At 39.2% G+C, this 72,089-nt stretch overlaps 2 protein-coding genes and 2 long non-coding RNA genes across 6 annotated transcripts; 1 reads left to right on the forward strand and 3 right to left on the reverse strand.

The window, feature by feature from the left end:
- Positions 1-10,202: 10,202 nt before the first annotated feature.
- LOC138891316 (uncharacterized) lies at positions 10,203-16,483 on the reverse strand. The gene is made up of 2 exons (XR_011407702.1): positions 15,921-16,483; positions 10,203-10,488 (listed from the first exon to the last, which is right to left on the reverse strand). It is a non-coding gene; the product is annotated as an uncharacterized lncRNA (long non-coding RNA).
- Positions 16,484-16,905: 422 nt separating this feature from the next.
- LOC104236668 (uncharacterized) lies at positions 16,906-17,662 on the reverse strand. Its single transcript, XR_713484.2, has 2 exons — positions 17,410-17,662; positions 16,906-17,311 (listed from the first exon to the last, which is right to left on the reverse strand). It is a non-coding gene; the product is annotated as an uncharacterized lncRNA (long non-coding RNA).
- A 1,905-nt stretch (positions 17,663-19,567) lies between these two features.
- On the forward strand, positions 19,568-24,404 carry LOC104236670 (F-box protein SKIP5). Its single transcript, XM_009790647.2, has 5 exons — positions 19,568-19,857; positions 22,442-22,586; positions 22,666-22,744; positions 23,227-23,285; positions 23,853-24,404. The coding sequence occupies exons 1-5, from the start codon at positions 19,746-19,748 to the stop codon at positions 24,244-24,246; spliced, it is 789 nt and encodes a 262-aa protein (XP_009788949.1). The 5' UTR covers positions 19,568-19,745; the 3' UTR covers positions 24,247-24,404.
- Positions 24,405-24,804: 400 nt separating this feature from the next.
- On the reverse strand, positions 24,805-39,428 carry LOC104236671 (uncharacterized). Of its 3 annotated transcripts, XR_713486.2 has the most exons (12): positions 39,191-39,428; positions 39,024-39,095; positions 38,786-38,940; positions 37,146-37,433; positions 36,753-36,882; positions 34,364-34,471; positions 34,125-34,227; positions 33,918-34,043; positions 26,547-26,740; positions 26,035-26,165; positions 25,361-25,410; positions 24,805-25,278 (listed from the first exon to the last, which is right to left on the reverse strand). XR_713486.2 is itself a non-coding variant. In XM_009790648.2 (11 exons), the coding sequence occupies exons 2-10, from the start codon at positions 39,065-39,067 to the stop codon at positions 26,075-26,077; spliced, it is 1,239 nt and encodes a 412-aa protein (XP_009788950.1). In that variant the 5' UTR covers positions 39,068-39,095; positions 39,191-39,428; the 3' UTR covers positions 24,805-25,278; positions 26,035-26,074. The 3 variants fall into 3 exon arrangements, 2 of the variants coding, with proteins under 2 accessions (XP_009788950.1, XP_009788951.1); XM_009790648.2 differs by lacking the exon at positions 25,361-25,410; XM_009790649.2 differs by lacking the exons at positions 24,805-25,278; positions 25,361-25,410; positions 26,035-26,165; positions 26,547-26,740 and adding an exon at positions 27,076-32,958.
- Positions 39,429-72,089: the final 32,661 nt, after the last annotated feature.

Below are 72,089 nucleotides of genomic sequence, written 5' to 3' on the forward strand. Positions count from 1 at the left end.
CACACTTTGCCGAATACAAAACAAAACTAGATTACAACCCTGGAATAATCCAGAAAGACAAGAAAGAAAAATCAGAGCCCACTACCAAGACTCCCTCCGAGTAGGAAGAGGAGTAGCTGTCCAATTGTTGACATTGGCTCTAGGCCCCACAAACTGTATGTCTGCCTTACTGGAACCTTCTCCGTCTTCTATCATGTTGACTTCGGCGAACAGCCTTTCAAAGCCCTCATTCAAATCTTCGTCTGGCCCAATCAGAGGTCCGATAATTTTGGGGACTGACAACCTTCCGCTACCTGCTCTGGAAAAGGATCTGGAAAGATGTGGAACTGGCTTAAGAAGAACCCAAACTTTCTTTTTCAATTTTTGGGCCCGCCTTACATCTGCTGCCGTAAGCTTGAATCCTAGCCCGAAAGTATCCAGGTTCTTGGGCAAAGAAACTGGCTGGACAGTACCCTGCAGATCAACCCCCAAACCTTTTCCTGGTACAAACCCGCTGTTTAACATTTCCGAGGCTATCATGAAGGTTGCAGCTGCTATTCTGGGAAGTGGAAGGCCCCCGCCCTCAGGAATTTTGTCCACTAAGACTGTGTCAAAAACCTGGTAAACTGATGGGCCCTTATCATCATTGGTTTCTATGAAGGGCACAATGGCATCACTAACGGCGCCTGTACCGTCATCCCCGTGTACCACAATCTCTTGTCTATCCCATTCAAATTTGATCGTCTGATGCAGTGTAGAAGGCACTGCTTTGGCTGCATGGATCCAGGGTCGCCCCAACAGAAGATTATACAACACCGCCACATCTATCACTTGAAATTCCATGGTGAACTCGACCGGACCAATTGTCAATTCCAGCATGATATCACCTACTGTGTCAGTACCAACCCCATCAAAACCTCGGACGCAGACGATGTTCTTGTGAATCCTATCATTATCAACTTTCAGTTTGTTCAGAGTGGCCAAAGAACAGATATTGGCACTGGACCCATTATCAATCAGTACTCGAGTGACAACCGAGTCTTCGCATTTCGCAGTCAAATAGAGAGCTTTGTTGTGTTCTGTACCCTCTACTGGCAACTCATCATCAGAAAATGTCACTCGATTTACCTCGAAGATTTTGTGCACTATTTTCTCCAAATGGTTCACTGAGATTTTGTCCGGAACATGGGCTTCGTTCAGAATCTTCATTAATGCCCGACAATGATCGCTTGAATGGATCAACAAGGATAGCAACGAAATTTGGGCCGGAGTCTTCCTCAACTGCTCTACAATGGAATAGTCCTGTGCCTTCATCTTTTTCAAAAACTACTCTGCTTCTTCCTCCGTCACTGGCTTCTTTATTGTTATAGGATTGGCCCTTCTCAATTCTGCGGGAGCAAAACAGCTTCCCGAACGAGTTAACCCCTGGGCCTCGCATACTTCTTACACAACCTCCTTCCCCTTATGCATCACCATCACTTGACTGTAGCTCCATGGCACAGCTTTCTCACTTGTTATCGGCAACTGCATTACTGGCCTGATAACAACTGGTTCTACGCAGGCCCCCTTCACAACTAACACTAGTGTGCTTGGTACTCCCTGCAGCACTACCTTGACCGGCTCTAGCTTCTTCGCAACAATAGACGAACCTTCCCCATTACCACAACTGGCTTGTCATCTACCCTTCCCAACTGTACCACTGCCTTTCCACTGGTCGGCTTTTCGTTTGGACTGGCACGAATCATCATTACCATTTGTGAGGGTTTCTTGGGCTCCCCTCCTTCGTGTACTAGTTCGATCATGTGGGCCTCATGGTGCACCGGCAATGGGTTCTCATTGATGTTGGGTGCCTCTGGTGCCTGAACCTCGATCCTATTTGTGTCAATAAGATCTTGTACGACAGTTTTTAACTTCCAACACTTCTCAGTATCATGCCCGGGATCCCCCGAACAATATTCACAACTTACCGAGTGGTCCAGATTTTTGGGAAGGAGACTTGGCAATTTGGGCTCAACAGGACTCAATAGGCCTAATTGCTTCAATTTGTGGAACAGAGTAGTATAGGTTTCTCCCAGCGGAGTGAATGCTCTCTGCCTGTGCACCCTTTCATTCTTGAAAGCCTGATTTCCGCGGAAGCCTGGCCCTGAAGGATTCCTGTAGGCCCTTAGTGGTGGATATGTGCTTTGCGGAGGTGGGTATGTGTTTTGTGGAGGTGGATACGTATTCTGGGGAAACGGCGCACACCATTGTGGGCGAGCCGTAGGCTAGGTGTGAGTTTGGGCGTGATGGACGGAGAAATGTGGCTTTGGTGGATAATAGGGTTGTGGAGGGTTGTATGGAGTGTGTGGGTAATTTGGGTGATGGGGTCTGGGTTGGTAGTGAGGGGAAGGACCTCTGGATCTGGACAAAGTACCTGCTTCGACTGTCGCGACCTCCTCTCTCTTTTTTTCCCAAGCGCACCTCCCGTGCCGCTTTGGATAGCCTGAGTTGTGGCCTTGATTGCCGAATAGCTCATTATCTTGTTGGACTTGAGTCCCTCTTCAACCATACCGCCCATTTTTACTACTTCGTTGAAAGATTTACCGACTGACATCACCAGGTGACCAAAGTAAGTTGGCTCCAAAGTTTGTAAGAAGTAGTCCACCATTTCACCTTCCCTCATTGGTGGATCGACTCTTGCTGCTTGTTCTCTCCAAAGGAATCCGAATTTCTTAAAGCTCTCTCCAGGATTTTTCTCAAGTTTCAACAGTGTGAGACGGTCAGGGACGATCTCAAGGTTGTACTGGAAGTGACCTGTAAATGCTTGTGCTAGATCGTCCCAAGTATACCACCTGCTAGGATCCTGCCTCGTGTACCATTCCAGTGTGGACCCGCTTAAACTTTGACCGAAATAAGCTATCAGCAGCTCATCCTTTCCACCTGCCCCTCTCATCTTACTACATAAACCTCGTAGATGTGCCATGGGATCACCATGTCCCTCATATAGATCAAACTTTGGCATCTTAAAACCTACCGGAAATTGAACATCGGGGAAGGGACACAGATCTTTGTAGGCCACACTAACTTGGCTGCCCAATCCATGCATATTCCTGAAGGATTGCTCCAGGCTTTTCACTTTATGAAGCACTTTGTCCTACTCCGGATTCTTAGCCGGCCTCTCAGTTTTTGCCGGGAGCTGAAGGTGAGGGGTGTAAGTGTATGGCTCGGGTGCTTTGAAGGTGAGTTCAGGAGGATAGTATTGGTTGTCGTAAACCTGAAACATTGGTTCATCGGATGATTTTTGCAATGTGGCAGGTGGAGGTGCCACGAAAACAGGAACAGTTGGTGGAGGAGGGTTTTGTTTGGGTGGTGGAGCTTGGGGATTATAGGATGTTTCCCCCTGATAGTATTGGGCAATGGGGAAGCTCGTTGATGGACCAGTGGGAAGGTGTTCCGGAGTCCGAGCCGGTGAGAGGGTAGGAGTAGGGGGAGGTGTTGGTGATGTTTGTCCCCTAGCCCAGGCTAGGTGCATCCCAGCTATCTCTTGTCTCAACCTGTCTACTTCCTCCTTCATCATTTGCATCTCCGTCTTTTCTTCTTCAACACTTTTATTCGAACCAGACATACTTTTCGGAATGGGCCCTTTAGATCTTGTGTGGTAATGGTAATTTGCCAGAACGTTCTAACGAGCTAACTATTTCAAAATCTCTGGATCAACAACAAACTTGTTAGCGTTAGAGTTTAACACATATTGCAATTTCACTTTGGGGATGCAATGTTCCTAAGCAGTTTAACCATTTCCATCATGTCTTTGTTCTGACTGCATGCGTCATTCCGACTTCTTTTAAGTGCCTCTAAACTTTTCCTTTTTTTAGTGGTGGTCGAATCTTATGTGGATTGCCTACGTATCATGCCCCCGCATGAATCAGATCGGGCGTAGTTCTGCCACAAGTGAAGAAAATAAAGACACCATTTTTGGATTTTTCAACCTTTACTAGCAAAACGTTTTATTACAAGACAAAACATTTTTGAAAGGAAATTGACAAACTTGATATAGACTACAGACTTTTATGCCAAAAAAGGGAAATACAAACTCCAGCGGACAATCAGACTCTGAAGACAAGGAAAATACAGACTCAAACTATGAATGTTTCAGAGTTTTGAATTTTGGCGCCCGCGGGGCGTCGTTTGGCCTCGCCGTGGGTTTTGGTGCAAGGCCCCTTTGCAGATCTTTCAAATCTTCCATGATCTGGTGGACATAAATCATTATTGAAGCAAAGAAGGTGGTACGGGACATATCCTCACAAGCTAGGCACTTTATGGTGATGTAGTGCCCGATATCGTCGATTCTTCCCTTGATTCTGTCCCTTTCCATAAGCAATCGCTCTATTTGTTGATTCCGCGTCCCCAACATTTGCGCGTTGTAAAGGAGTTGATCCTGAAACTCATTCATCTGTTTCTCCATTCGGGCCATTAGATCATAGTAGCGCTTCCTATCTGCTCTGGCATCTCGGGCTTGTCTGAAGGTCCGCTCTTCGAGAGTGGATATTGTTTCTCTCAATAGAGAGATGCTCCTTTCGTAGTCCCTCTTCATTTGTTGCATAGACCGTGCTCGCTCTTCTGCCTTCTTTATCCATTTCACCTAGATTCTCGCTAGACCAGCTTTAGATTTTTCCAAGTCTTCTTGATACTCGAGGACTTTCTTCTTCATACCGTTTATGAGCTTTTCATCACCCCAGCTTCTCTTCGGGTTTCTGGCAGCTATTTTCATTTCCCAGATTTGAGCTTTGAGGACCTCGCTTCCCCAAGCTATTTTGCTCTTCTCTCCTTCATCGACAGCAACTTGCACCTTGTTCTCAAATTTTAGATCCTTAATCTGTTGTTTCAGCTTACCTATTTCGGCCCGGTATTCGCGCTCTTTGGCCAACCAGTCCCACGGTTCTTGTGACGCCTCAACGGACTCTTAAATGTGAGGTTTTTTGGTTGGCCGTTCTGGCTCATCTCTTACAACATCTCTCTTCATGTACCAGGCGATATAAGTCGGTGTGACTTCACCTTTGGATAGGTCGCGCACTCGAGTGTTTACCGTTAAATACTGGCATTCATTCCATATAGAACGAACGACTTCTTCATGAAATTGGTCGTTGGTGCTAACCTCGATTGCATAAACACTGAGATCTTCTTCTGGGTGTACCACTTGACACCTCCCTAACTGTCTCATCACCCAGTAAGGCGCATAAGGCTGAATGCCTCGGAGTCCTATTAAGAGGAACTAAGGAACCGTGGCGGGCATGTACACAATTTCTTCAACAGGAAGCCGACCCAATGTCTACCCTATTTGTGCTGCAGTGATGGCGCGAAGGCAAGATACCCAGTCTTCAGACCCTTCTGGCATTTTGAGCCCTGAAATCCTCGTGTTATATCCTTCAATGCAACATTCGTTTGCAGATCTATAGCTCATATACTGAGGATGATGACACAGGTGCTCGGTCATCCACATCTGCAATAACAAATTGCATCCTTCGAAAAATTCTACCCCAACTTTACAGGCTATGAGAGCTCGGTATATCTCTGACACTATCATAGGGGCAAGCGTGCTTTTGTTGTTGGTAATTAGGACCTTGACGACTCCAGCCACCTTCAAATCAATATTTCTGTCTTTCCGAGGAAGCACTACAATGACCAAGAATGCTACCATGAAGGCGAACCGCCTATGTTCATCCCATTTTGTCCGATTCCCTCTGCTGCAGACCCCGCTTTCCAGATCGTCGAACCCTCCTATATGCCCATACCTTTGGTATATGAACTGCAGAGTAGAAAAACCTCTATCCAACTCAGAGTACGGGACTCCCTTGCTTATCTTCAGTAAATCCATGAACTTGTGCGAATTGACGGCTCTTGGAGCAATCAGATATTTGTGACTTAGCCCCTCAGTAATGTCCATATAACCTGCTACCTCTTCTAAGGTTGGGGTGAGTTCAAAATCCGAGAAGTGGAATACGTTGTGGGCCGGGTCCCAAAATGTAACCAGAGCTTTTATGATGTCACATCTGGGTCTGATGTTCAACAAACTGGTGAGGCCTCCAAAATGTAATTTGATCTTCTCTCGCTCTGACTTTTCCAAATCCTCCCACCACAAGCGCAACTCCAAAGGGATCTTGCTCCTAATTGTTACCGGCAAACTTGGCCCCGGGCTCATTCCGTATGTTTGTTTGGGGTGATTAATACTCATTGGACTCAAAGAAAGAATAAACTAAAATTGACACACATTTAAATAAAACTCCGGTCTTGTCAATACGGCCTTTCATCACTTCGAAGAAGATTTAAATGCTGTATTTTACCAACCGGACAAAACCTTGAAAATGACCAAAAGTGGCTATTTTCGCAAAAACAGCCTTCCGGCGTCTTTTTAGGGACATTCGGTTATTTTTACAAGAATGGAATCACCCGATTTATTTATGACGAAAATTAAAAATTTTGACATTTTTTTGTTTGGCTATTTTTGCAAAAGAGGAGGTTGGACCCGATGAGGGTTGCCTACGTATCTCACATCCTATGAGAATCAAACCGGTGTAGTTCGGGCCACGAAAATAACCTAATTCTGAAAACGAAACTTGTTTAAATAAATTACGCTAAAAAAACATTTTTTTTTATTCCAGTATTTTCAGAAGCCGATCAGCATGCAAGTCTGCGGCAAATAAATGCATAAAACAAACAGGATGCAGCAGGATGGTCTTTTCATTTCAGGTTGCTTGTCCTAGACGGACCCAACCCCTGTGTTGAGTCCCCTAAGTTAAGTGCACATAATGCAAATAAGCATTCCTACTAGGGATCCGGCATGAGGTTTTGTTATACTAGGTTTATCCTGGGTTTTTGTTCTAGACCTGGCTTACCCGAGCGGACAACTCGAGCCAAGGATGGGAACTGCGTGCGGTAACCAAAAGATCATCCGGTTTTGCAACTCCTCCGAATCCTCGATCTATTTTGGGATATGACACTAACAGAAAGAAGTCACGACCAGCGTGCACTCCTCAAGAGGGAGAAGAGAGGGATTTCGTAGTAGTTTATATATACAGTTCAGATAATATCAAAGCGGTAAGAGCAACATTTTGCACATTTATGCTAAAACATGTAATAAAATCAGATAATAAATAAAGTCAAATAATAACAATTATTATAAGCTCGAATTCTGAACCCTGAACCAGAGATTCTGGGTTCAGTCCCCAGCAGAGTCGCTAGAGCTGTCACACCTCCTTTTTCACCTACACCCCCGAAAAAGGGCTCAAGAATCCTAACCAGGATGCAAAGCCTTTTTTCACAAAACACCGATCTCAGGTGACGTTGAAGGAAATACCCACTTACTTTAAACATTGAAACCCCTTTCCTGCTCATCCGAGCTCGTGACATCCTTGTCAATACCGAACTGCAACCTTGATCCTCACTTCCAATTCCATACCACTCACTGCACTTATCATGCCAATATATGATAGAACACGATTTGCATCATAACTCCGGAACCACTAATAGGTTAATGCTTCATCATATAAAAACTTTTCACCTAACTCACTTCAGGAGAACTATAGTAACCCACAGGTGAATTCTCATAACCGTAGAATATGCAAATCTCTAAGTAGTGATCTAAGCCACCATAGCCCCTCCGGGATCCGCCTCTACATAGCAAGCCATAACAGTAGAATACTTCTGAATAATATCAATTACGGCGGCCGACAAGCCTCACACGTACCGTCACAAATCACTTGCATAACTTGATCACGCTAAAGGAACTGATCTTTGCCACCAGTATGCTAATTCAACCATGGCTAACCAATCTAACTTCTTCGAATTCATCCTTGATTGCCTTAGAAATAATAGTAGCTCCATTCAACACATAACATACTCCATTCGCACTCATCCCGAGTGACCTTGAATCACGAGACCATGCTGTCTCAAATCCCACGAACCATTTCATACCTCCCTTGTGCGCACCTTCGCATCCTCAGTTGGTATGCCAATTCTGATAATCCCTCTAAGAATCCAAAGTCTTTTCTCATTTTCCTCCCAAATGCTACACTGCAAGTCAAAACATCGTGGAACATTCTAGCCTCTTCTCATAAGCTGCTACAAAAGCTTGATCCTTAACCATACCTATAGGCTCGAAATCATTAGGTACCACACTTTACCCCTTTGAATCCACCAGGATCGTTGTTGAGAGCCACCCACTCTGACTTGGCCCCGAATATAATCTACTCCATGAATCTTCTAGCACATGAATACCCTCTCGACGAAGCACCCGACAGAATCACTTTCCTTGAAACTCGCATCTATACAAGGCATAAATCCTGAATCCTTCCTCATGTTTGAACATGAGCCAATAAGGCCAACCATAGCACACATTTAACAATTCCTTTGCTCAAATCACCTATTATGTTACTCTGCCCTAGCTGAAATAACCCATCAATATGCTAATAACCAGAAATCTCGTAATAGACGACCATGCAATCCAACCGTAGGCGGTGGGACTCTCCCACTTAGCTTGAAGCCACTATTACACAACTCTGGAACCCACCAAGGTTCTTTCTCTCTTATTGACATGACTTTGCGCAATCAAACCGCCAGATTCCTTGAAATCTTTCCATTAATATTTCATGAACACTCTAAATCTCTAGCAATATTCACATATTCGACCTCTTATTGGATAGCCAGCAAAATCCTTCGCGGAAGCCTCGCCAACTACGTGACCACTAACCTGCTCACAGGGAATAACCCACCTATGGAAATCACTTCCCGACATCTTTCAACGCTGCTGCACGGGGTACAATCACTATGACATCAATAACCCATCCTGAGTCCAGGCTCACTCTCTAGCTGCACAAGTCCATTCACCCCTCGCGGACATCAATTAAATGTGTGGCAACATCCTTCCAATTCAAAGTTATGTTGTATCCTTCTTCACTTCTAGCAGCTCCTTCCCGTTATATCAAATCTCCTGCCACATAATAGCCCATACTTCAATTTAAATCTGTAGACCCCAATCACTAATCACTAAAATTCCCAAATCATTCCAAACTCTCCTTAAGGTGCGTAGTCATCCTACCACAAAGCCCACACGCAACTCCACCACTCTCCCACTTTGGCGAAACTCACCCCTTTAATCGACTACTTGACCTTTGCTTTTTATAACTGGCCTTCTAGAAATTTTAACCACCACCTGACACTCTCCACATGTCCTTTTCTCATCCTCCGTTGCTCAGTTGTTGCCTTAAATAAAATCTATCTTCGCAGCACTTGAACCCTCAAATTGCTACCAACCTTAAACTTTTCCGAAGAAAATGTTTCTCGAGCCGTCAACATTAAAAACACTGATTCAATCCTGAACCACAGTACCCCGCGATCTCTGACAGTCATGTCTCCCATATTATTTCATAATATCTTACCCCAAAGGCGAATTGCAGAAGACCATAATACCGGCGAACTTAACACATACAAGTGAGGACGACGACACTACATCGCAGATGAAAATTCCACCACGCTCGAAAATACCAAGTCTCGTTTCTCCATCACCATAAATCTGGACATTCATAGGCCAATTGCTTTTTCTTCGCCGGAAATGAAATATCAGATCTCTGAATCGTGCACTGAGTAGACTTCCTTTCAAATTATTCACCGCCCCAACATATAGGCAAGTATCTCACCATCAAGTCAATACTGTGCGATAACCAATCATGAGCAATCATAGCGATCTATGCATAGTCTCAAAGCTCTCAGGAATACTGTTACTGAGCTGAAATGACAAGATATCCTCCCGCAATGCAACGACAATAGCCCAATCAACAATACCGGGAGAAACATCCTGCACCACATCTGTAGTGCCATTACAATCCTTCAATTCTCGATTTATAACCAGTTGTTCACGTCACGTAAGATTGAGTAGGAAGGAAACAAGGGCATAAGCCTCAAGGATTCAAATCGCACGACGAGGAATCAAGAAGGGAAGTACTCCTAACAGCCCTGTAGCCTTCCGAAGATAAGTACAGACGTCTCCGTACCGATCCTCGAGACTCTACTAGACTTGATCATGACTCGTGAGACCTAAGGCAACCTAGTGCTCTGATACCATGTTGTCACGACCCAAATTCCACCAAGGGTCATGATGGCGCCGGACACCGCTATCAGGCAAGCCAACCAAAATACTTAATTAAATTCTCGTTTAAAAATTTTGAAAATTATGATTTTTCCTTCAATTTTACTAGTAAAAGATAATTGTTTCAAATCAAATATGAATGTTAAGAAGTTAATACAAGATACCCCATAATTATCCCAGAACCCGATGTAACAAGTGCATGAGCGTTTACTAGAGAATGCAATAAAATACAGTAACTGTCCGAAATACAAGTGGACAAAAATGAACAATACAGTAAAATACTCTGAAGGGAATTCTATTGGATGCAGGTCGTCTCGATAAATACAGCTCACCCAAGTCTCCATATCAACCATGATGTTATGCCACTAAGCCACTAGCCACACTCGAACCTATGCAACAAAAATGCACAGCAAGTGTAGTATGAGTACGAAAACAATGTGTACCCAATGAGTATCCCGTCTAATCTCGAAGAAGTAAAGACAAGAGGTCGACTTCGACACTTACTAATGGTCCAATAATGATACATCCATAATATAATAAATCGAGGATTTTCATAACAGGATTGTGATTCAATAGAATGAAGCAAGTAAACAATTCTTTCTTTTATAGGAAATTCCTAAATTCCTTTTCATCATTTATACATTTATTCTCAAGTCAGGGAGAGCAAATATCAACATCTATAAATCCCAAGGCAAACAATACAAGCATGCACAAATCATGCCGAGGATGTACGGCCCGATCCAACAATACTTAAATTGTGCACTGCCAGAGGGTCGAATGGCGCGAACCATGGATGCATCTATTTAATTTACCGAGGCATTCGACCCACTTCGAAATTAAACACACACAGACAGTCAATCAAGAAGTCAACAGGGAACAATTATCCAAAGAAACGCCAATTCTTTTTTAAAGATTTTTGAAAATGAAGTTTAAATCTTTTTAGAAATTCATTTACTAATCCAATATGATTTAATCAATTCAAACGGTCATCAAGGTTACAGGTATTCCAAGTATAGCATGCTTTTGGGTCCTAGACTATCCGGACTTACACATAATAGTAGCTACGCACGGACTCTCATCACCTCGTGCGTACGTAGCCCCCACAAATAGGAGCACATAACCAATTAATGCACCTATGGGGATAATTCCCTCTTACAAGGTTAGAAAGGAGACTCACCTCGCTCCAAAGATCCATAACCGGCATTCCACGCTCTTCCGAAGACTCGAATCGATGCACAATGCTCCAAAACTAGCCAATAATTATGCAAATCCATTAATATGCGTTCAATTACTCATTACAATCCGATTTATAACAATTCCTAACCCCGATCGAAAAGTTGACAAAATTGCCCTCAGGTCCACGTGTCCGGATTCCTAAATTTTTCGAAGATAAAGATACCCATGAACTCACAAACTCAACTATATGATTTTATCTTATTTTCATATCCTAAATCATGGTCAAAATCCAAGAATATCAATTTTCTAGGTTTTCCCTCAAACCCCAAGTTTCTACAAATTTGCATGCTCAAATCCGTAACAAAATCATGTATTTAACGTCTAATAAGTAGGAACAACTTACCTTGACATAGATGAAGAAAGTATCTCTTTTGAAAGCTCCAAAATCATCCAACCCGAAGTGAAAATGGGTGGAAATGAACCAAAAGCGATTTTTAAAAAGAATTCACTGCCTCCAGTCCTTTCGCACATGCGGTCTCTTGACCGCTTCTGCGGTTCCGCAGGTGCGGCCCCACTACTGCATCTGCGGTCCTTCCCAGACCCCCTATTTCCGCTTCTGCGCTCCTTTCGCAGGTGCGGTCCCACTTCTGCGGCGACTTGACCGCATCTGCGGTCCCAGCCTTCCCCCTTCTCCACCGCATCTGCACACCTTTGGCTGCTTCTGCGGCTCCGAACTTGCGTCCAAACCTTCGCAGGTGCGGTTATACCAGATATCAGCTGTTTCAGCTATTCTTCCAAATTCTAATTCGATCCGTTAACAATCCGGAATCCACTCGAGGCCCCCGGGACCCCGTCTAATCATACCAACCAGTTCCATAACACATTACGGACTTGCTCGAGGTCTCAAATCACATCAAACATCGCTAAAATCATGAATCAACTTCCAATCCAAGCTTAATGAACTTTAGAACTTCAAACTTCTACATTTGATGCCGAATCCTATCAAATCACATCCGATTGACCTCAAATTTTGCACACAAGTCATATTCGACATTACGGACCTGCTCCAACTTCCGAAATTGAATTCTGACCCCGATATCAAAAAGTTCACTTCCGGTCAAACTTCTCAAAAACCTTCAAATTTCTATTTTTAGCCAAATGACTCCAAAATGACCTACGAACCTCCGAATTCACTTCTGATCGCGCTTCCTAAACCATAATCACCATACGGAGCTGTTCCCATGCTCGGGATCCCAAACAGACATTGATAACACTGAAACGCACTTCAACCCAAACTTAAGAAATTTTTCCAAAAATGCCAACTTCCATAATAGGTGCCGAAACGCTCTCGGATCTTCTAAAACCCAATTCGGACATATGCCCAAGTCCGAAATCATTATACGAACCTACTGGTACCTTTGAATCCCGAATCCAAGGTCGTTTACTCAAAAATTCAATCTTAGTCAATTCTTCCAACTTAAAGCTTCCAAAATGAGAATTCTTTTTCCAAATCAACTCCGAACTTCCCGGAATTCAGTTCTGACCATGCGTACAAGTCATAATACCTGAAGTGAAGCTGCTCATGGCCTCAAACTACTGAATGGCGCGCTAGATCTCAAAATGACCGGTCGGGTCGTTACACAACATATCTAATGATTTTCTATTCTCGATTACAAGAACCACATATGGCAGAGAAGAATACAATCAACTTAAAATTTTCAAGCATTTAGAGAAAAGGTAGTTTCCTATTGCCCCAAAAGTTGAATACGACCTAAAAACGAAGTTCATATGACTTAGAGTCAACTCATTAATTGGTCTCCCTATTCTTTTTTTCGACTAAAAATATTCACTTACTATTTCAGCGATTGAGTTTAGAATAATGTATGTATACTTCTTTCTCCTCTATACAAAATCATTAAAATGTAAAATAAAACTTGGCATGTGTACTGCTATAACTTGAACTTAGTGGGATCACTTCCGTGAGTAAAATACTTACCTAGCTCATCTTATGAATACCACTTCTCTCTTGATAGTTTTTCTTATATCATCTCAATTATTGAAGTTATCATCCTCTTAAACCTTCTCTACCTTACCTTATAATAAGTACCACATCTCTCTTTTGATAGTTTTCCTTCTCAATTACTGAAGCTATAACCTTTTCAAGTTGTAATTTAAGTCCTCTAGATATATTTTTATTGTTACTTACATTTACTTTTTTTTCTTGACACGCATAACATCCGTAATATTTGTAAATGCTTACAAAATGTCTTTCCTTCTTTTACCTTTATATTTATCATTATTTTTTTGTTTATTCATAGCTTATATTTTTGTTGTTTGTGGATTAGTACACCATTTTGTCTTATTTCTTTCCCATGTTTTGTAGCTACATTTGCAGGTACAACTTATCTTTCCTCCCTCCCTCCTTTTTTCCTCCCTAGAAATACTAGCACATATCCATATTATTATTCAGTTCTTCTGGTGGGGTTTTATGTCTGTACTTTGTGCCAGTTTTATGCCTTACAGAATAAGATCATATACACTTCTAAAGGCATTTACTTCCAATATCCTTGACACATAAAATTAACTAATGTATGTATACTAGATACAAAGGTTAATGTTCTACACTTCTACTTGTTTATGAAATTATTTTTTATTTTTGGTTAATAATCAGTCCATGTATAGGGTCTCGAGAAATAAGGAACAAATCAATGCTAGCTTGGAAGTGGTATTGAGATTGATCCATGAGCACATTCAGATGATATCCCAAAATTTATGATCGGCCAAATCAAGATTTTTGACCAACTTTCGTAAAGAAGCTTATAAGACATTGTTTTAGAACTTGTGTTTATGTAGTCGAAACTAAGGGACTCAGTCGGCAGGCTACGTGAAAGGTCAAGCTCCTAAGTTCTGAAGGAAAAGAATAGTAATGTAAATTAGTAGGATAGGTATTAGACATATGATATGTGCACCAAATGTTTTGACTTTACAACTTGATAATTGAAGGGGGAATCATTTATTTTGTTAAAAGGCTGAATGACGATAGCCAAGATGCAAGTGTTGTCTGTGGTATTTGCAATAGATGCTACATCAGATGGTTTTTAATGATAATTACAACTCTACAGAATTTGAGAACAATAAACCTAGAATATTCCATATTTGGGTAATGAATATTCGGATTAGTCCTTTCATGTTGGGTAATGAAATATTGGTTACTTCCTATGACTTCTTTGACCATTCCAGTTGGATTCCCAAATGAATTCTCCAAAGCATCATTAGAGAATGATAGTTGGTTTAAATCTACAATGTTGGGCTCGTGCTCTGCACGGGCAATCCTCATCTAGGTCTTAATAGGACGGAGTAGGGGTCAAATGTTGGTTGCTATTAGCCAAGATTCCATAAACTATTTTTACCCAATAGTATGGGCTTTGGTGGACAAAAAAAAATACCAGGACATGGACCTGGCTTATGAATATGTTGAAGAGGTCTTTGGACCTTAAAGTTGGTGTTGGAATGACATTTATTTCAGATATGCATAAGGTGAGTCATATTTTAATATTTTGTTTTTATTTTTGGATTATTAATTCTGATTTCAAATTTTCTTATTTTTCTTTTATGGCGGGACTGTAAGATGCAGTGATGAGTGTACTGCCAGAAGCATATTACAGATTCTGTGTTGGACATACTGAGGCAAATTGGTGTAAAAATAGAGGAATAGTGAAATAAAATATTGATGTGATGGTATTTTTATAGCACTTATAAAGAGGAATTTGAAGGCCAGATGATAAAATTGGGAGATTAAGCCGAAGATGCTGCAAAGGATATAATGCATTATCCACCAAAAGGTTGGTGTAGAACTTTCTTTTATACATAATGTAAGAAAATAATGGTGGATAATAACTTTACTGAATCATTAAATGCATGGATTCTGGAGACTAGAAGCAAGCCTATCATCAAGATGCTTGAAGAAATAAGGATCAAGGTAATGTAAATGTTGGCTAACAATGAAGGTAAACTGAGACTTAAAATGCTGACTACAGTCCACGAGATATGAAACTATATAGTGATTCCAGGCAAATTGCCTCACATTGCAAGGTACACTTTAATGGTAATCATATGGATATGAGGTTTTAGAAGGTAAAATAGACACACTATCCGGAGAAGATGAGATGCACATGTAGGATATGAGACTTGGTGAAATCCCATGTCCCCACACAATCAAAGCCCTGATGCACTGGAAGGTGGATCCTATAACTGAAATAAGTTGGTAGTATACTAAAGAGGCTTATATGATAATATATAAGCAAAAGATGCTATTGAGGGGTCAAAAATTCTAAAAATTTGATCCTTCTTAAGACACAGAGCCACCTGATATTGTGAAAATTATTAGCTGACCAAAAGTTAAGAGAAATAGACAACCAGATAAGGTAAGAAAAAGAAAAGGAGAATGAAATCAATCAAGGAAGGGGACTCAAATTTATTGCAGCAAATGTGGTGAGCCTAACTACAATGCAAGGGAATGTTTCAAGGTATAAATAACAGTATTCCGCATTTATTTAATTACATTGGTATAACTAACATACATTATTTTGTGGTAGGATTCTAGAGCTGGAAGCAATGCACAAGCTAGGAAAAGGAAAGGGATAACCTGCAGTAAAACTGAAGATGAATTCCAAGCAAAGACGACTGAAGAAGAGACCCTGACAGATCGATCTTACCAAAGATCTCCAAGCTCTAGCACATGCAACACATTAGTCTATTGGTTATGGTCCTCAAATAGGAAGCCATTAAGGTCACATTTTATTTTTGAGACAAAAATAAGACTGGAAAGCAAGCAAAAATAGCAAAATCCAATTGAGAAAAGAAGGATTCAGTTCAGGGGAAATCACACACGAAGCTCAACGCTAAATTGCCTTTCTCACCAAACAAGGCAACTTGAATGGGGAAGACAGCCATGACATCCAATCAATTGCAAGAAGAAGTCAGAAGAAAAAAAAAAAAAAAGTGAAGAAGATCGGGATAAAGGGTAAAGGTGCACCTACACCAGAGACATAGTAGTTGGATAGTTAATATTTTTTGAAAGCTGGCATGTATAATTGGGTAGTTAATATATTTATGAGGACTAGTATAGGTAGTTGGACAGTTATGCTAGTCTTTTGGCTTAGCCATCCGACGGTTGATTGCATTTAATATTTTTTGTCATTGATTAAGTACCCGATAAATAAGAACAAGTTGCATAAACAATGAAGTTGTTGCACTTTGAATGAAGTATCCTACTTGACTTTTTTGGTATGATTTTCTTGTCTTTGTTAATTTGGTGCATTATCCCATTGGCTTACCAGATTTGTGTAGTGAAGTTTGTCTTTTTTATTAGATTGACATCACTAATATAGAGAAATGATATAAGCAAAACCAAATGAGAGCTGCCTGGGTTTTTACAATTCTTTAGTATGTATTACTAAGGCCAACGTACCAAACAAATGACAAAACAATAATGAAAATTTTATAGCAAGAAGGATTTTTTTTTTTCACTTTAGGGATAGAACATCCCTTTTTATCATACATATCCGAAGACTAAACAAAAATAAACACGAGAACTAACTATAAGATACAATATAAGTTCAAAACAAGTACTGAACACAAAACAAAATAAATATGTTAATTAGCTATAAGATCCGACATTAGTTCAAAGATTTATCTACTACGATTAATCGAACATCTCAATTGTCATTCCATCTTCTAAGTCGCGATTAATCCAACAAAACAACACAAGATACAAATAACAAGCCACAATATTCTTCAACTTTTTGATCACTCTAGCATTATGTACCAGAAAATTCTCAAGATTCTCCACCTTCTTCTTCAAAACATTATTTTTCTTTAATACTTCGGTCCCTCCAACTACCACTTATTTTTCCGATGCAAAATATTTCTTTCACGTTTAAGCCAATCTTTTTCCTTCTTTAAAGTGTATATAAGTTATGTAACTCTAGGAGGAAGCTCGTTATCCTCTCATTCCCTATAAGCATATTTTTCTCTCTGTCCAAAAATCATAAAATAACTACAAAAATTATACACCATACCAGCGTGAACGAATCGAAAAAAAGACACAAATAACATTAAAAACTATAACTTACATCTTATTTCAAATACTTGGAGAATCATCTCCCAGCACTGAAGGGAGTTTAAGCCATCAAATGTCTAGGAACATCACCACGGTAACAATTCCCTTTTTCGATTATTTTGAAGTTTAGCTTGTTTCCAGATTTGGCTTCTTCCTCTTCTTTTTCTTTTTCTTTTTCTTCAAGCCTTCGAGTCAGCTTCAGACCGTCGAGTTTGATTTTAGGCTTAGACCCGAAGTTCTGAACTTCGTAACTTTCGGTTTGCGATTTCAACTTTAACCGTCGAGTATGAAGTTGATATTAAGGCGACTAAACTTTAAAATTTTTACAAATTTGACTATTTTTTAAATTGGTGTCCAAAAAACGGCTATTTGTGCACTTCTCCAAAATTTCTTTTTCTCAGAAAAGATTATAGGGAAAATACCAGCTATTTCCATTTATAAGTAGCTTATTACAAAAATTGGTCAATTCATTAAATATTTAGCTAAAATATTAGCCAATTAGTTATCTGTAGCAAAAAAAGTCAAAATTTTTGCTTTCTTTTGAGTGTGTGTTATTAGAATAGATTGAGTACATCTTAATGAGCTTGAATCTCAGTTTTGGGATGATTTGGTGGAGTTTTGAGATGGTTTGAATTGAAAAGTCGAAGTAGACGATGAACATCAACAAAATGATAGGTGTATCACACTATGTATCACTTGTGTATCACATATGTATCATATTTGTATCAAATGTGTATCATATGTATATTCATGTATACCTGCGTGTGAGATACATGCGCGATACATGTTTGATACATGTGTCGCAGAAGAATTTTTTGAACTCAATTTTAACTATGAATTTTGATATCAAATCAGTCTAAATCACCTCCAATCTTCCTCAAATTTTGTATATTGACTCTTCTATATGTTTCAATGAATCTCAACCATACCCATTTAAAAAGGCCATTTTTTGCTTAGATTTTTGAAATTTTGTATATATAAATTTTTGTATTTCATCACCTTATTTGCTACCTCATCCATGAAATTTTCTTTCCGTCTTGCACCTAGTGTTGCTGATCACGCTTAAAAATATGGAAGGAGACCTTTGTGTGAGATTCTTGGAGAGAAAGAACCTTATTTCTTTGGATTTTCAATTTTATATGTACTTGACTAGTTTTGATAAGTGTATAATTAATGGCTAGAGGTTTTTAAGTTGGAAATTTTTTGGGGGCATTTGCATCTATACCCGCTTTTTGGGTTACGTTTTAACTTGTGCCCGCTTTGCAAAAAAAATTGCAAGCGTACCCACTTTTTCGCGTAACTTCAGCATACGGGGCTGAAGTAGCAAAGGCAATCATGCAAAACTTCAGCATTCTAGTAGACGGGACTAAAGTAGCAAGTGTGCTGGAGTTTTTATTTTTGTAACTGGCGAACTTTAGCTTTAGAGCTGAAGTTTTTGTTTTTGTAACTGGTGAACTTCAGCTCTAGAGCTGAAGTTTTTGTTTTTGTAGCTGGTGAACTTCAGCTCTAGAGCTGAAGTTTTTGTTTTGTAACTGGCGAACTTCAGCTCTAGAGCTGAAGTGTTTGTTTGTAACTAGTGAACTTCAGCTCTAGAGCTGAAGTTTTTGTTTGTTACTGGCAAACTTCGCTAAAGAACTTCAGCTGCGTCGAATTATTGAAATGGCAGAATTGTCGGATTTAGAGAAGAAAATTAGTTATTTGAAAGAGGAAGAAAGGGCAGAACATATGATAGAAGTATTCCTTGGAAACAATTCAGAAAGCATCAGCCTAAGAGCACGTTGTCTAGTAAATTTAACTAAGTCCCAAAAGAGGCAAATACAAATTAATTATCCCAAATCAGAAGAAGAATTTCTTTTAAATAAGAATTTATGGAAAAGAGAACACTATTCGTTCGAGGAGATGAGGTTAAAATCACTTTTACCATCAAAAGAGGATGAGAATAAGTGGGAAAAATACTTGGAATCAAAGAAGCAGAGGGAACGAGAGATTCGTTTCGTATTGGAAAGAGAAATTCGTTTGGAGGAGAAGGAGGAGGAGAAAGGGGACTGAAGTTGTTTAAAAAGTGGGTACAAGCTATAACTTTTTAAAAAAATAGTTATATGTTAAATGAAGGCGACCAAATAGGACGCGCCGTGCAATTTTTACAATTTTTGGGACATTTCCAAGATTATATGCCCAAAATAGAACTTTGATATTCATGATTGGGCTTTCATTTGATACTATGCAAGCCCAAGATTATGGCCCAAGCCCAACAATCGGTCCGTCGAGAGCATTGCCAGTCTTCAGCATCAAAAAGTAGCCATTTTTTGCTCCTCATTTCAGCACCCCCAAAAATCTTGGCTTTTGTGAATGGAAGAACAGAAGAGGAAATGGAGGCGACTCTCAAAGGAATTATCTCTAATCAACAATCTTGATGATGGCTGTCTTATGCACATCTTTAGTTTTCTCTCCCCTATTCCAGGTATTATTACTAATTGCTGCCCCCTATTCTTTCATATCAATTTCTCAATAATTTAGTATACTTTTGTAATTCAGCTTCTTTGGCTCAAATTAGCAAAACTCAACTCTTAAAATCAACTAAAAGTTACAAAGATTGAATCTTTTTGTGTCTCTCTCAGTCCAATTCTTGTTTTATTAAATTTCTCAATGAATTGTTATGTTTTGTAACAGTTTTCAGTTTTCAGCTTAATTTACAGTTTCTTTGGTTCAAATTTGCAAAACCAACTCTTAATTTTCATCAACTGAAGGTCATAACGATTGAATATTTTTGTGTCTCTCTTAGTCCAATTCTTATTTAATTAAATTTCTTGTATTATTATGAACATAATTAGCTTCTTAATAGATAATGCCCCATATTGATTTTATCATAGTTAATGAAATTGCAAGTTCCAGCTTTAGTTTTCATCAATTAAAGGTTACAAAGATTGGATTTTTTTGTTTTTTTTTCCCGGTCCTATTCTAGGCTTTCAATAGTAGAGTTTCTTGAATTTTTGTGAACATATTTAGCAAGTGCTCCTGTGGATTTCATACTTCTGCATTTTTGAGCTTAGTTGATTGTTTCTTCATTTAAAGTTTGCATTTTGAGTGTCTTTTACAATCCAGGTCTTGTTCTTCTTTTTTGTTATGGCTTGAACTTCTGATTAATATATTCAAATGGATAACTGCCGAGATTCTTTTTCATCCATTAGTTTTTTGGTTTTATATTACATGACCATTTCAAGTTACGTGATTGTTGATTAACAGGTTTCAGATGAGTGGCATTCATTTTTTGTGCATGTGTACCTTGGTCCTTAACTTCTGAAAAATATATCTTTTCAAGGTCACTTGATCGTTATCTGTAACAACAATACAACATAAATGTTCAGGGACCTAGCTTTGACTGTAGTTGGATAACATCATAGTCAGTCCTTACTCACCCAATAATGGTTGGTTTGCTGTTGGGAGCTGGGAATAATTTCTTATTCTTAACCAATTAATCAATACAATAAAAATGTGATTTGTGTTCGAACCTGTTCTACAGCACAGCTCTAGAGAAATGTGAGTTTATTCTTTCCAGCCAGAGTAAAAAAGAGCTGAATATATTTTAGGCTTTGAAACATTGAAACTCAAGAAAGCAATCGAGTTTTCCCTATGTTAATTATTAAACATGTCTGTCGCTTGTCTTGGCTCTTGTTCTATTGGTACTCTAAGAAAGGTAACTATAGGTTAATGAATTTTCATTCACCAGCCGTCGCAGTGGCATGATTGTATCATCTTTCTTTCCTTTTTTTATACGTTTTTGTTCTTCTCTCTTGATATGGATTCGTCGGCGATTTTTTTTTTTTTTGGGAGATCTCCCTTGTTCCAGAGTACTCAAATAGTTGCCTATGTTATGGCTGTAAAAGAGAGAGCGGAACATAAGCTTCTCATCGCATCAGGAGCTTGGTCATAGAAGAACTCTACTTGACCAATCATCAATGGATGTGAATACCCTCGCGTATCCGATCAAAAAATACTGAGGAACTTTCCAAACGATAGACATAGGAATTGTCTTGAGATCATAATACTTGTTCCTGCTCACATTCTCGAGCTGAATCATTTCCAGAACTCCGATAGCTACCATAGAGAATTTTGAAATGACCGGACTATACAATATCCATTTCACAATACCATTGGCATCATTGACGGTATTCGAGAAACTCGGTGTAATATTCTGGGTGCCAATGTATGTCACTGTCATCATCCCCTTTGCGCAAAAGTTCACATGCCACGCACGGGGATTCACTCAGCTATAGAGAATGGGTATACACCTGGTCATTTTTATACTCTCTATGGTAGCTTCCGGAGCTCTGGAAATGATTCAGCTTGAGAACATGAGGAGAAACGAGCATTATGGTCTCAAGACAATTCCTATGTCTATCTTTTGGCAAGTTCCTCAATATCTTTTTTGATCGGATACATGAGGGTATTCACATAATCACATTCATTGGTGATTGGTCAGGTAGAGTTCTTGACGACCAAGCTCCTGATGCGATGAGAAGCTTATGTCTCTCTCTCTCTCAGCCATCACATTAACAATTCTGTCAAAGCAACCTTCTCCTATAGTTCAATGCCGGTGTAGGAATATATAGGTGAACAGTTCAACATATGCTTCTACTTCTGTTTCAATGCTTGTATAGTGCAAATAGTTTTATGGTGGCATGAGAATTTAAGATCTCTTATCATTACTTGTTTAACAAAAATAAAAGAGCTTATGGCTCATATGTGACCCAAGATCCTTGTCAGGCATCAAGTAGTAGTTTCAAAGGACCAGCACCACTGTTAAAGCAATCTTCATTTCATATATTATCAAACATGAGATAAATCTTAGTTTTATGACTTATTGTTATGGGTGGTTATTTGATGTGTTATTGGTTTTTCTTTTTTATTTGGGAGGTGGCGAGTGTGCACTGTGATTCATTTGCCTAGTATGCTCTAATTGGATGAATCTATTTCTAGATTTTAGTGTAGAACACATTATGGTGCTATGTGATCCTTTTCTGTCACAACTTGCTGTTGAGTTGCAGATCGGTATAACACCGCCCTCGTTTGCCACGGATGGCGATTCTTGGCATGTCATCCTCAACTTTGGTTGCGAGTAGATCGTTCTGTGAAAGATTTGTCTCAACCTGGGGTCTATCCGAACATTGAGATAGCTGTCTCTGCTGCAAGGTTTGCATTTTTTCCCATTTTCCTTTTTCTGTTCTGGTCTTGGTCTTACAAGCTGGCCTGGTATCTGAATGTTATTCAGGCCTGGGGACACTATACTTGTTGCAGCAGGAGGCAGCCATCGTGTGTCAAATATTAAGATTGAAAAGCCACTTTGCCTGGTAACTTCAAAAAATTAACCTCCGATTACTTTACATACATAATGCCTACAGATGCTGGACCATTTGATGTTTTACTGTCTCGGGAGGTCTCAGAGAGAGATTTCAAAGCTATAACTTTATGTGAATTCATAGCTATTCCCACTCTAAGAGTTCTTATTTTGGTTTGTGGATTGTATATTGAGTACATGAATACATATAATAGTTATGTAAACCCATTGGATGCATGACGACAATACAATATTACCTGCTGTAGCAGCAACTCAGACTTGTTGGAAGTCCAAACGTGACATATTTGGACACCGTCTATGTCTACTTTGTCTATTTCTTATTGATCTCATTTGCTACCTAAAGGAAACACACACACATTCCCTCCCCCCCCCCCCCCCAAAAAAAAAAAAAAACATGAGAGCAAAGTAAATGCATGTGTAATTACATAAGATTAGCAGCGCCAGCCTTCCGCTACCTCAATCTCCTTTTTACAGATTGGCGCAGGTGAGAGTCCTGATGATACAACCCTTATTTGCTCTCGCAGTTCAGACAGGTTTGTGAGACCTTCATCTATTATTTTTACTTCTTATTCTGTTATTTGCGAACCTTGGTATAGTAGTACTATTTTGTTGCTTAAACATAGAAGTTTCTTATTCGAAATTAATTTTCTTGACTGGGACATTAGATTGATCATTACTCTTCTTTAAAAAAAAGTTGGCATATTTAGGATGTCGACTTCTTTACTAAGGGAGATTTTTAATCCTAGTGTTGCTTAGAGCTTATTCCCGAGATGGGTGCCAAAAATGATTCCTTCAAAAGCAGAAAGTTTACAACCTCTTTGTATTATATAGGCCGACATTTTTGTTTTAAGTAACTTGACATTATACTTTCTTGGATTAGAAAAACAGATGCTTTCACAATTATGATCAATATTTAATGAACCTCAACAAAATTCACATAATTTGATCTTCAGTTTCTGTCTGTGCAATGTTTATTTAAAGATGTCTGTTATTATCAAGTTTCCACAAGACAAGTTAAACTGAGTTTGGATTTTCTCTCTGAGAGGTAGAACTACTTTCACTTGCCATTGTACACATGTTTGTTCTTTGTTGCTGAGCAGTGCATTAGAGTTCATGTCCACATGTAAGCTGGCTAATTTGACTGTGAGGGCAGAGCTCGGGTGCTGCTTGCTTCATAGGAGCGGGAGGCTTACCATTGATGGTTGCATTCTTCAGTGTGAGTCGAATCCTCTGGACCATCTATCCTATGCAATTATTAGTACTGCTGGTGCTTCTGAGGTCGTCTCATCAGCACTCAAAACTTGTATTAATAGTGTTTCGGTTCTGAGAACTCGCATTGAAGGAGGTGCCAAAGCTGTCCTCACCAGTGGGACACTTTCATTGCAACGGGTACGAGTGATTTATACTCGTGCGTCGCTCTTCTTCTGGTTTGAGGTAGAAGGTGCTGACAAGAATACCGTCCAATCTGCATCTGTTGCACTGCCAATTAGTTAGTTAATCTACTTTCTTTGTGTTCTGATTGGTCATTATCCTTTCATCACCTGTCTTGAAAGAGGAAAGGGGTGTGAGGGGGTTAGTTGTAACCCTGTAACATATTTTTCTGATTACATTCAGTTTTTAATGTATCATTGTGCAGATTCTTGGTTCTTTAATAGTTCCCCAGATAAATAACGTGTTTTATGAAACAGCAAAAAAGCACTATTTTCCAAAATTGAATCTCACAATATGTAACAGGTTCAAAGATCGCTTACGTGTCAAGTAACTGCAATACTAATAGGAAATGAACCACTGGAAATATTGTTACTAGATTGTCCTTTTTGACATATACGGAAAAACAACATATGTATTTTTCAAAAGATATTCCAATGGTCTTTCTCAAACAAAAATAGGCCTTTGAGTTGCTCTGTTTTGTGAAGATCACGTTTTATTTTTTCGATGTCAGAGTTGATTAAACTGGTTTAACTTCTCCGCAAGACCACTATCTAATTAGGTGAAAATTATACCTAGAAATAACCCCCTAGTGTGTAGGTCTAAAAGAACAAAACCTGAATATCCAGTGCAAAACTCATTATTCCTCTTGCATAAACTATAGTACCATTTAGTTGTTGATAATACGAATGAATAAACCATTCGACAACTTAACTTTTCAGTCAACAATAGCATACGTGTTGTCTAATAATACCACAAAGGAAAACCACCATCAAGTAGTACTCTGCATATCCGAAATCACAAAACTCCAGCACAAATCTAATCTCAGAATCAATCTACAAACTCCAAAAATCGCGATGCTCTCTTCATCTGTTTATTGCAGTCAGTATAATGTAGGTGCAACATCTTGGGATAAAAAGAATATAGTTACTGAACTTGTCCTTTTGACTTTAAACCCAGTTGTTCAAGGCGTCTTTACAGGAACGTCATCTGGGTATACGATCTCATAGAAGAATTCGGTCATATCCTGTACTTATAATGAATCCAGGAGAGCATTCCTTGCCTGCAGCTTGTTTTAGGTTCAGCTGAATGAGTTACCTGAATGTCAATCAAGTATGGGATAAGTTGGTAATGTAATCTAACGGCTAGTAGCATAATCTAAAGGGAGCGGATTCAATACCAAACGGGGACTGCCTTTGGACAGGAACTACTTAATATTTTGCAGATTTCCTTCAAAAAGGAATTAAACTGGATTATAAAGCAATACTGAAATTATCGAGTTGCCAAAGCCAATGATACTTGTCGGAAGCAATATTCAATTGTACAGTTTCAGAGTTCAAGGTTAGCATTTTGCATCAATAACTGGTGTAACATCATTAAGTCCTTTCAGGCTGTGTAGCACAAGAACAGAAAGTTTGCAAAACCGACTCAAGTCCTTTGTTCTCTCTTATTTAGCTTCCCCGTGACTGCGTTTCTACCCACCAAACTACTTTGCAATATTAGCTGGAACTTAGCATATTTCAGTTTGAACAGGTGAAAGTAAAAATGGTTGACCAGTGGCAATTCCAGGCTGCAGTCACATTGCTATAAAGAAACGAAAGAAAGTGAAAAGAAGAGGGGAAAAAGTAGACGTTTTAAATATGAAATCCATTAAGAGGACAAAATGAATAAAGAGAAAAGAAAATGGCTTTCATGCAACTAGTCCACACTCCACACTCATGCCGTGGTGCTACATCACAGCCCTACAGCCTACTACAGAGTCAAAATTTGGACACCATAACTTATCTAAGGAATGCATTCATGCTAAGAAACTTAACAAAGAAAAAGGAAAAAAGAAAAGAAAAGGAATGCTACCTCAATAATATGTATAGAACAGCCGAAGCTTGATACAAGTTCAAGAAATCGAACTCTGTTTCACCACAAAATCATCAGCAGAATAATAGTCAGCTATGAGCCGGTACATGTATGAAGGATTATGTCCACCCCTGAAACAGCAAAAGAGAATAAGCCCAGTTTCTGAAAATAAGAAAATAAAATAAAAAAAAAAAACAAACTAATAAAATATCACCTAGTCAAATTACAGATATGTTGCAAATGCTGTTATATGATTCCATATTGCCATAAAGGGAACATGTCAAAAAATAAAATATAAGAAGGTAAAATATTTCATACACTTAATAGTTTGTACTGTAAATTGATCAGACAGATTTCCCAGGTATATTTCTTCTTGCTTTTAAGTAGATTGAGTTATAAATTTATCTCATGCACATTAAGGTTGGGTTACATCACCAGCAATTAGCATTCACCAAGGAGTAACATTACATGAAGAGATACATTCTCAAAAATCCTAATAGTAAGGTACTCACGTGTCTGTTATAAACAAACTAACAAGATTTGGTGGCACGTAATCAAATGCAGGATTAACAACATGAAGTAGAGGGGAACCAGAGCTGGTCCCAAAGTCCAGGCAATCCGAGAATTCTCCAAAATCCAGAAGCTCAGCTGGTGACTTCAATTCATTTAGCAAGACTTCAGGATTGTGCGGATACAAAGGACACATCTGTTGCACAAACAAGTCGTTACACAAATGATTCTCAGTTGAAGTAGATGCAGTAAGAAAAGATATTTGACCTTAAGAAAAAAGTTCACCAATATTTATGGTCTTTCCTTCAATCAACTACAAGAATGCCAAGAAATCACTACTAAGTAGTAATGTAGTATTTTAACATAACCCATGTCTTACAGTGGTAGCATGACTTGTTTAGCTGCCTTCTTCATACTTCATGCACTCAGGTTCCAGTTTATAAGTCTTGTTTATTTTGTCCATGTCAATAGGTATGCAATTTTCTTCAAATCTAAATACCACAGTATGATGCTTCAAATCTATGATATATCTTTCGAGATGGAAGTTTTATGGTTCTTACTACTTTGCAAGGTTTCAGTGAGCATTTGTAAAATTTATGGCTCTTTATTGTAGTTGAATACAAAACCAGTTTCCTTTCCCATAAAATTTCATGTCCCAGGTTCCAGTTTCATCTTATTAATCACGACACAACTTGTGAGATATATTCATCATCTTTCTGGACTGGACTATCATAATCCCCAATAGAACAGCCATAGTTGTTGCTGGCCTACCATGACATACATAGAGTGGTTCTTTAATCATCGCTGTTAATAGCGCTATGGGCCTGGAAATTAATAGTGGCATGACTCGAACATTAAATTTATGTTTATGTTAGAGGTCCTAAGATAGTGAGGATTGAGGAGCCAAGATGTGGCATGGTAGTATAATAGTTGATACTTGGTAGTGGAGGAGACCGAGCGGCAGTGACTATGATGGAATAATATCAAAGTAAGAATATTCTCATACTGACTAGGATGGAGGATTAAGATCATTAATCCTACTGTCCCGGTGACTTCATTTAGCTAGAAAATAGAGCCCCCTCCTTTTCGAGTTTCCCACTGGATGCCGAGCAATTAGGTGGATAATAAAGTACAAATTTTGGAAGCCAAAATGTGTCAACTAATATTAAGTGTCCCCTAGTAGCCCTGGAACCAATCTTACTCCAACTGAATGAGGTGGTATGCATTCAAGCCTCAGTTCAATGCGAGTTGATTAATATTCACTAGTTGTTCAAGGCTTCAAGCTTTGACTGTGAATATAGTGGATACTGAATAAGCTTGGGTTGAATTGCAAGCTCAGCACTACTCTGAGCATTTGGCCTGAACTAGAGCTCAAACCATTGGTTTTATACAAATTTCCTTCTAAACGGGGAAACGAAAACTACAAAAAAAAGGACCATTTGTGGCACAACAAAGAATAAAAACAACAACAACAACAACAAGCCCAGTGAAATCCCACGGTGGGGTATGGGGAGGGTAAAGTGTACGCAAACCTTACCCCTACCTAATGAAGGTAGAGAAGTTATTTCCGAAAGACACTCGGCACAACATAGAATAAAAACAAAGAATTACAAAAGAACAAGTTCACAAACAATTTTTAAGAACAAGAAATAAATTAACCAATCCTGAAGGTTGAGAATTGTAAAGGTGGATATTGCATTTCTAGTTTAATAATTAATGAGAATTTCTACGAAAGCAATGTGGTAATATTTGAGCATTCCGTTTCTCAAGTACTTCCTTCTTCCCATTTGGTTGGCATCAAAGAAAAATGACTATTTCCTAAATTGGTAATGTTTACCAATCTCAGAAAGTCTCAAGCAATGTATAGGAGTGTTGCATTTTATTATTTTGAGTTTTGATGTGACATCCTTATACTCTTTTCACAACTTTCCACCATTGTGTTAAAAGTATATATTCTAAGCACAAATGTTATAACTCATTCAAATTATTCTCTTCAACTTCGTGAAGGTCAAGTAATACCTTGTCTTAAAGCAAGCATTAACAGATTCGACCTCAAGCGATCCATTTGCAGCTCTGCTGACCGAGTATTCTTAGGTCTGATGGTGTTTCCATAGTTGCAATAAATTCTAGTCCATGTGTCAATTTCAATCTTAAGCTCTTTTAAGCAGACTACGGATAAATGTCTTTGAGTTGAACCTGAGTTCTGAGAATCCTAGCAAAGGTGGATTTCCCTCTTCTTTATCTTTGTCACCTTCAATGTCTATTTGTAGTTGACAATTTTGCACCTTTCTAATTGTACATTAAGGAAATCTGGTTCAATCTCTCTCAGGTATTCTACTACAGGCTAAGCAATTGCTTTAATTCATCAGTAGCAACCAACCCTGTTACCAACTGATATGACCTTACCAGAACCTATTCCTTCCCACTGTCTCGGAAAAATCTAACACAAATTGTAAGTTTACAAGGAGTGTAAGGTTGCAGTGTCCTATGGCCATTCAACATCTTAAATAAGCCATGCCACATCTTCTTAGAGAATAAGCAAAGAAAATATATACTCCATCGTCCCAGTTTATGTGATACACTTTCTTTTTTAGTCTATCCAAAAAGAATGATATCTTTCTATGTTAAGAAAGAATTTAAATTTAAACTTCTCATTTTACCCTTAATGAGATGATTTATAGCCATAAATATATATGGGTTGTTTTATACCACAAGTTCCAAACGTCTTTCTTCTTTCTTTAACTTTTGAGTAATTATTATAACTTTTATTGTCCAAAAAAAAAATTGGCGAAAAAAATTATCACTTTTGTAGACAAGGAAGAGTGTTGGCCCATTGGTTTAGTTGAGTCTTAAGCTAGAAGAGGTCTAGGGTTCAATTCTATTTAACCACATTTTTTTTACAACAAGGCTCACACAATATTTGCCAAAAAGAAAGTCCACGCTGAGGTTCAAACCTCCGACCTCTATAAGCAAAACAATGCGCTTAACCAGCGAGCCATGAAGCCCTCTTTGTCAAGCGGTGTCATTTCTGGTTTTTTTTTTTTTGAATTGATAACTTTTGTATATATTAATAACATCAGTACATAGGTTGTACTGAAAACCAAATTTACAAGTAGGTGGTAAGTAGATGTGCTGGTGTGCAACCTAGCAAGATCCTAGTATGTCTACGATTGTCAATGTATCTTCTGTGTAAATCTGTTTACACCAAAAACAAAAAAGAAGAATACAATTGAGTTTGATCTTTTGTACTGGGTTGCTTCTATCTTCAAAACATCTAGCATTCCTTTCCCTCCAAACTGTCCACCAGATACAAGCCGGGACAGTCCTCCATCTATCTCTGTTAGTTGCTTCAACACCAGCTTCTTCCCAACTATAAAGAACTTCATTAATCCTGCATGGCATTGTCCAAGAAATATCCCTAAGACTAATAAAGATTTTCCATAGTTGGTCTGTTATCTTGCACTGTAGAAATAAATGGCTAACAGTCTTAGCGTTTTCCCCACATAGGAAACATCTTGAACACAGAGAAATTCCTCTTTTTATGAGAATATTCTGGGTTAAAACAGCCTCCTTTGCTAGTAGCCAAGAGAAACATATTACCTTATATGGAATATTTGTTCTCCATATATGCGTCCATGGCCAAGCATCTATCTGAAGATCATTTTGATTCAAAATCTTATATGCATCCTTCACCTGATAGACCCCTCTGTTGTGCCTCTGCCACCAAAGTGAATCCACCCCTTCCTGTAATCTTTTAAATGCTTCCAGCTCTTTGTAGAAGTCAGCTAATTTTGTTATCTCCCCGTCATTCAACTGTCTTCTAAGAGTGAGTTCTCATCCTTGATAACTCCACATATCAGCTACTGTCCTAAGCTGGTTTTGTGCCAAACCAAACATATCAGGGTATCTTTCTTTTAGGCTTCCATGTCCCAACCAATTATCATTCCAGAATGATGTATTCCATTTCGCTGTTCACTCTTATGGAAGATTGAATCTTCATTATAGGCCAAAGTTCTCTGATGGATTTCCACACACTAACTCCATATGATGTGCTGACTTTGTTTGACACCCAGTTATTTTCCTCACCGTACTTAGCTTTGATCACTTTGCTCCATAAAGTTTGAGGTTCTTGAGAATATTTCCATAGCCATTTCATTCTAAGAGCCTTGCTTTGATTCTTCAAATTTCTTATTCCTAAACCACCTTGTTTTTTGGCCATTGTGAGGGTCTTCCATTTAACTAAATGGAAGATCTTTTTCTCCTTATTCCCTTGCCAAAGGAAGGATCGTCGGAGTTTGTCTAGTCTCTATATGATTCCGGCAGGAATTGGGAACAAAGACATCATGTAAGTAGGAAGTGAGTCCAATATTGAGTTGATTAAAACTAGCCTGCCCCCCATTGATAGGTATTGCGATTTCCATCTTGACAACTTCTTCTCATACTTTTCAATGACTGAATTTCAGATCTCTTTGGATTTGGATCTTGCACCAAGAGGCATCCCAAGGTATACAATAGGTAGGGACCCTACTTCTCCTCCCATTATCTGTGTCAGTTGCTCCATGTTATTAACTTCATTAATGGGATAAATATGGCTCTTTCTCCAGTTGATGTGTAGTCCCGAAATTCCCTCAAATAAGACCAAGATGATCCTTAGAAACCTAAGTTGCTCCTCTTCAGCGTCACAAAAGACTAGAGTATCATCAGCATATTGAAGATGTGTGATCTCTAGACTGTTTGCCCCATTCCTGTGAACCTCGAAACCTTTAACCCATCCATTGACTTTGGCCGTTTTAATCATGTTGTTCCGTCCTTCCATGGCTATAATGAATAGAAAGTGAGATAAATGATCACCTTGTCTTAGACCTCTGTGTGCATGGAAGAAACCTTCAGGAGATCCATTTATGAGAATGGAGAATGTAACAGTAGATATGCAAAATTTCATCCAACTGATCCATTTCTGCCCAAAACCCATTTATTCTAACAATTTCAGTAGAAAGCTCCAGTTGATATGATCATAAGCCTTCTCAATATCTAGTTTGCATAGGATTCCGGGTTCTTTCTTTTTGATTCTTGAATCCACAGCTTCATTAGCAATCAACACTGCATCTATCATTTGTCTTCCTTTGATGAAAGCCATTTGTTGAGCATCTACTAGTTTTCCTACCACCCTCTTAAGTCTTTCAGTCAATACTTTTGAGAGCAGTTTGTAGAAACTCCCTATCAGACTGATTGGCCTGAAATCTCTCAATTCTTTCGCACTTGTCTTCTTTGGAGTCAGGGCTATGTATGTTGCATTGAGGCTTTTCTCAAACATCTCCTGGGAATGGAAGTTGTTGAAGGCCTCCATGATGTCGTGCTTCAAAATATCCCAGCACTTAATGAAAAAACTCATTGTGTATCCATCTGGACCTGGGACCTTGTCAGTTGCACACATCTTCAGACAGCTCAGGACTTCTTGTTCCTCAAATTTACTCTATAAAGACTCCTTCTCTGATTCAGAGATTTTTGGACTGTTTTCGAAATTGACTGTCGGTCTCCACTCTTCAGGTTCTGTGTATAACCCCTTGTAGAATTCAATGATCACATTCTTTATTCTGTCTGGCTCCTCTACTGCTTCATCTTGAATCGTTAGTTGATCAATATTGTTGTTTCTCTTGTGTGCATTGGCAGTACGATGGAAAAACTCTGCATTCCTATCCCCTTCTTTGAGCCACAGAGCTCTTGATTTCTGTCTCCATGCACTTTCTTCGTTCTTGAGGTGATCCTCAAACTTCATGAGGGTAGCTGCCTTCCTCACTGATTCCTCCTCTGTTAGAGCTCTTAATTGTTGTGTTGCCTCAAAACCTGCCAATTGACTCAGCAATTTTGATTTTTGCAATCCCAGATTTCCTTTACAACTTCTGCTCCATTCTTTTAGCTTGCCTTCGAGAGCTTTTAATTTGCAAGCTAAAATATAGTCTGGTCTTCCTGAAAATTCAAAAGATGTCCACTAGTTTCTAATTCTGTCATCAAAACCTTCCACGTTCAGCCACCAATTTTCAAACTTAAAGTATGATTTAACTTGTTCCCAGGCACCACGGCATAGGACCACTGGTGAATGGTCAGAAATCAGCCTTTGTTGGAGAGTTTGCTTGATATGTCTGAAGCTTTCATCCCATTCTTCTGAAATGAGAAATCTGTCAATTCTAGAAGCAGTCGTATGATTATCCCCTTTGAACCAAGTATAGTAGCCTCCTTCGAGACTCCATGTCTTCCATAAAATCCGAGAATTCCACCATCTCTCTGGACCTCCTCGAGCATTCCCGTTTTTCAGAAGGGTACCTTGTGACGTTAAAATCACCACAGACTACCCAAGGGCCTTCCATCAATCCCCTCACTGCACCAATTTCTCTCCATATTGTTCTTCTTTCTATTCTGCAATTTGGAGCATACACTCTTGTTATATGACATTGAAAATTCTGATAGTGTTTATCTATATTAAGTAAAATTTTCCAACAACGTGCATCCGCCTCTGTCAATAGGAAATTAAACAAAATAATGACAAATAGTCATAGGGAAATTATATTTAACATGTGTTAGTTCTCTCAATCAACTGATGAGTAAATTCGCTTTCCATTATTTATCTCATGAAAGTCAATCGCACGGTCAAACCCCGAAAAATTAGAAAAATAGTTCCATCAGAAAATAGGAGACATAAATCTTAGTCAAAAGGTCAAGGAAGGATACAAACCCTAAACAAAGAAGCGAAACATATAAAGCAGATGAGAGGGGAAATGAAACTGGATGAATGTCACCAAAATGCAAAATTGCATTTACTGATCTGCTCATTCACATCCTTTTGCATAGGCAACACTGTTAAATAGTGAACATTAACCCTTTCTTAGGACACTCCAGCTGCCGAAATGATCTCTTCAAAGTTTTTCTAAGAAATGCTCTTGACCTTTTATTGATACAAAATCAAAGCAAGACAACTACTTTCCGTTCTGCCTTAGTCTAATTATAGCACTTCATGTTCCCAATGATGCTTTTGACCAGTGAAGGCACTTCTCATGCTTATTTCCAAGTAAGGTTCTACTTAAATCAAATACTTCTTATCCATCAAAATTCAGAGGCAAAACCAAAGGGCTAATACTGCAGCATCAAAAACACATTCTAGGCTACAAGGACTGCACAGAAGATTGCATTATTTACACAATCTACACAGAAGAATTAAGGGAGGATCCATACAGCCGACCCTAACTTGTTTTTGGGACTGAGGTGTAATTGTTGTTGTTATATGGAAGTAGCTCTTTAATTCTTAAATAAAACTAGGAAGAGTAAAATACATTTATTTCCTGAAGGTAGAGACCAGTGCCTTAGTTATGCTAAAATACCTTGTGAGTGCCTGCAAGAACAACAAAAGGAACAGCATGCCTTTGAGCTGCTAGAGCCACCATGTTCATTCCAACAGGTGCAATAACCCCACCATTGGCCATGACAGCGTGCGCTCCAACAACAACCTTTTCATAGGAAATATCAGAATTCAGGCAAAAGGACTAGGGCCTCATAATTAAATGTAAGAAGTTACAGCACAGACATACCATGTTGACTCTTGAGATCATTGCAAAAATAGCAGAATCAGTGATAACCGTGGTCTGCAGGCCCCTTGCAACCAATTCTTTTGCAAGGGCATGCCCCTGATACCTTAAGTAAAACCAAGGACGAACAATCAAACTAGTCGAAGAAGCAGAATTTCTTTTTCAAAAAAAAAAAGAAGGAAATTACGGAAACTATACAGTATTACAACACTTAACGATAAAAAATAAGCCACTTCTACAACCTTGGGGCACCCTCAGCCACAAAAACCCGGAAAGATCTCTTCTTTTCCTTTGCAGCACAGAGAAATTCCATCACTGTTCTTGAATTGCCTAAAGTTAAGATTACCTCACTGGAAGAAAGTAGGAAGGGACAACAATTAATAGGTGAAGAAAGAGTTGGAACGCATGTAACTGGATCAGAGGGAAAAGCATCAAACATCGATATTTTTCAAATCAGTAAACAACTACTAGAAATAGCAAACAACTTTTCAAGAAAACTATATACTGCATTTGAAAATAACTTTGAAGTGATAGTAGGCTCCCTTTATGTGTCAGTCCTATGCTTTTAGCTTGCAGGACTGCTGTATAGGGGCTACCATAGACCATGATAGTTCTAGATAGCCACTACTAATATGATCCCCGGGTAGCGGGGAGATAATGGGTTGAGATTGTTTCCATTTTCATGATAAATGAAAATATTGTTACTAAAGCAGATCTCACCAATAGGTTTCTGAGAATTTAATTGGCAGTCCTACACGAATAGATTTATACTCGATATCAAATAACATATCCAAGTGGCAGGCTTAACATAAGACACTGGCTAAAGTTTTATCAGAAGGTCATTATAAAAAAATTCAGTAGAAGGTTATTACATTGTAATTGGATAACTAATGTTTTGAGAAAGAATTTATACTTGTCCTCCTCATTTTAATGCTCCACTTGGCTAACAAATCCACGCTATGCAATTGGATAAGTAAATATGAACTTGACAGGTCAAAAAAACAAGAAAAGAAAGAAAAATACACAAAGATATTAGTGCTGCACCAAATAATGGTGATTGTTTCTGGCTGCAACCAAATGCAAGGCAAAAACCAAGAATGCTGAACAATGAAGACTTCATATATTGAACATTTTGAGCTGGTTCTGCTTGTCATTCCTATAGGTCAATAACCATAGATAACCGACAAGAACATGGCAGTTATCAATAAACCTCAAAGGCTCAAACAAAGATAAAAGTTCATTACTTGATGCATTATAACAACCAGTTTAAAATAAATTCTAGTTCCAAGATTTTAGGCGTTTATTATATATACCCTTTGGAAATGGAAGGAGAGCCTTCAAGCAATGAGCTGTGACCCGCGAAGTACTTTTCAGTTTTCACTGATTTTATTACGCGTTAGTCCATTGAGCCGACCCCAACTAGCTGGGGATTGAGGCATAGTTGTTGATGTTGGTAGTTCCAAGCTTGCCTTAGTTATATATAGATAGGCCTCCTCCACCAAAGCTAACAACACCATGTATGACAAGATAAACTTGTGTACTCGTGGTGCTACCGTGCTAAAACTTTTCATTTCTTAGTGGTTTTTCAAAATTCAGGAATCACATGCAATGGTAAAAATTGCTTCCTCACATGGATGTGAAACAAGTATAAGAAAGTAACCTGATCACTATATGCAATAGAACCTTGAATATAGGGTCACAAAAGACTAGTCTGACCTGCACACAGAGAGGATTGGCTGTTTTACTGTTAAATCCTATGATAGAATACTGAAAGAACTGAAAGGTTTACTCAATGGCCATGGAGATGTCTGTGGAAGAGGAAATAAGAGGAAAGCACCATCTGTTTATTTTGCTCCGAATGCTTTACACAAAGCATGTTTAAATCAAGTAAACTTACAGCAGATGTGCAGTAAATGCTATTTATGTGAAGGTGCAGTGTCCAATGTCTTGGCAGATCTGAGATCTTTCACTAGCCTATTTGGTATTAACTGGGTGATGTCTAGCAATCTTATGGAAGCAATAAGCAGCAGAAGAAATTGGAAGATAAGGAAGCAGTTATACATTTTTATGGAAATAACATTCCTCTATAAATAGTTTGGATAATCAGGAAAGGAAGAAATTTTGGATGTCTTGATGGGAAAGCGCCTCAAGTATAAATCAGATGCTTACGACTTTTGGCTTTCTGGTGTAACATGAACAATGTAGATCATTTTGATATTCTTGGATTTTATTTATTGTAAAGAAAGAAGCAATATAGCCTACCCCAACTAGATTGGATTGAGACATAGTTATTGCTATTGTTATTGTTGTATAGTAGAAAGGAGCAATAGTATCTGGTGCCGTACAAAGTCCAGCACTTTTGTGGTGCTGCTTTTGTCAACATAATTACTCATCAAAGAGGGAAAAAAAGGAAAAAACCTTAATAACGGATGGCTGTTAAAACTGATTGCCAATTTGAACATTAAGTTGAATGTCAATGAAATTTCATGGCAAAACTAACAAAAATCCACAACCATCAAGATGCAAGACAACTTATCATACCCAATCAGATCTAAGGCCACACCAAATGTCAGAAATATGAAAGGAAAATAAAACTGACAGCAAGATCGCAAAGAGGGAGAAGGCAGATACTTGTGATGAATATGCTCTACTGCTTGTTCAGCAATCTGTTCATGGCAAGTAGCAATATCTTGAATAAGTTCATTAACAGCCTCAATGACATTATGCTTTAGTTTCCTGCTTGCAGTATTCTTATCAGCAGCTGCAAAGAAAATGTGAAACGAGTCACAACCTGACAAGACTCATTTCTTCTAATCCCAGTACCAATAGTTCACCATTCCCAGAACAACATGAAGTGTTTAAATGCATTCACAGCACCAGCCCAATCACACCAGCTGGTGGCCTCAGGGTAATTTGCTAACTCACTTATTAGTCAAATGTCTGAAAGATCCTCAATCAGTTTTATGTCAATATCTAACTTATCCCAAAAAAATTGTTTTACATTATGATCTATAGACTGCTTACATTTGCTTTTCCCTTCAGAATCACCACCAGAAGAAGATGTATGAGGTGCAGCTGTTGATTGTGGGATGTCCTCAAGGAGGGTCTGCAAGGAAGGTGGTCTCAAGGTGCTTCTAGCAGCAGCAGCCACAGCTGCGGCAGATAAACCTGGATGATCATCTTGCTTGAAGTCATCTTCATCATCACTTCCAGCCGATACAGCCAACCCACCAACAGCAGCAGCGGTCAAGGACACATCCTCTTCCCTTATAATGTGTAGAACTCGCCTAACAATGTTACCGACGGCGAGCTCTGGGATGAAGTTCACACGATATCACCAAAAGTTAAATTAGCAAAAGAAAAAAAAAGGACATCTAGAAGAAGAAACATGAAAAATAAAATCCTCCAGGATAAGAAATTGAAAAATTAACTACATTAATTTCTAACTAGCAATCATAAGCCCTTCGATCAAAATATTAGCAGATTTATTCAATATGATCCTTGTCCTTTTTCTTCTCTTTTGAAAGGAAACACTCACCCTAACTATTGGTAGTAACTACAGTCCAGGTATCAGCTGCTCTCATAAGAATTCTAGTCCCCAGGGTAAGTAATCCTGGAATTCTTTAATAGACTTTCCAAAATATATTTACTCTCTCACTTCACCTGATAATATTAGTTGATCTCTGTCTGGGTATTTCTTCGGGCAAAAGATGTTTAGCTAAATAAAGTTTGTAAATAATCTCCTAACATACTATTTACATCATACTGAATATTGAGCAAAAAGTTAATGAAAAAAATTGTTCTTCCAGATTTTCAGGTATGCAGAGAGAGATGACAGTGCAGTGGATCCAGGCTTCGCAAGAATTGGGTAACTATGGGATCTGAGGTTCAGGAGGAACTTGCAGCAGTTAGAGAGTGAGAGGTAGAATTCTTCTAACTGAGAGGTAGCTGAATTCTAGAATCTACTGGAAATGCTCTAAAAATCTACCACAAACTAGCCAAGAATGAAGGAGCTGAGTGACAAGGAGAGATGGAATGTACTACTAGCTTCAACAGTAACAGGGTAACTGGTTTTCTCACTACATCCCAGATTCTTACCTTTTTAGATCATCTCCTGTTATCAATTTTTCAGTTATCAAACCACTTTCAACTTATCCCAAACAAAAAGAAATTATCAAAATTGTGGGATTATATGAAGTAGAATGGTTGCTAATAATTCATATATTTGATCCCAGTAAGCAGGATCGAGGCTTAGCTGATCTAGTCATTGATATAATAACAAACATATAAATTCGAAAGATTTCTAAAGAGCACGACACATGCTCAATGTTTAATTGTGTGAACCACCTCATTTAAAAGTTTAATTCATTTAAAAGGTGATATCTTTATTTATTTATTTTTCTTCCTCAACAGGCATCCTTGTGTGAGTTTTTTTCTTTTTTTCTTGGACCAACACGTGCAACTATTTATAAGCAATGGTGAAACTCTGAACGCAAAACCTATCCTGATCTAGTACCATATTGAATTGTGTGAACCCCCTCATCTTAAAACTAACTATTAGATACATGACACTTTTATTAATTCATAATTTTAGCTTTCAATTCTTCAAATGCACCTCAAGAGCAGTAACGGAAAGGATAAAAAGGCGAAGTAGAAGTTTATACCTACTGGATTGGCAGCAATCAACTTCTCCCCAATAGTTCTGATTGCGTCAATGAGCGCCGCAGCCTGGTTAGTATGAGGAAGTCTCTGCTGCGATATGCACGAGCGTAGAACTTCCGCTGTCAATTTTGCTGTTGCCTTTGAACCCTCGATTTTCCTATTCAATACATACCAGAAAAGTTTTTACTATCACACACACGCGCGCGCACACACACAAAAAAACAGTGATAGAGGAATTACCGTTTCTTAAGCTTGATTATGAATTCATTCACTAGGGCATTCATGTCTGGCTTATTCTTGTCCAATTTACACCTAAAATTACAGAGGGAAAAACATTAATTTCGAAACAAAAAGTGTATGTAATTCGAGAATTTTGGATAATCACAGTAATTGCAGCAGAAGAGTACCGGTTTACTGATGTGCTCGGAGCTCGGGGATTGTGCTCGGCAGTGGCCTGAGAGAGGGGTGTTGTAGAGTAATCTGTTTTTGTTTGGTTTATAGATTGAAGCTGGGAATTGGTTTTCGCCTGCTAGCCTTACCAATTTGGATCCGAATGCCGGACAAATTGACGTACAACCGATGGAGTACGTTGTACAATAGCTCTGTTGCGTGGGTTTCACTTTCTTCCTTTTTGGGTTGCAAAGCAAGACAAATTTACAAAAGGGTAAAAATACCTCTGGTTAAGATAGAGAAGTTTTGTCCATCCCATGGTATTCCTTAGGTGTCATTTGGCAGAGCGTATAATAATAATACTGAATATGAAATATTAATAATATTAAAATTAATAATATTGAGATTAATTATATTATGATTAATTATGCTAATATTATTTCTTATCAACTATTTGGTTTGATGTATTAAAGGTTTTGAAAGTGCAATATTGTCTCTATACATGCTTATCCATGTATCAAAAATTATGATATTGCTAATGCCGTAGTTTGCTATGTACAAAAATAATATTGAATAAGGTGTATAACTAATTATATATAGATTGAAAAATAATAACAAATAAGGATTAATAATACCAAAGTTATACATATATATTATTTTTTCTAATACATCTTACCAAACGACCCCTTACAGCTTGTTTGGATGGTTGTTACGCATCGTTTCATAATGTATCGTATCGTACTGTATTGTATTATACTGTATTGTTTGATAAATACAATGTTTGGATAGATTGTGTCGTTTGCCATCGTTTCATGATATCACGCACCAACAATATGAAGAATAAACTTGCAATATTATAAAGAAAAATTATGATACAACGTAAAATTACTATATAAAAAGGTAGGATAAATGATAAAATAAAATAATTTAATAATAATAGAAAGTGAGATTGAGAGAAAAAGACAAGGTAACGACGCGACCACACCAAATCGGTCGTTACATAAAGTGGCACATTTCGTTGTTATGTAACAACAAATTTAACGATACGATATAATAAAATTTAAATAACAATCAAAACAAATATTGTATTTAAAGTAACAATACGATACGATACAATGGGTAACAACCATCCAAACAAGTTGTTAGTAGTACAATATTTGGATTGCAAAAGAAGGGATATTTACAATATTTACATAATAGCAATTTGTGGAAATTGACACCTTGTAACAACCTCAAATCGAGATATCACCAGCATAAAGGTTGTACATCCACCCACATTTCAATAAAAACAGAAGCTGAGAGCTCATGGTCTTTGAAAAGTTACTATCCTCTTACAAATATTGAGATGCACTTAATAGGGTGGCAAATGGGCGGGTTAGGTTGAATTTGGGCGGGTTAAGATGGGTTAGGAAAATAAATGGGTCGTTGCCCAACCCAGCCTAAAGTGTACTTGAGCTAAGATGGGTTGGGTCAAGATGGGATAAACAATAGGTCATAACTCAACCCGCCAACTTGACACATATTTTAGAATCATGTTCATCTTGCATAAAAAAACCTTTTACCTTAAAATGTGTAAGTTGAAAAATATTTTACAGGGTGGGGTAGGTGGTGCAGAAAAACGAAAAAAATAGAAAATAGAAAATACAAAAAAAAGTAAAAAAAAAAAAAATTGGAGGGGGTTTGCGCGCGGGAGGGGGGATGTAGGGTGGTGCAGAAAAACAAAAAAAATAGAAAATTTAAAATACAAAAAATAAGTAGAAAAAGTTTTTTGAGGGGGGTTTGGACGCACGGGGAGGGTGGGTGGTGCAAAAAACAAAAAAAATACAAAATTGAAAATACAAAAAAAAAAATTAAAAAAAATTGAGGGGGTTTGGGGGGGAGGGGGGTAGAAAAACAAAAAATAGAAAATAGAAAAAAAAAAGTAAAAATAAAATTCTGAGGGAGTTTGCGCAGGGGAGGGGGTGGAGGAGGGTGGATGGGTGGCGTAGAAAAACAAAAGAATAGAAATTCAAAAAAAAAAAAAAGTAAAATTGGGGCAACTAAATAAATTTCTAAATAAGTTGGTTTGGGATCCCTTTATTTTTGGTGAGTTTAATGGATTGTATTTGGGCTGCTTAATGGATCAGAATGAGTTATAAAAAATAGAGAAAATCTCACTTTATACACATTAAACCAAAACTATTTACCCTTAAATATCCAAACCTAAACTATTTACTTTTCCTACCTATGCAATCAATACTATTTACCCGTCCCACATGATTTCTTGATATCGGATCCAAGTCACAATAGGAAGATCTGTGATTTGGCTTATCAAATTAACCATCTCGGTTATAGTAGCGATTTGTGTATATATATACAGAATAAATAATATCTCCTATGACTAGGATTTAAATAGGAATAAAAGCGACAATACTTGCATATAAGACCAAAAGGCTCTAATAAATATTACTATTGTCACACCTCCTTTTTGTGTGCCCGCCCCGAAGGGTTGAATGCGTGAGGGAGTTTTTTCCAATTTAAGTGACAATATTCGAAATGATATTATTTATTTAATTTAGAGTCGCCACTTGGGAAAGGTTTGGCTTTTGGTGTCCCAAGTCACTGGTTTATCTTGAATCCCAATTCGAGGAAAATGTTCGACTTTCCAAATGAAGTCTGCGAACCAGAAATTCTAAGTAAGGAATTCTGTTGACCCGAGGGAAGGTGTTAGGCACCCCCGGATCTCGTGGTTCTAGCACGATCGCTTAAATTGTTATAATGGCTAAATATCTGATTTTAAATACATGTTATAACTTGTGCGCTTTTATTAGATTTAAACCGCTTTTATTATTATTTATTTTTTATGGAATTACAACGTCGTGAAAATGCATTTCGAACCACGTCACAATCAATGCGCCCGTAGTTGTTAATACATTCCGACTCCGTTGAGATTTGGATTTGGGTCACATAAATGCGCACCCGAATTTAAGAAGGTAAGATTATTAAAATGCGCACCTGAAGCAATTAGCGCATTATTATTTCTGGGTAAGGCCGTGGAATTTTGCTAAACAGCTCATCCCGAAGTCTAAGTAATTTTAATTAAACATTTATTGAGGGCCCCACAATTTGTGCATTTTATTGAGCGAGGCTCATCTCATTTATTTTAACAGGATAATCCTAAAGTGCCTACATTTTTCTATTAAAATTGTTTCTACAAAATGAAAGAGAAAAGGTCTTAATTTATTTACATGCTTGAGTTGTTATAGTTGAGTTTCAGATATGATTCATAAATTCTGAAAATGATGTAAGCAGGGCGGTCCGTTGCCAATGCGGGCCCAGGCCCAACGTGTATGGCATAAAACTAAACCTGGGCCGTCTTATTCACGTATTACTAACTAGTTACATTATACTAGGCATGTTCTCAGTTTGTCAAATTAAAAAAAAAAACTTAGCAATCTATTTTTAATCCTAAACCAATTACATGCTGGAATTAACCAATATTATTTAACTAAACAATATTCTTACAAGTTCCGAAATGGTCTATTCGTTTGATTTTTAACTTAGACGGAGTTACTACACCATTTATTTATTTTTAGGCAATATATATAGATAGTTCATCCGTTAAGCTATCGTCAGATGTTCCACTATATATATATATATTAAATAGCTACATGATTCTGATTTTTGTAAGCTAAATAATTTATATATACAAATAAAATTCAGAATATAATTTAAAATAAATTTAGAACTTCAATTCTTCATTTTTCGTATTCATGCTTCCTGTTTCAGTTTACAATAATCAGCGTGTCAGTTGTGTACCTGATATTGGAAGCAAAAGAAACGTGAGATCAACAAAAACTCAGTAGCATACAACAACAGCAACCCCAACAACCAGTAACAACCAGCAACGAGAAACTTAGTGACAGATTTTAAAATCAAGACAAAAATCCAGAAACACCAACAACAATCAACGGACAGAAGCAAAGGGAATCTTTTCAGATTTTGAAAGACTAGTTAGTGTTTAACCCTTAATTTCTGAATCCGTATATCAGAATATTTGGATTGTATATCAGGTGTATACTATTCTTCTTTTGAATTTCCAGAATGTTTTTCTTTTTATTTTCTAAAGTCTTAGTATTTTTCGGAATTTCCTCTCTCTTAAAATTTTCTTCTGTCTTCTCCTCTTTAAATCTGATTCCAGTCTCTTATTTATTTCTCATCCCAAACCCTTTAATCCATTAATAAAACCACACTTTCTCCTACCAAACCCATTATCTTCTCACTCATCCCCCACTACATTAAACAAATATATCAACCTCACTCCATTACATCTTGTCCCCCATGCCTAACATAAACAAATACATCCCCTCCACTACATTATGTCTTGTCCCCCATTATATTAAACAATTATATCACTCACACCCCATTACATTTTGTCCCCCATGCTTAACATAAAGAATTACAAAATGTACAATTCCTAAACTACCCCTCCGACCTTATTGCAATTACCATTTTACCCCTAAACGTACTGCAAATTACCAAACTACCCCCATCAGCTATAACCAATTCACCTAATCAATCTTAACCAAAATATAGCCAATATGATCAATTTCTAACAATGTTCAACAACAAAATTCAAACTAAATGATGAACAACAAAGAAACAACTAAAATTATCTTGATTGAACAACATCTTTAACAACAAACAAACCTACTTTCAGATTCAACAACAACAACAACAAACAAATATATTCAGATTTCTAAATTCAATAATCATTTGAACTTAAAATCTAACAACTTTACAACCAACAATTCCTATATTAAAACTAAACAAAATCATGAAGCAAACTGAAGAAATAATCAAAAATGATAAACAATAAACAAGAAAATCAAACTTATACTAATTTCGGATTCAAGAATAATCAAACAAAGTATGGACATAAATGAAAAGATTCAACAACAATAACAAGCAAGTTTTATTCAAATTCGAATTAAACTTGAATTAAGCTTAAACAAAACAAATAAACATATTCAAATCACTAAACTTCAAATAATCAATTGATTTTTTTTAAATTAAATCCAACAAAATATAACAAAGATACATGATTCAAACTAAAATTAAAAAAAACATAACTTCACATTAAATTACTGAACTTTAAACAAAATGAACACGAATTTAATCTACAACAAACAACGGATTCAAGCGATTTAAACTAACATTTTTTATATTAACATTAAATCCTTTTAAATTAATAAAACAAACTGAAAAATATTTAATTGAATCTTCAACTTAAATCTTAACAACATTATAATTAAACTAATCAATTTTTATCTAGAAATAAACAAGAAAAATGAAATAAAACAAACTGAAAAAATAAAAAAACGATGAACATGAGACTAATATCAAACATATATGATTTCAAATCCGAAAAATATCAAACAAATTAACGGACAGAAACGAAACTTACAACTAACCGGAAATGAGCAACGATGAACTCGAACGGAAACGGACAACTCGAACAAACAACCACGTCATTCCGGATCTTGACGAACAGCGAAAACCCCATCTTCCCTTTAAACTCGACGAATTCAAACTGGACTTTGACGAAGCATTCATGGCGGAAAAGAAGATGAAGAAGAAGCAACAACAACATTGGTTAAAGCTCGACGAAGAAGGCAGAAGCAGCGTGAAGCAGTGTGAAACTGGTCGACACAGCATCAATGCATACTCGTCCATGGAGGACCACGGCAGTGTGGTCGACAGACTGTTGTACGTCGGGCGAGTGAGCTGTGGGAGGGAGGTGGTCGTTTGGTTTTTCCGGCGTGGTTGGGGGTGAATGATGACTGTGACGGGGTAGCCATGGCTTGGGTTGTCGTGGGCTGCTGGGCTGTCATGGTGGATGTTCAGCCATGAACGACGGGGCTGGGTTGTTGGTGAATAGAGATGGAGGATCGTTGGAGCTGCTGGTCGTCGACTGTGGAGCTGGACGTCGACGAAAGACTGGTGGTCGTCCAGCTGTGTCGACGGAGCAGGCTTGCTCGTTCAAAAGAAGAAGAAGCAGCCATGGGACTGCTCGTTCATGGTGCGATGAAGAAGATGAGGACGAGGCAGCCATGGGAGCTTGACAAGCTCGTCAATGGCGGATAGGGGCGGAGGTTGTTGGACGAAGAAGAAGGAGCAGCCAGGGTGGTCGACGAGCAGCTCTGCGTGTGAGAGTGTGAGAGTGTCGATAAGGAAAAGCCATGGATGAGCTTGAGGGGGAAGCCATGGATGATCTTGGAGAAAAATGGAGAAGAAGAAGAAAAATAGAGGTGGGGGCGGGTGGTTTTTTTTTTTTTTTTAGGTTTTTGTTTTGTTTTGTTTTTGAAATGCAAGATAGGGGTGTTGGGTTATGGACTGGGTCGACCCAGTTCGAAATGGACTGGGTCATAGGGAAGGTTGGGCCATTTTTTGGGCCTGTGGCTTGAAATCGAAGAAGAGGCCCAATTCCTACTTTCTTTATATTTTCGCTCTCTTTTCTTCTTTTATTTTTCTAAAACTAAATTATAAAAATACTTAAACTATTATTAAGAACTAAATTAAGTTATAAAAGCGCAAATTAACTCCCAATAACAATTAACGCACAATTAAGTAATAATTAAGCATAAAATTGTATATTTGGACATTAAATGCTAAAAATGCAAAAGATGCCTATTTTTGTAATTTTCATTTTTTGTAAAACAAACTTAATTACTAACAATTGTAGAATTAAATCCTACATGCAAAAATCGACATATTTTGTATTTTTATTAATTTAACAAATAAACATGCACAGACAAATACAAATAATTATTCAAAAATATCACAAAATTGCACACCAAGGAAAATTATTTTATTTTTGAATTTTTTGGGAGTAATTCTCATATAGGGCAAAAATCACGTGCTTACAGCTGCCCCTCTATTTCCGAAGACACGAAGGGTTTTCGTGCAAAGATAAAGCAAGCGATTTTTGCCCATCCGAGTACTCCGTGTGAAGCATTTTTTGAAAAAGATTTAACCGAACCTTTGCTTCAAAGGTTTCCTACATATCCTGGGCTAAACAGGAATCAGGTCAATGTAGTTCGGGAAATTTTGGTAGCTGGGACTACCATGGGATTGCAATGCTTGCTGTTACTGATGTTGTTGTTGCTACTACCGCTTTACTGACCTTCTTATTACAACCAAAGGAAACTGAAACTGAACTAACTATTTATGCCTGTCAACCGCTAGTTACAAGATTCCTATCTATAATTCTTTTGCAACTTGATCTTGGGTCTTAGCTGATTCTGCTTGTAGACTTCGATCCGAATCTTGATGCTTGCAAGTTGTAGGCGCTTGTTTATTTCTGCAGTATTGAATGAAACGGGATTGGCGGAGCTCGGGAATTTGATCCAAATTTTGAGCGACCTGCCCTTTATTTGTTCCAATATGTGGGAACATCTTCTTTTTTTCTTTTGTTCTTTTCTTCTTTTCTTTACTCTGGATTGAGACTCATCTCGTAGGTCATCTCGATCCATGCACCTCAGGGTTAGACCTGCTGAGACAACAAAACAAACGAACGAAATTTTCTGCCCCAGTTTCTCTAGGAAAATTTCGTGAGTTAATTGTCATGAAAATTTACAGCACTGATGAGGGGATTGGAAAAAACCCTAGTCTACAAAGCACAACTCAGGGATTGGAGCCCTAATGTCGCAAAAGGTAAAAGTGCACAACTCAGGGATTGGAGCCCTAATGTTGGCTAAAGGAAGGTTGCTCAACTCAGGGATTGGAGCCCTAATGTCGGCTAACAGAAAAAACGCTCAGTTCAGGGATTGGAGCCCTAATGCTGGCTAAATAAAAACGCTCAGTTCAGGGATTGGAGCCCTAATACTGGCTAAATAGAAACTTGCTCAACTTAAGGATCGGAGCCCTAAATTGGGAGGATTGTCAGGTTATGCTGGAAAGGGTCCACGGGTTATGTCGGGAAGATTCATAGGGTTATGCCGGGGAAGTCATCGGGTTATGTCGGGAAAGGGAAAGAGTCATCGGGTTATGCCGGAAAGGGAAAGAGGTCACTGGGTTATGCTAGGGAGGTCCACGGGTTATGCCGGGGAAGTCATCGGGTTATGCCGGAAAAGGAAAAGAGTCATCGGGTTATGCCGGGGAAGTCATCGGGTTATGCTGGAAAAGGGAGAGAGGTCCCTGGGTTATGCCAGGGAGGTCCACGGGTTATGTCGGGAAAGGGAAAAAGTCCTCGGGTTATGCCGGGGAAGTCATCGGGTTATGCCGGAAAAGGGAGAGAGGTCCCTGGGTTATGCCAGGGAGGTCCACGGGTTATGCCGGGAAGTCATCGGGTTATGCCGGGGAAGTCATCGGGTTATGCCGGAAAAGGAAAAGAGTCCTCGGGTTATACCGGGGAAGTCATTGAGTTATGCCGGAAAAGGGAGAGAGTCCTCGGGTTATGCCGGGGAAATCATCGGGTTATGCCGAGGAAGTCATCGGGTTATGCCGGAAAAGGAAAAGAGGTCCCTGGGTTATGTCAGGGAGGTCCACGGGTTATGCCGGGGAAGTCATCGGGTTATGTCGGGAATGGAAAGAGTCCTCGGGTTATGCCGGGGAAGTCATCGGGTTATGCCGGAAAAGGGAAAGAGGTCCCTGGGTTATGTCAGGGAGGTCCACGGGTTATTCCGGGAAAGGGAAAGAGTCCCCGGGTTATGCCGGGAAGTCATCGGGTTATGCCGGAAAAGGGAAAGAGGTCCCTGGGTTATGCCAGGGAGGTCCACGGGTTATGCCGGGAAAGGGAAAGAGTCCCCGGGTTATGCCGGGGAAGTCATCGGGTTATGCCGGAAAAGGGAGAGAGTCCTCGGGTTATGCCGGGGAAATCATCGGGTTAGAAACAATGAAGGAAAGAATCGGGAGGAGACTTCCCTTTTGGGTTGATTATTGCAGCATAGCTATTTCTAACCCTTGCACATTTCCTTTTGGCTGCACCTGCCTCTCGCAGGGTTGTACCTGCTTCCTGCTTAGTTCGTCTTGCATTGCAACTGCTTCAACTTCAAACAAAGGAAAATTGTTAGTTTGAAATTGTGGTCGGTTTTGTGGCCTTCATTGTTTTTCTTGGTCCCAAGCCTCATTTCTGTTGAGAAAATTCGCCATTGATTGGCTTCCAAGGCGACCTCCTTTCAAACTGATAAGACTCAATATTTCAGGATTTCACGATGATTTGTGCGTATACGGCTCTGTTTATTCCGTCTCGCTCTGCTCGGGGATTTTGAGGTAATCAAACGTCACGATCAGTCGGGATTGGACTGACGCATCACTGAGGCCGGGTATGTTCTCCACCTCTTGCCAGACAGAGCCCTGTGAAACCGGTCCTGCCACCTTTTCTTTCTAGCATGTTTTGGGGCTTAGGGTTAAACCGAAAAGGAATCCAAAGAAAGGTAAACAAAGAGCGAGAAAAATGCATTTAAAAAGAGAAGCGTCTTTTTCGGGGAAAATAAAGACTTATCTGAGGTGCATGCTGGCTTTAAATTGACATAACCTGCTTTTTGGACTGGATGTCCGACTCTCACGAACCTACATTTTCTCACGAACCAAACAGATCTATGTTTCCAAACCAAAGAACCTTGCCAGAACCTTCTGTGGTGAAATCCTCTTTTCGGCCGACAACGCCCTTTGCGAGTTTTCGCTAGCCGACCTCTCTCATTTCTCTTCTTACCGTCGCCTTATAGTGCTCGTCATGAGTTTTCACTAACAAGACTCTCTCATTTTGATTTCTCTACTCGCCATCGCCTTATGGTGCCTGTAGGTTTTCACTAATAAGACTCTCTCATTTTATTTCTCTGCTCGCCATCGCCTTATGGTGCCTGTAGGTTTTCACCAATAAGACTCTCTCATTTTATTTCTCTCATCCTGACTGCGTCGGATCTGAGCAACTGCGTCCTTTGATTTTGAAGAAAATTTTGCCGATTGATCGGAAGGACTTGCAACAGGTTTGGGGTCAAAAGAACTTGGATCGAATTACAACTTTGGAACCATCCAGGCGGGATTATCGCCGAATTATTATAACGTCTGCCCCAGTTTAACTTTTGGGGAAAAACTGGATTTTTGTCTTGGTGTGACTGAACCCCATAGAGAGGCTGCCTACGTATCCTTTCGGAATCAAGTCAAATGTAGTTCAGGAAACTTCGGTTTTATGTTTTTTTTACTAGCACTTCCGGGTTCCAAAGAGGGTGATGAAAGAAAGGTAAACGACTCAAAGGGTTAGCAAAGGATTTGAGTGTTTGGGTAGCGGGAATGAAAGCCTTCGTCCTCTCAATTGTGCAAAAACAATCAGAGCAAATTCAGACATAGTATCTTTTTACTGCATCTGCATTCACGGCTGTGTCGGGATCTTTTCCTTCAATATCACCTAGATATAATGCTCCCCTGGGCAATATCTTCCTGATGATGTATGGACCTTTCCAATTAGGAGCAAATTTTCCTTTCGCTTCCTGGTGATGTGGAAGAATGCGCCTTAACACCAGTTGACCTACTTCAAAATTCCTGGGTCGCACTTTCTTGTTGTAAGCACGAGCCATTCTTTGTTGGTACAATTGCCCGTGACAGACCGCAGCCATTCGCTTTTCATCGATCAGCGTTAACTGTTCCAAACGGGTTTTGACCCACTCACTGTCTTCAATTTCAGCTTCAACAACGATCCGGAGAGAAGGGATTTCTACCTCTGCCGGTATTACAGCCTCGGTCCCGTAAACCAACAAGTATGGGGTTGCCCCTACTGATGTGCGTATTGTAGTGCGATATCCCAGCAGGGCGAAAGGTAGCTGCTCATGCCATTGTCTGGAACTCTGGGTTGTCTTCCTCAAAATCTTCTTGATGTTTTTGTTCGCCGCTTCAACAGCGCCGTTGGCCTTGGGCCGATAAGGAGTGGAATTCCTATGCGTTATTTTGAATTGTTCGCACACATCCTCCATCAAATGACTATTCAGGTTTGCTGCATTATCTGTGATTATAGTTGTAGGAATACCGAAACGACAGATAAGATTTGAATGTATGAAATCCACCACGGCTTTCTTAGTGACTGATTTGAGAGTGGCAGCCTCGACCCATTTTGTGAAGTAGTCGATAGTGACCAATATGAATCTGTGCCCATTTGAAGCTTTGGGCTCAATCGGACCAATGACATCCATACCCCAGGCAACAAATGGCCAAGGTGCAGACATGGGATGCAGTTCTGTGGGAGGTGCGTGAATTAGATCTCCATGCACCTGACACTGATGACACTTTCGAACGAAGCTGAAACAGTCCTTTTCCATTGTCATCCAGTAATACCCGGCCCGAAGGATTTTCTTTGCCAAAACATACTCATTCATATGAGGTCCACACACTCCTGCGTGTACTTCATGCATGATTCTGCCTGCTTCCTCGGTGTCAACACATCTTAATAAGTTGAGATCAGGGGTTCTTTTATACAATATCTCACCGCTCAAAAAGAATCCACTTGCCTGTCGCCTAATAGTTCTCTTCTGATCTCCAGTAGCATGTTCGGGGTATTTTTGTGTTTTCAAGAACCTTTTAACATCCTGGTACCATGGCTGGATACTTGGTCCTGCCTCGATGGCATTGCAGTAACCATGCCTTTCCCTGATTTGGATTTCCAAGGGATCGATGTGGGCGTTGCCTGGATAAGGTAACATTGAAGCTAAAGTGGCAAGTGCATCGGCTAATTCATTGTGACATCGCGGGATATACCTGAACTCTACTGATCTGAACCGCTTGCTGAGATCCTCTACGTGCTGCCGGTAAGGAATAAGCTTGACATCTCGAGTTTCCCATTCACCCTGGGCTTGCCGGATAATCAAATCAGAATCCCCCATAATCAACAAATCCCCAACATCTTGATCGATAGCCATATTCATGCCCATGATGCAGGCTTCATATTCAGCTGTATTGTTCGTGCAAAAGAAACGAAGTCTAGCTATAGCCGGATAATGTTGACCAGCAGGTGAGATCAAAATTGCCCTTATTCCCACACCTTTGGCGTTTACGGCCCCATCAAAGAACATCTTCCAAACGTGAGTGTTTTCCGAGACCACTTCTATGGTATTTATTTCTTCATCTGGAAAATAAGTACTCAATGGCTGGTATTCCTCATCAACCGGATTTTCGGCCAAATGATCTGCTAATGCCTGGGCTTTCATTGCCGTGCGGGTGACATAGACTATGTCAAATTCAGTAAGCAAGATTTGCCACTTGGCCAGTCTTCCAGTAGGCATTGGTTTCTGAAATATATACTTTAAAGGATCCAGCCTGCTTATGAGGTAAGTAGTGTGAGCTTGGAGATAATGTCTCAATTTTTGAGCAACCCACGTCAAAGCACAACATGTTCTTTCCAGCAGAGTGTACTTGGCCTCGTAGCCGGTGAATTTCTTGCTCAAGTAGTAGATTGCCTGCTCCTTCTTTCCGGTTATGTCATGTTGCCCGAGGACGCAACCGAAAGAATTTTCCAAGACTGTCAGATACAAGAACATGGGTCTCTCTGGCTCTGGCGGGACCAAAACTGGGGGATTTAAAAGATATTCTTTGATCTTGTCAAAGGCTTCTTGACACTCAGCCATCTATTTGATCGCTGCATCCTTCCTTAATAGCTTAAATATGGGCTCACACGTGCTAGTCAGTTGGGCAATGAATCGACTGATATAGTTTAACTTGCCCAACAGACTCATCACGTCTTTCTTCGTTCTTGGGGGAGGTAGATCTCTGATAGATTTTATCTTTGTTGGATCTAACTCTATACCTCTCTTGCTTACTATGAAACCCAAAAGCTTGCCTGACGGGACTCCGAAGGCGCATTTGGCCGGGTTCAGCTTCAAGTCGTACTTTCTCAGTCTCTCGAAGAATTTCCTCATGTCTTGGATATGATTGTCCCGAGTCCTGGACTTGACTATCACGTCATCCACATACACCTCTATTTCTTGATGCATCATGTCATGAAAAATGGCAGTCATGGCTCTCATGTAAGTTACCCCAGCATTCTTCAGACCGAATGGCATAACCCGGTAACAGTAAGTGCCCCATGGTGTAGTGAAGGAAGTCTTCTCGGCGTCTTCTTCATCCATCAACACCTGATGATATCCAGCGTAACAATCTACGAAAGACTGGATCTCATGTTTGGCGCAATTATCAACAAGGATGTGGATATTGGGCAATGGGAAATTGTCTTTGGGACTCGCGCTGTTCAAATCTCGATAATCCACACATACCCGAGTCTTCCCATCTTTTTTCGGCACTGGAACTACATTCGCCAACCACGCGGTGTACTGGACTACCCGAATTACTCTCGTTTTCAGCTGCTTGGTGATTTCTTCTTTAATCTTGTCACTGACATCAGTTTTGAACTTTCTTTGCTTTTGTTGAACTGGAGGACAATCAAGGTGAATTGGCAATTTATGCACCACTAGATCAACGCCTAATCCTGGCATGTCATCGTATGACCAAGCAAACACATCTTTAAATTCAAAAAGGAGTTGAACTATCGCGTCTCGCGTTCTCTCGTCCGTGTGAATGCTTATTTTGGTCTCTTGGATTTCCTCAGGAGTTCCCAAATTAACCGGTTCGGTGTCATTCAAATTCGGCTTAGGTTTGTTCTCAAAGTGTTCCAATTCTCGATTTATTTCCTTAAAAGCCTCTTCTTCATCGTATTCCATTTCTGGATTCATTATTTCGCAGCTAGACTGCATGTTTGGATCTGGGCATGAAGTCCGCAAGCATGTCATGTTATTTAAAACCGCATTATTAGAACTGAAAGAAAAACAAACAAAAAAAATAAAAAAAATCAGAGAGAATAAATAAGATGAAAGATGAAATATTAATTTCATTCCATTGAATCTTGAAGATAATAGGGTTTACATCAGAATTTAAGGACAGGAAACTAAAAGGAAATCATTCGAGTTACACCCCAAAATAACTCGTGATGTAGAAAAGGTGGCAAGACTGGTCTACCAGGATTCCCGCTTGATCGGAAACGGAGTAGCCTTCCAGTTTTGCAATTTGGCACCAGGCCCCATGTAAAGCACCTCAGCGGTGCTCGAGTCTTCTCCCGGCTGAACCATATGGGTTTCATACAGCATTTGCCTCATAACCCCACAGATTTCTTCAATTTCCTCAGTCGTGAAGGTCTCATCCTCTCTTTCTTCAATGTACTTGGGTCTGACAAATGTTCTGTAAAGATGCGGAATTGGCTGAGATAAAACCCAACCATTGCTCTTCCGTTGGTTTGCCCACATTACGTCAGCTTTTTCGGCGTAAAAACCAACACCGAAGAACTTTTCGGCGGCAGGTAAGGTGATAGGTTCGGTGATACCTTGCAATGATGCCCCGAGTCCCTTCTCCGGTTTATAACCATGCCTGATCATTTCCTTGGCAACCATAACTGACGCTTTTGAGAGAAAAGGTTGAGGGTAAGGGCTTCCTTCTTTGCATTGGTCTGCGACCACAACCTCGAAAACTTGATAGACTATGTGTTCACTACCCTCCTTAGCTTCGAGGCATGGAACCGACGGGTCTCGATAAATTGAATGCTCATCCTCTCCGTGGACTATAATCTCTTGATTTTCATATACAAATTTTACCATCTGGTGGAGAGTAGAAGGTATGGCTTCCGTCGCATGAATCCAAGGCCTTCTTAGAAGGAAATTGTAAGAAGTATTCATATCTAGGACCTGAAAGGTCACCTCAAAATCCACAGGTCCAATAGTCAAAATCAACTCGATCTCATCTAGGGTGTCCCTTTTGATGCCGTCAAAGGCACGAACACATACGTTGTTGGGCCTGATTCTCCCAACAGTCCCTTCTTTGCCCCGAGTCCCTTCTCCGGTTTATAACCATGCCTGATTATTTCCTTGGCAACCATAACTGACGCTTTTGAGAGAAAAGGTTGAGGGTAAGGGCTTCCTTCTTTGCATTGGTCTGCGACCACAACCTTGAAAACTTGATAGACTATGTGTTCACTACCCTCCTTAGCTTCGAGGCATGGAACCGACGGGTCTCGATAAATTGAATGCTCATCCTCTCCGTGGACTATAATCTCTTGATTTTCATATACAAATTTTACCATCTGGTGGAGAGTAGAAGGTATGGCTTCCGTCGCATGAATCCAAGGCCTTCTTAGAAGGAAATTGTAAGAAGTATTCATATCTAGGACCTGAAAGGTCACCTCAAAATCCACAGGTCCAATAGTCAAAATCAACTCGATCTCACCTAGGGTGTCCCTTTTGATGCCGTCAAAGGCACGAACACATACGCTGTTGGGCCTGATTCTCCCTGTATCGATCTTCATTCTTTGCAGAGTCGAAAGGGGACAGATATCTACTCCGGACCCGCCATCCAGCATGACCCTCTTCACATAGTACCCTTCACATTTAACTGTTAGGTGGAGGGCCTTGTTGTGAGCGGCCCCTTCCGGGGGCAGATCATTTTTGCTGAAGGAAATCTGATTGATCATGAAGAATCTTTCTGCCATCCTCTCTAGCTGTTCCACGGTAGTTTCAATTGGGACGTAAGCTTCGTTGAGGGTCTTGATCAACACTTTCTGATGCTCAGTTGAATTCATTAATAGAGACAACAATGAAACCTGAGCGGGAGACTTTCGAAGTTGGTCAATTATCTCGTAGTCCGCAGTTTTCATTTTCCTGAAAAACTCTTCCGCTTCCTCGGCACTAACTGGTTTCTTGAGTGGGAAACGCCTCTTTGTAGAATCATTCAACTCCTCTAGGTTGAGGTATTTCTCAGTTGGGTTAGTTTCATTTACTTCTCCCAGGATTTCTTTTCCTTTGTAGGTTACTACCGCCTTGTTATAATTCCACGGGACGGTAGTAGGATCTGTCATGGGCCTCTGCGGCGCGCGTCCAATAATCACGGGCTCATTCAGCCTTGGTGAAATTATTGGCCCCCGTTCCGCATAGGTCCGTTTGGGCACATACATTTTAGATCCTTTGTTCATCTCAAACCTTCTTGGAGGGCTCAATGTCACTTGTCCTTTCTTCGAACCTCGGGGGACATAAAGGACGGCATCTTTCGAGGGTACTATCTTAGTTTTGGTTTCCACTGCTTTTTCTGTGTTTTGAGGGGGGGTTTTACTCTTCTTATCCCGATTTTCTTGCTTTGCATACATCTTGGGCTTTTTCTCAATGTCGGCGATTGCAATGATGGCTTTCAAGACAGGATCAAACTCTTTATCTTCGCAGATCATCCCAATAATCGGTCCATTGTTGTGAGCCGGTAACGGGTTGTTGGTCACATTAGGAATGTCTTCGTCCTTTAACACTATCCGCTTTTGTTCTATGAGGTTTTCAACAACCCTTTTCAAAGTCCAACAGCTCTCAGTGTCATGCCCTTCCACTCCAGAATGATAGGCACATCGGGCACCAGGTTGGTAAGAGGGTGACTCTGGGTTTTGCCTATTTGGGGGTACGGGTTGTAACAAACCCATTTGGACCAATTTAGGGAAAAGGTTGGAATATGACTCACCAATAGGTGTGAAGTCCGTTTTCCTGGGTGGCTTTCGAGTGCGGGCGTTGTAGTTGAGATTATTTTGTGGAGGTCGGGGATTATACTGAGCTTGGTGAGGAGGTTGATTTCTTGGAAATTGAGCTCGCTTTTGGTGAAATTGTTGTTGTGGCCTAATATATGGTTGTGCATTCATTACTGTGTAGGGCTGAAGGTTCATAGCATAGGCCGCATCTTGATGGGGGTAGTAGTGTTGCGGGGCTCTTTCAGAGAAATGAAATCTGGACGGATGGGGTTTTCTTACACTCGAAGTTGCCATTGTTGCTTCTTCCTTCTTCTTTCGGTTTTCTCCTCCTCCAGACCCGCCTTGGATTGCTTGGGAGGTGGCCCTTATAGCAGACTGACTCAAGATTCGCCCTGTTTTTAATCCATTCTCCACCATTTCACCGATTTTGATGGCTTCAGCAAACGGCTTTCCCAATGCAGACATCATGTTTTGATAATAATTAGCCTCTTGGGCTTGAAGGAAAACACTGACCATTTCTGTTTCATCCATCGGAGGTTTGACTCTGGCCGCTTGTTCGCGCCATTTGATAGCATATTCTCGGAAGCTCTCCGAAGGCTTCTTCTTTAGATTCGACAATGAATTCCTGTCGGGGGCAATGTCGATGTTATATTGAAACTACCTGACAAAATCCCTAGCCAAGTCATCCCAAATGTGCCAACGAGATACTTCCTGATCCGTATACCATTCAGAAGCAATGCCGATCAAAGTTTCTCCAAAGTAAGCCATAAGAAGTTCTTCTTTTCCGCCCGCTCCCCGCAACTGGTTGCAGTACCTTTTGAGGTGGGCTATGGGGTCTCCATGCCCGTCATATTTCTCAAACTTTGGAGTTTTGAAACCCAAGGGCAGATGTACGTGCGGGAACATGCACATGTCAGCATAAGATACGCTCATTTGCCCGCTCAGACCCTGTATATTTTTGAGAGTTTGCTCCATGCTTCTCATTTTTCTGGTCATTTCCTCTTATTCAGGTGTTTTTTCGGCTTTCTCCTGCCCTGCGATAAACTCGTACCGAGACAGCTGAGGGTAAGCGTTGGTAGTGAACTGGCTAGGTTCCAATGGAAGAGGGGCGCTTGAAATGTGAAGGATGATGAATCGAAGTTAGGCCTGGGTAAAACAGGTTGTGCCGTGGCTGAACAAGGCGGAGCAGTGAATATGTTTGAAGCCACACCGGAAGCTAACACCTGGGGGCGAGACTCAGAAGGTGTTCCAGTAAAGTAGGCTGAGATGGTAGGAAATCCCAGTGGGCTATTTGGATAACTTATGGGGATGTTGGAGGTCCCACTTGCCCTAGGAAAAAGCTCAGGGAATCCAGGGATCACACTTGGTGGCTCTTTTCCATTGGCCCAGGCGTCCCACATTTCCATCATGCGGAGACGTAGAATTCTATTTTCCTCGACCGTTGCTGACTCAAAAGTTGGGATGGCTGAGATTGAACTTTCTTCCGAAATAGGAATCGTTGGCAGAGGAACTTCTGAAGACATTTTGACACTTCCTTTCGACCTTGTGAAGTATGTATGAACACTTCCTCTTGATTTAGCGATGGGTGGCTGAACGCTTCCTTTTGATCTCGTGAAGTATGAATGTGAGGCCGGATTACCACAAAACCAAACCACTTTTCTAGGAACCTGAACTTATCAGCAAACAAACGGTTAGTTTGAAACAAATAACAGACATGTAATCTCACATTGGGGCGTGATGCACCTATACAGTTAGGTGAGTTTCTACATGCTTGCAACAAAGACATGCGTCATTCCGGCTTCTCCTTAGGCTTTCCTTTTATTTATCACCATTTTTTTTTTTCTATTATTATTGTTTTCATTATTTGCAGTTAAAAATGTGACCGGATCCGATGAGGATTGCCTACGTATCACGATGCCGCGTGAATCAGATCATTACGTAGTTCGAAAACAAATGAGTGTAAAAGAAACACACATTTTATTACTGAACAATCTTTTATAAACTAACATTCTTGAAAAAAAGGAAAATAACAAGCCTTGAAAAAGGTACAGACTCAATAGACTAATACACCTCGATGCAAAAGACGGACATATTCGACCTATGAATACATTAAGGTTTCGCGAATTGGCGCCCGCGGGGCATCGTTCGGCCTTGCCGCGGTCTTAGGTGTGAGGTCCCTTTCAAGTTGTTCCAGCTCATGCATGGTTTGCTTGAAATAAACCATCACTGCCGAGAGAACGGTAATGGTGGTCATGTTTTCACACCGTAGACATCTTCTGATGATGGCACGGGCAATGGTCCTGATCTTATCCCTAGTTTGCCTCTTTTCTTTGAGTAAGTGCTCTATTTGATCATTACGGGCTGTCATAACCCAAGAATCCTGGAGGCATTGATTTTGCCACTGCTGAATTTCTACTTCCATCCGGGCTAAAAGCTTGCGGCAATGTCTATTTTCAACTCCTAGGGTTCGGGTTTGCTCAAACGCTCTGTCCACATTTTCCTTCAGATTGGCAATGGTTCACTCGTGATCCCTTTCCAACTGCTGTAGGTGCCGGTTACGTTTTTCTGTCCTTCTTGCCCAGTGTGCCTCGAGCCCCGCTATGGTATTTTCTGACTCACTCCGGCACTCCCCAATTTCCGTCCTTAAAGCTTTTATCAATCGTTCATCCGACCGGCTCCTTTGTTGGTTATCAACATCTATCCTCATCTGTTTGATCCGGGCCCTGAGCATCTCATTTTCCTGAGCCAACCTGTTCTTTTCCCCCAGATCGGTAGCAACTTGCACGTTGTGCTCATATTTCAGACCTTCCACTTGTTGCTTCAACTTGTTGATTTCGGTACGATAGCCTCTTTCTTTTGCCAACCAATCCCACTGCTTTTGCGATGACTCGGCGAAATTCAGGATGTGGGGTCTTTTAGCCGGCCTTTCGTGTTCGAGTTCTCTTCTGTACCATGCAAGGTAACCTGGCGCCATTTCACTTTTGGCATGATCCTGCACACAAGTATCTGCTTTCAAATATTGACATTCTTTCCAGATCTGGCGGATTTTTGCTTCAGGAAATTGTCCGTCAGGGCTTATCTCAATTGTTTGAGCACTAAGATCTTCCTCGTGTGGTACTATCTGGTATCTTCCAAGTTGTCTCAAGACTCGGCATGGCGCGTAAGGTTGAATGCTCTTAAGTCCCATCAGTAGGAAATGAGTTCTAGTTGCTGGCATATACATGACCTCATCAACAGGCAACCATCCGAGTGTCCATTGTATTTGGCTGGCAGTAAGAGCTTGAAAGAATGAAGTCCATGCCATAACTCCTTTGGGTAGACTGAACTCTTTGGTTCTCGTGTAAAACTCTTCTATGCAAGTCTTCTCCGAGGAACCATGGCTCAAAAGTTCGGAACGATGGCAGAGATGTTCAGTCATCCATATTTGTAGCAGCAAGTTACAACCTTCGAAGAAATATGGATGACGACCCCGGATATTTTCACTCAGGTTGTACTTTACTCAGGGACGAGGATTCTGAGGCCGTTGGGCAATTTGGTCAAAAAAAAATGACCAATAATGGCCGTTTGTGCAAAGTCAGCCTTCCGGCATCCCTTTGGGGAACATTCGGCTATCCTTGACAAAACGGCATCACCCGACTCATTCATGACGAAATTAAAATTCTAACATTTTGGCCATTTTGAAAAAAGGAGGTTGGACCTGATGAGGGTTGCCTACGTATCTCGCACCCTGCGAAAATCAAACCGGCGTAGTTCGGACCGATCAGGCGTAGAGTAAAAATAAACTAAACCCCTTCTGACTACAATCTTTTAAAGGAAAGGAGAAAAAGTATTTTTCTGGATTATTTTTTTATATTTTTATTATTATTATTTTTTTATTTTGTTTTTTTTAAGGAAATATTTATGAATTTTAAACTTCTTTTCACCTTTTTTTTTGAAATTTCGAAAATCTTTTAAAGAGATACTACAAATGGAACAATATATTTTTTTTTTGAGTTTTGAATTTTTTCCCTTTTTTTACTTTTAAATAAATACCCGTTTTTGGATTTTGAAAGTGATTAAAAGGAATTTTTTTTATATGTTTTTTTTTATATATAAATCAAACTAAAAGACAATTTTTGTTTTCATTTTTTTTTTTTTTTTTAGAAAATTCCGGTGAGGTTTTGACACTACTTGGACATTGGTTTTATCTTTTCCAAAATAAGTAATTATCTCCCTACGCTGCTATTTTTCTCTTTCCCTTTTTTTGATTTTTTTTTTAGAAACCGGTCAGCTGGCAGATCTGAAGCAAATAAATGCGCCAACAAACGGGATGTAGCAGGATGGTCTTTTCATTTCAGGTTGCCTGTCCTAGACGGACCCAACCCCTGTGTTGAGTCCCCTACGTCAAATGCAACATGATGCAAATAAGCGTTCCTACTAGGGATCCGACATGAGGTTTCGTTATACTAGGTTTATAACCTGGGTATATGTTCTAGACTGTGTACCCGAGCGGACAACTCGAGTCGAGGAGGGGGCTACGTACCGGGGACCCGCGAGATCGTCCGGCTTTGTAACTTGTCCGGCCTCTTTCTTATTTCAGGTATTGACACTAACAGAATAGGGAGTCTCGACCAGCGAGCTTCTCCCCGGAGGTAAGAAGAGAAGGGTTTCGGCACAGTTTATATACAGTTCAGATAATATCAAAGCGGTAAAAGACAACATTTAGCACGTTATGCCAAAACATGTAATAAAGATCAGATAATAAAGCCAAATATAACAATTATTCTAAGCTCGAATTCTTGAACCCTGAACCAGTGGTTCTGGGTTCATTTCCCCAGCAGAGTCGCCAGAGCTATCACACCTCCTTTTTGCGTGCCCGCCCCGAAGGGTTAAATGCGTGAGGGAGTTTTTTCCAATTTAAGTGACAATATTCGAAATGGGATTATTTATTTAATTCAGAGCCGCCACTTGGGAAAGGTTTGGCTTTTGGTGTCCCAAGTCACCGGTTTATCTTGAATCCCAATTCGAGGAAAATGTTCGACTTTCCAAATGAAGTCTGCGAACCAGAAATTCTAAGTAAGGAATTCTGTTGACCCGAGGGAAGGTGTTAGGCACCCCCGGATCCCGTGGTTCTAGCACGGTCGCTTAAATTGTTATAATGGCTAAATATCTGATTTTAAATACATGTTATAACTTGTGTGCTTTTATTAGATTTAAACCGCTTTTATTATTATTTATTTTTTATGGAATTACAACGTCGTGAAAATGCATTTCGAACCACGTCACAATCAATGCGCCCGTGGTTGTTAATACATTCCGACTCCGTTGAGATTTGGATTTGGGTCACATAAATGCGCACCCGAATTTAAGAAGGTAAGATTATTAAAATGCGCACCTGAAGCAATTATCGCATTATTATTTCTGGGTAAGGACGTGGAATTTTGCTAAACGGCTCATCCCGAAGTCTAAGTAATTTTAATTAAACATTTATCGAGGACCCCACAATTTGTGCATTTTATTGGGCGAGGCTCATCTCATTTATTTTAACAGGATAATCCTAAAGTGCCTACATTTTTCTATTAAAATTGTCTCTACAAAATGAAAGAGAAAAGGTCTTAATTTATTTACATGCTTGAGTTGTTATAGTTGAGTTTCGGATATGATTCATAAATTCTGAAAATGATGTAAGCAGGGCGGTCCGTTGCCAATGCGGGCCCAGGCCCAACGTGTATGGCATAAAACTAAACCTGGGCCGTCTTATTCACGTATTACTAACTAGTTACATTATACTAGGCATGTTATCAGTTTGTCAAATTAAAAAAAAACTTAGCAATCTAATTTTAATCCTAAACCAATTACATGCTGGAATTAACCAATATTATTTAACTAAACAATATTCTTACAAGTTCCGAAATGGTCTATTCGTTTGATTTTTAACTTAGACGGAGTTACTACACCATTTATTTATTTTTAGGCAATATATATAGATAGTTCATCCGTTAAGCTATCGTCAGATGTTCCACTATATATATATATATTAAATAGCTACATGATTCTGATTTTTGTAAGCTAAATAATTTATATATACAAATAAAATTCAGAATATAATTTAAAATAAATTTAGAACTTCAATTCTTCATTTTTCGTATTCATGCTTCCTGTTTCAGTTTACAATAATCAGCGTGCCAGTTGTGTACCTGATATTGGAAGCAAAAGAAACGTGAGATCAACAAAAACTCAGTAGCATACAACAACAGCAACCCCAACAACCGGTAACAACCAGCAACGAGAAACTTAGTGACAGATTTTAAAATCAAGACAAAAATCCAGAAACACCAACAACAATCAACGGACAGAAGCAAAGGGAATCTTTTCAGATTTTGAAAGACTAGTTAGTGTTTAACCCTTAATTTCTGAATCCGTATATCAGAATATTTGGATTGTATATCAGGTGTATACTATTCTTCTTTTGAATTTCCAGAATGTTTTTCTTTTTATTTTCTAAAGTCTTAGTATTTTTCGGAATTTCCTCTCTCTTAAAATTTTCTTCTGTCTTCTCCTCTTTAAATCTGATTCCAGTCTCTTATTTATTTCCCATCCCAAACCCTTTAATCCATTAATAAAACCACATTTTCTCCTACCAAACCCATTATCTTCCCACTCATCCCCCACTACATTAAACAAATATATCAACCTCACTCCATTACATCTTGTCCCCCATACCTAACATAAAAATATAATATTCCCCTCCACTACATTATGTCTTGTCCCCCATTATATTAAACAATTATATCACCCACACCCCATTACATTTTGTCCCCCATGCTTAACATAAAGAATTATAAAATGTACAATTCCTAAACTACCCCTCCGACCTTATTGCAATTACCATTTTACCCCTGAACGTACTGCAAATTACCAAACTACCCTCATCAGCTATAACCAATTCACTTAATCAATCTTAACCAAAATATAGCCAATATGATCAATTTCTAACAATGTTCAACAACAAAATTCAAACTAAATGATGAACAACAAAGAAACAACTAAAATTATCTTGATTGAACAACATCTTTAACAACAAACAAACCTACTTTCAGATTCAACAACAACAACAACAAACAAATATATTCAGATTTCTAAATTCAATAATCATTTGAACTTAAAATCTAACAACTTTACAACCAACAATTCCTATATTAAAACTAAACAAAATCATGAAGCAAACTGAAGAAATAATCATAAATGATAAACAATAAACAAGAAAATCAAACTTATACTAATTTCGGATTCAAGAATAATCAAACAAATTATGGACATAAATGAAAAGATTCAACAACAATAACAAGCAAGTTTTATTCAAATTCGAATTAAACTTGAATTAAGCTTAAACAAAACAAATAAACATATTCAAATCACTATTCTTCAAATAATCAATTGATTTTTTTTAAATTAAATCCAACAAAATATAACAAAGATACATGATTCAAACTAAAATTAAAAAAAAAAACATAACTTCACATTAAATTACTGAACTTTAAGCAAAATGAACACGAATTTAATCTACAACAAACAACGGATTCAAGCGAATTAAACTAACATTCTTTTATATTAACATTAAATCCTTTTAAATTAATAAAACAAACTGAAAAATATTTAATTGAATCTTCAACTTAAATCTTAACAACATTATAATTAAACTAATCAATTTTTATCTAGAAATAAACAAGAAAAATGAAATAAAACAAACTGAAAAAATAAAAAAAAACGATGAACATGAGACTAATATCAAACATATTTGATTTCAAATCCGAAAAATATCAAACAAATTAACGGACAGAAACGAAACTTACAACTAACCGGAAATGAGCAACGATGAACTCGAACGGAAACGGACAACTCGAACAAACAACCACGTCATTCCGGATCTTGACGAACAGCGAAAACCCCATCTTCCCTTTAAACTCGACGAATTCAAACTGGACTTTGACGAAGCATTCATGGCGGAAAAGAAGATGAAGAAGAAGCAACATCAACATTGGTTAAAGCTCGACGAAGAAGGCAGAAGCAGCGTGAAGCAGTGTGAAGCTGGTCGACGCAGCATCAATGCATGCTCGTCCATGGCGGACTACGGCAGTGTGGTCGACGGACTGCTGTACGTCTGGCGAGTGAGCTGTGGGAGGGAGGTGGTCGTTTGATTTTTCCGGCGTGGCTGGGGGTGAATGATGACTGTGACGAGGTAGCCATGGCTTGGGTTGTCGTGGGCTGCTGGGCTGTCATGGTGGATGTTCAGCCATGAACGACGGGGCTGGGTTGTTGGTGAATGGAGATGGAGGATCGTTGGAGCTGCTGGTCGTCGACTGTGGAGCTGGACGTCGACGAAAGACTGGTGGTCGTCCAGCTGTGTCGACGGAGCAGGCTTACTCGTTCAAAAGAAGAAGAAGCAACCATGGGACTGCTCGTTCATGGTGCGATGAAGAAGATGAGGACGAGGTTGCCATGGGAGCTTGACAAGCTCGTCAATGGCGGATAGGGGCGGAGGTTGTTGGACGAAGAAGAAGGAGCAGCCAGGGTGGTCGACGAGCAGCTCTGCGTGTGAGAGTGTGTGTGTGTCGACAAGGAAAAGCCATGGATGAGCTTGAGGGGGAAGCCATGGATGAGCTTGGAGAAAAATGGAGAAGAAGAAGAAGAAAAATAGAGGTGGGGGCGGGTGGTTTTTTTTTTTTTTTTTGTTTTTTAGGGTTTTGTTTTGTTTTGTTTTTGAAATGCAAGATAGGGGATGTTGGGTTATGGATTGGGTCGACCCGGTTTGAAATGGACCGGGTCGTGGGGAAGGTTGGACAATTTTTTGGGCCTGTGGCTTACAATTGAAGAAGAGGTCCAATTCCGATTTTTCTTTGTATTTTTGCTCTCTTTTCTTCTTTTATTTTTCTAAAACTAAATTCTAAAAATCCTTAAATTATTATTAAGAACTAAAAGCGCAAATTAACTCCCAATAACAATTAACGCATAATTAAGTAATAATTAAGCATAAAATTGTATATTTGGACATTAAATGCTAAAAATGCAAAAGATGCCTATTTTTGTAATTTTCATTTTTTGTAAAACAAACTTAATTACTAACAATTGTAGAATTAAATCCTACATGCAAAAATGCGACATATTTTTGTATTTTTATTAATTTAACAAATAAACATGCACAGACAAATACAAATAATTGTTCAAAAATATCACAAAATTGCACACCAAGAAAAATCATTTTATTTTTGAATTTTTTGGGAGTAATTCTCATATAGGGTAAAAATCACGTGCTTACAACTATTACTTACATCAATTAATACTACTATTTGTTAATAACATTTACTTCTAAATACAACAACTGCTAAATATTAATTATCATTTATTATCTATAAAATTATTTACGAACAACATTTAAACAAGAAAGGAAGGTGAAACGACCTATATTACTCCTCTTTTTTCTCTCTATATTGAATGTTTTTTTGTGTTTTATGTTATTCATATAGATCAATTTCACTTAATTATACAATTATTTTCTTTTTACTTTTTCTGTATGTATGTACGTCTTATATTACATATTTGTTCTTTTTATTTTTTATATAATGTGTGTATGAAGACCCACCATTGTTGAGCTTGAAGCTCCAGAATTTGAATTTTTTTTGAAAATTTATTGTTTGATTCGTTGTGGGTGGTATAAAATATTGCTTATAGTATCTTCGAGTAAGCTTCTCAGGTCTAAATTTTTATATGTATTTGAATATCCACAATTGTTGGGCTTGAAGCTCAATTTTATTTTTGAAGATTTCTTGTTTGATTCAAAGTGGGTGCTGTTAAATATTGCTTATAGTACCTTCTGGAAGTTCATAGTGAAATTTGATAGCATTTGGAGCTGATTCGAGGTGATTGAGATCGAAATTTTCAGCTGAAAATGGAAGAAGAACACAACTATCCAATAGTATACCGCTACGGTATACAATATGCTGTAGGAGTATATAGATATACTGCAACAGTATACTATTATAGTTTACAATATACTGCAACGGTATATTGTAATAATCGAAGAAGAACACTATTACCTAATAGTATACCGCTACAGTATACTAATATACTATAGAAGTATATAGTTATACTACAACAATATACCATTATAATATACAAATATATTGTTATGGTATACTGCAATAATATGCAAGATATTGTAACAATATGTTGTAATAGTATACAATATACTATAATAGTATACTTATTACCCGTAAATTCACTTGCCTTTTCCCTTTTAATTTGTTTTAAGCTTTTACCTAGCGTGAGCGACAAATTGAAAATGCAAAAATAAATAAATTATTGTATGTTATATAATGTAACGGTATACTCTTACAATTAGATCCTTTTAGATTTTTTTTAAATTTTTATTAACAACTGATATTATTTCAGTTTAATAATTGAATTAAACTTTTTTTAACTCTTTGCATACAATTGTATACCGTGTTGGTATAACTATATACTATACTGGTATCAAATATTATTTAATATTTTTTTTGGTTGTATTAGCTACATTTAATTGGTACATAATTTGATTTTTCTTTAGTAATAATATAAAAAAGAATAATAAAAAATAGTGAAAATAGTAAATGAAATTAGATAATGAAGAGAAAAAGAATATAAAAAAAAGAAGTTAAATGAAATTAGAATAGGAAAAAAGAAAAAAATAAGAAGAAAACAAGAAAAAAGAAAAGGAGAAAAGAAAAAGAAAAGAAAAGAAGCATAGAAATAAAAAAGAATTGGAGAATAAAGAGAAAATTCCCCACAAAACCTAATATGGGTAGGAAATGTAATTAGTTTAGGGGTAGAAAAACAAATGGGTAGACAAGAGTAAATAGTTTTGTTTTTGTGGGTAACTGTGTCAAAACCCCTAAAAAATAAAGGATTAACTTGGGCTCAGCCCAAATTAACTCATGAGCTAAAATGTTTGTAGTCAACCCACTAATCTTTGGACGGGTTGGATTGGTTTGGGCTCAAATTGCCACCCCTAGCCCTTAACATGCATAATTTGATCAATTCATCTTCATATCATGATATTCTATTCTTGCCTAAATCAAGGGCATTTTCTCCAGAAAAATTGAACAAGAAAACTTCAAAATAAGGTCTTTATTTGCACGAACTTCAATGCCAATGCATGATGTTGGATTTCCGTTGTCCATGAGACCATTATAACTACGGAGGCTTATAACAAGTGACATCTTCAAAATGTTAGTTATTTTGTAGCACAAATTCTCGTTTAAATCTGCCATATCAAACTTAAAATGTAAATATTGTTTATCTTGTAATTGTTGAACAGATAAAATAGCAAATAGTGCAAACTAATTTAAATGTTTTTTAAGAACATATCTTGGAAGACAAGCAAGAATGGTTAATTATACTTAGCGCAATGTCAACCTGCTCATGAGATTGTTAAACTTATTTGTTTCAATAAACTTATGCTTAATCTAAATGAGTCAAGTAATTCATCAATTGCTTATCTGTGGTCAACATATTTAATCCCTGCATGCACTATGCTTGAAAAGAACGACTAAATTACATGGAACAGTCTAAAAAATATAGAGAATAAAATAGAAATGTTTTGGTGCCCCTAATAGTTGCTTTTTATTTTGGACCTTTTTTTTTTCCTTTTTCTTTTGTTATGCTGGAGGTTTACCATTGAGGTACTTTTATTCATTTTATTGAGGTACATATATCACTGCACTTTAACTTGTATTTTTGCTCAGTCATTGTAATAGAACTGGAAGCAAATCACGCAATTAAGGGTGTGCTTGGTACGAATCCAATTTTCCCATGTTTGATTGGCTTAAATGTTTTGGAAAATATTTCTCTTATGAACTCATTTTCCTCCAATTGGAGGAAAATGTTTTCCTTATCAAAAGAAGGGAAAACATTTTCCAAAATTCCTTCTCAACCTCACCAACACACCCCACCAAACTCTCTCCAAAAAAGGCTTTGTTTTTTTTTTTCAAATTTCAGTTTTTTCGTTACCACCCACCCTACTATCCTTCCACCCCACCCCACCCCCACTCTCACCCCCTCCCGCAAAAAATTTTATTTCTTTTACCTTAATTTTTTTTTTGCAATTTTAAATTTTAGTTTTTTCGTTTTTCTGCACCACCCACCCCAACCCCCCCTACAAAAAAAAAGATTTTACTATTTTTTTGTAATATAAATTTCTGTTTTTTTCCCATATGATCTTCGACCAGTCCCAGATTTCTTGCCTTTCCGTTATTATGCTATCTTCGGTCTTACTCGATGTCTATCCCGTTCGACCTCGATCATTACTAGTCTCGATATCGATAGGTACCTCGAATCCCGAACTCGGTACTTTATTCTCATGTCTCGGTCTGATATGCTATGGAGCTGATCCTCGATCCATCCCCTTGGTCTCGGTTAATTAGTAAAATCGGGCCCACCCGATTTTAACCGTATACAGATAGTCTCCTCGTATTTTGGAATGTAATGACAAGAAACGAATTGAATTTTCGAACCGGACCTTGGTTCACCATTACGTAAGCATTGTGACGTAAGCGATAGAGGTGATCGAAACGTCCCATCGGTTCAATTTCCCAGGCATTTAAGGCACGTCAGTTGCCGGTCGGCCACTAGCAACTTTGAACCGTCGCCATTAAACCCATAAATAGACCTCTTTTCCACTATTTCAAAATTTACCTTAATATCTTTTGCTATAATATTCAAAGCTTCTTTGCATTCTTCAAGTTCTTCTCCTGCAAACCTTCAAGTTTCATCGCTAGCCTCTTCTTAAAATGCCAAATATCATAACCCCTGTTCTTTTTCGTTCTAAAAAATGGCTAAGACCTCTAAAATTGTCCCTCACAAAGAAACCGCCTCTTCAACAAAGTCCACCGGCGCCAGTGCCGCGGCGGAACATCCTCTTGCGGATTTCGTTCCGATGAAGTGTGCCACTGCCGCTGATTTCAAGGTGGAGAACACACCCTCGACACCGGGCCGATGTGAATCCATGTCTAGGTACATGTGTATGATCACTGAACGTCTCCTCGAGAAGGTGAAAGAGGAGTGCAACTGGGTAGGCAAGGATATAGTAGTGCCTAGCCCCGAAGAATCCATTGCAACTTACAAGGAGGGGTATCTGAGTGTCTATACCTACCCCCTTCACGATAAGTCCCCTAGATCCTATCATCGTTGCCTTTTGCAAGAGGTACAATATCACCTTGGGTCAAATTCACCCCTTGTTTTGGAGGATCGTGATCCTCCCCCGATTCATTGTAAGCAAGATTGAGGGGCATCCTTTTACCCTCGATCACCTCATGTGTCTCTACGGCCCCAGCTTTATCGTGGAGGCATGATCAAGCTTTATCGTCGAGCCACCAAACCCCCGTTCTCGAGCATAGATGAGACTCGGGACGGAGGTTGGATGGGCAGGTTTGTCCGAATAAAGACTTCGGATCTAATCCCCGTCGGATATATGTCATTCCCTAAAAAGTGGAAAATGAAACGTATGTGCTACTTAGCCTTTTGAATATTTATTTTTGTCATTCTACTTTCTTGTCTTCCCCTCATCTAATTTTTTTTTGTGTGTTGCAGCTAAGGTCGTTGTGCCAGAAGATCCCCGAACTAAGGCCATTGTCGAGGGATTGGTGTCATAAAAAACTTATTCCGAGCGTGCTTGGATAGAGTTGTCGAAGGGCCAATGAGAGGCCTGTAACCACGGTAATCCTTTTTCTTTAAAAAGGTTTTCATTCGGGCTTTGATATTGTACTTACCCATCTTCTTCATTTTGTAGGCCTCGGGAAGAATGTGCCAATGAGGCCCCCCTCTGCTAAAGAAGAGGCACTCTTTTCCCTATCTGCCCCGAAGTAGGGAAAATAGAAGAAAAGGAAAGAGGCTCTGAGTTCTCCAGGCCCGGAAAAGAAGAGGCCGGCTAGGAGGCCCAGCAAGCCTAAGGAGAAGATCATCCACGTATCTCTGGAGTCCGTCCAACAGGTAATGGATGATGAGATCGAAGGCGAAGACGATGAAGAAGAAGGCTCTAGGTTGGTGACTCGTGTGCGAGCTGGCACTAAGGTTCAAAGAACCATTGGGCAGGCGGGAGCCGAAGTTGCTTTGCCCCGAGCCGATGAGCTCGAACCGAAAAGAGTCGAAGATGCCTTGTCTCGAGGTGGGGAGGCCACCGAGGAGGCGATCAAGGCTGGTGCAGAAACCACGCCCGATGTTTCTCGTGATGAAGGCAGAGCACCAAAGGATTCACTTGGGGAAATGGAGATTGGAGATTTCTCCTCATTACCTTCATTCTCTAACACGACAATAAAGGATGTTCAGGGCCCCGGTGAAGAGGTCCACGGAGCGGAAGACCTTTTCAGCGGCTATTTTGCTGAAGTGGAAGATGTCACCGGCCTAGGTGACTTGGACATACCAAAGAAGATCTCAAATGAGGCTTTCTCGAGCTATAAACTGACTAACCAATTTTTGGCCCCCGGTGTCGACCCCGACCGCAAGCGGCCTCTTATCATCTCGATCTTGGAAGATACTCAAGTTTTCTCTGCCCCCGTAGGGGTGGCTAGATATCTTCTATGCTTGGTCACTGAGGAGGAGCAAGCCAAAATAGATGCATTAGATGTTGCCTGCTTGTTCAACGAGGATCGGCATGCTCTGAATCGGGTAAGTTCAAAGACCATATTTTTTCATGACTTTGACTTGTAGATTTCTCTAATATTTCTTCCTTGCTCGTAGGCTTCGATGTTGCGTCACGTCTTTCTTCGAGTCTGAGAGGAATGCAAGGCCGAAAGTCCAGGGTCTCACCGAGAAGTGCAATACTTACAAGATTCTTAGTGAGAAGCTTCAGGTAGACCTAGTGGAGGCTCGAGATACGCATGAAAAGATGGCTAAGCAGGTATTCCGAGTTTTTCATGACAGTGAGGACGAGTCGGAGATAATGACTAACAATCCTATTTTGCAGGTTCGATAGAGGCTCGAACAGATCAAGGGCCTTCAAGAGCAAATAGACAATGTGCGAGCCAAATCCTAACAGTTCAAGGGATGCATGGACATTCTAGCTGCACAAAAGGAGACCATTCAAGCAAAGTTGGATTCCGCCAAGGCACAGCTTCAATATATGAGGGACAATGCCTCGGTTCAGGTGAAGAAGGTCGAGGAGCTCGAGTCCAATTTAGCCAATTTGGCCAAGGAGCTCGAGGGTGCCAGATTTGAAGTGGTCGTGGCAAATACTAAAGCCCAGGCTATTGCAGCTCAATACAAAGTCGATGTCGAAGCCACCTTCGAGTAGGACAAGGGCATGGTAGATCATTCGAAGTGGCAGGCTCGAAGGGAGGCTCTCGAGGGGGTCCTTGCTCAAAGTTTTGACATATTTGCTGAACTCGAGATCGACAAGGCTGAGGAAGCAAAGGCTCGGAAGTTAGCATTTCCCGATGAGGATTTCGATGATATGAAGGGATCTGGTGGAGAAGACTCTGAGGGCGAAGAAGCTGCTCCCGAAGAAGACTAGGCCTTTAGGATTAGTAGTGTTTCTTTTAAGGCCGTTTTGGCCTTTGTAAAGAGTTTAGATTGGGCCACGCCGACCTTGTAAATGATTTTTGATATACAAAAGATCTTTTCCCTTTCTGTCTTGTCTTTACTTCATTTTTGTTTTATTTATGCCTTATGAAATTGCATTCATAGGTTCGGGTCTCAGGCAATTTGGTCCGAAACTGAACTAATGTCGAGTTAGTACTTGCTCGAACTCGAAGTAGGGTAGCCCTTAGGCTTTTTAATTGAGTGAGGATGATACCTCGAGCAAAAGATGACCCTTAGGCTTTTGTATTAGGCCTATGTAGCCTTTGTAAAAGACTGCCTTTTCCCCCTTTTTGGTTTAAAATATTTATTGTTAGTTATACAAAATTCGTTATGCCTTAGCACGAAATAAGGAATTATTCAAGAGTTCGAACAATTTTGTACCTATTAAGGTTCTCGAGGATTGATATTATCGAAGCCCTTTGTAATTTTGCCGAGGGTAGCTTTTTAACCGGTATATGAGAATATTCAAAGGCCTGTTTTATTACAAAATTCGGACGTCTCCGAACCGTGTTAGTTTGGCCGTAGCCTTTTTAGTTTGGGACTTGCCTCTTGGGCTTGTTTTCCCGTTATACTTCGAGCTTATTCGAAGTGTCAGTCCCCGAGTGGGGTGGTCGTAGCCTATAAAAATTGAGGGTTGCCTTTTTAAGGTCTTATGATCTTGAGGCTTTAATAATTTGATCTTGTCTATTTTTCGGACGGTAGTCCCCGAGTGTGGGGTTAATTGTTCGAACTTCAGTTATGATCGGCCCTTAAGCCTGCTTATAAAATAGATCAAGATTATGAAATTGTAAAGTAAAATTTCTCTAAGGCATGATATATTT

The sequence above is a fragment of the Nicotiana sylvestris genome, chromosome 5 (genome assembly GCF_000393655.2).
Source record: "Nicotiana sylvestris chromosome 5, ASM39365v2, whole genome shotgun sequence".
Classification (NCBI taxonomy): Eukaryota; Viridiplantae; Streptophyta; class Magnoliopsida; order Solanales; family Solanaceae; genus Nicotiana; species Nicotiana sylvestris.

Coding starts and splice junctions, on each gene's coding strand:
- LOC104236670 (XM_009790647.2), top strand. CDS start 19,746: ATGGAAGAACAGAAGAGGAAATGGAGGCGACTCTCAAAGGAATTATCT. Junction 19,858..22,441: donor TTTTCTCTCCCCTATTCCAG/GTATTATTACTA, acceptor GTTGAGTTGCAG/ATCGGTATAACACCGCCCTC. Junction 22,587..22,665: donor ATAGCTGTCTCTGCTGCAAG/GTTTGCATTTTT, acceptor AATGTTATTCAG/GCCTGGGGACACTATACTTG.
- LOC104236671 (XM_009790648.2), bottom strand. CDS start 39,067: ATGAATGCCCTAGTGAATGAATTCATAATCAAGCTTAAGAAACG. Junction 34,472..36,752: donor GTAGAGCATATTCATCACAA/GTATCTGCCTTC, acceptor ACTTTCTTCCAG/TGAGGTAATCTTAACTTTAG. Junction 34,228..34,363: donor GTGGCTGAGGGTGCCCCAAG/GTTGTAGAAGTG, acceptor GTTTTACTTAAG/GTATCAGGGGCATGCCCTTG.